General features: G+C 36.9%; 1 pseudogene; it reads right to left on the bottom strand.

The window, feature by feature from the left end:
• Positions 1–32,668: 32,668 nt before the first annotated feature.
• On the bottom strand, positions 32,669–35,963 carry LOC127697764 (elongation factor 1-alpha 1-like; annotated as a pseudogene).
• Between the last annotated feature and the right edge of the window lie 36,126 nt (positions 35,964–72,089).

Raw genomic sequence — 72,089 nt, 5'->3', positions numbered from 1 at the left:
ACAAAATTAGAAATGAAAAGGGAGTTCCTCATATTACAACAGAAATGGAGGAAATTCAAAAAATCATCAGATCCTACCACAAAAGCCTGTACTCAACACAGCTGGAGAATTTGGAGGAAATGGACATTTTCTTAGGCAGATAGCAAATACCAAAATTAAACCAGGATCAAATAGACCATCTAAACAGACCCATAACACCCAAAGAAACAGAAGGGGGGGCATAGATAGCCTTCTGACCAATAAAAGCACAGGACAAGATGGTTTCAGTGCAGAATTCTATCAGACCTTCAAAGAAGACTTAACACCAATACTCTTCAAACTATTCCACCAAATAGAAATAGAAGGAACACTACCCAACTCCTTCAACAAAGCCACTATTACGTTGATACCAAAACCACACAAAGATCCAACTAAGAAAGAGAATTTAAGGCCAATTTCCCTTATGAATATTGATGCAAAAATACTCAATAAAATTCTTGCCCATCAAATCCAAGAAAACATCAAAATGATCATCCACCATGATCATTAGGCTTCATCCCAGGGATGCGGGGAGGGTTCAATATAAGGAAATCCATCAATGCTATCCACTACATGAACAAACTCAAAGAAAAAAAAAACATATGATCATTTCATTAGATGCTGAAAAAGCATTTGACAAAATTCAGCATCCTTTCATGCTAAAAGTCTTAGAAAGGACATGAATTCAAGGCCCATATCTAAACATAGTAAAAGCAATATACAGCAAACCGGTAGCCAACATCAAACTAAATGGAGAGAAACTTGAAGCAATCGCAATAAAATCAGGGACTAGACAAGGCTGCCCCCTCTCTCCATATCTCTTCAATATAGTTCTTGAAGTCCTAGCTAGAGCAATTAGACAACATAAGGAGGTCAAAGGGATATAAATTGGGAAGAAAGAAGTCAAACTATCACTATTTGAAGATGATATGGTAGTATACTTAAGTGACCCCAAAAACTCTACTAGAGAACTCCTACAGCTGATAAACAACGTCAGCAAATTGGCTGGCTACAAAATCAACTCAAGCAAATCAGTAGCTTTTATATACTCAAAGGATAAGCAGACTGAGAAAGAAATTTGTGAAATGACACCCTTCACAATAGCAACAAACAGCATAAAATATCTTGGGGTGACTCTAACCAAACAAGTAAAAGACCTATATGACAAGAACTTCAGATCTCTGAAGAAGGAGATCGAAGAAGATCTCAGAAAATGGAAAAACCTTCCACGCTCGTGGATTGGCAGGATTAATATAGTTAAAATGGCCATCTTGTCAAAGGAAATCTACAGATTCAATGCTATCCCTATAAAAATCCTAACCCAGTTCTTCATAGAGCTAAAAAGAGCAATTTTTAAATTCATCTGGAATTAAAAAAAAAAAAAAACCCAAGATAGCTTAAACTATTCTCAACAGTAAAAGAACTTCAGGGTGATTCAGTATCCCAGACCTTAATCTTTACTACAGAGCAATAGTGATAAAAACTGCCTGGGATTGGTACAATGTCAGGCAAGATGATCAATGGAATAGGATTGAAGATCCAGAAATGAACCAACACACCTATGGTCACTTGATCTTCGACAAAGGAGCAGAAAGCATCCAGTGAAAAAAAGATAGTCTTTTCAACAAATGGTGCTGGTTCAATTAAAGGTCAGCATGCAGAAGATTATGAATTGATCCTTTCTTATTTCCTTGTACTAACCTCAACTCCAAATGGATCAAGGACCTCCACATAAAACCTGACACACTGAAACTAATAGAAAAGAAACTGGGGAAGACCATTGAGGACATGGGCACAGGGGAAAAGTTCCTGAACAGAATACCAATAGCTTATGCTCTAAGATCAAGAATTGACAAATGGGCCCTCATAAAACTTCAAAGTTTCTGTAAGGCAAAGGACACAGTCAAAAGGACAAAATGTCAATCAACAGATTGGGAAACAATCTTCACCAACCCTAAATCCGACAGAGAGATAATACCTAATATATACAAAGAACTCAAGAAGGTAGAACCCAGAGAACCAAATAACCCTATTAAAAAGTAGAGCACTGAGCTAAACAAAGAATCTTTACATGAAGAACTTCAGAGGGCTGAGAAACACATTAAGAAATTTTCAACATCATTAATCATTAGGGAAATGCAAATAAAAAAAAACCCTGAGATTTCACCTCATACCAGTCAGAATGGCTAAGGTCAAAAACTCAGGAGATGGCAGGTGTTGGCGAGGATGTGGAGAAAGAGGAATACTCCTCCACTGCTGGTGGGATTGCAAGATGGTGCAATCACTTTGGAAATCAGTCTGGCAGTCCCTCAGAAAACTGGGCATGACACTTCCTGAGGACCCTGCTATAACACTCCTGGGCATATACCCAGGGGATTCTTCAGCATGCAATAAGGACACATGCTCCACTATGTTCATAGCAGCCCTATTTGCAGTAGCCAGAAGCTGGAAAGAACCCAGGTGTCCCTCAACGAAGGAATAGATAAAAAATATATGGTATATTTACACAATGGAGTACTATTCAGCCATTAGGAACAATGAATTCATGACATTCTTAGACCAATGGATGGAGCTGGAGAACATCATACTAAGTGAGGTAACACAGTCTCAAAAGATCAATCATGGTATGCTCTCACTGATAAGTAGATATTAGCCTAGAAACTTTGAATACCCAAGACATAATCCACATATTAAATGAGGTCCAAAAAGAATGGAGGAGTGGCCCCTGGTTCTGGAAAGACTCAGTGCAAGAGTATAGAGGAATACCAGAACAGGGAAATGGTAAGGGGTAAATGGAGGAACAGGGATAGGGAAGAGGGCTTATGGGACTTGCGGGGAGTGGGGACCCAGAAAAGGGGAAATCATTTGAAATATAAATAAAAACTATATCAAGAAAGAAAAAAATTAAAAAAAAAGAATAGGCATGCTATAATCAAAGGCTTGTACAATACCAAATAGATGTAATCATGAATGAACTTCATGTCATTTCAAAACTAACAGAAAAGAAGAGATAAAGAAAACTGGATGAGAGAAGCCTCTAGTGACTAGTTAAAGGGAACCATGAGAACAACACCAAATTTCTTAGTAGCTCACATAATGTTAAAGGGAGGTAACATAAATTATTTCAAAGACACACATAAAATAAACAACATATAACTAAAATTGCTGTATCTGTCATAGTTAGCACTTGTATAAGACAAGTAATTTGTGACAGGCAAACCAGTGCTGCAGAATATAAATGAAGGAATATTAGATAAGAGAGATGAGAAAGTTATATACAATCATGAGTACCAGAAAAATATGTACTTCACTGGAAGAATAGAAAGGTAAATAAGAATTAGGGGAAATACATTTTTGAATAGAAAATTTATTATATAACCAATTAGGAAATACTTTTAGCTGCTTCGGGATCTGAACAGCCTGGTCCACAGCACTCGGTCTCCAGGAAGTGCAAGAGGCCTGGTGTGCACCCGGAGGCAGACTGGGAGTGGACAGCTTGCTTTGGCAGCACTGAGCTTAGGTTCCAGTCCTGAGGCCTCTGGTGGGAGCCTTCAGATCTCGCTTCGGGATCTAGAACAGCCTGGGCTTCAACACCATATCTCCAGGTCCTGCAAGAGGCCAGAGGGGCACCCTGGAGGCCGGCTGGGAGGAGTCAGTGTGCTCTTGTGAGTCCAGCAGGGCCCTGCAGGAGCCTTCAGGTGTTTGCTTCAGGATCTGAACAGCCTGGGCCACAGCACCCTATCTCCAGGCAGTGCAGGAGGTCAGCTGTGCACCAGAGGCCACCTGGGAAGAGGCAGCTTGCACTGGTGAGTCCAGTATTCACAAGACCAACTAACACCAGTGAGAACTAGATGGCAAAAGGCAAATGCAGGAACGTCACTAACAGAAATCAAGGCTATATGGCAGCATCTGAACCCAATTCTCCTTTAATAGCATGTCCTGGATACCTCATCACACTAGAAAAACAAGGTTTGGATTTAAAATCACTGGTCATGATGCTGGTAGAAGAACGCATGAAGGACATACTTAAAGAAATTCAGGGGGAAATGGATCAAAAGTTAGAAGCCCTTACAAGGGAAACACAAAAATCATTGAAAGAAATTAAGGAGAATACAAAAGCCAATAAGGAGGAAACACAAAAATCACTTCAAGAAATACAGGAGAACTTTGGTCAACAGCCTGAGGTCATGAAAGAGGAAACACAAATATCTCTTAAAGAATTACAGGAAAGCACAAACAAGCAAGTGAAGGAGCTAAGCAAAACGATCCAGGATCTAAAATCAGAAGTAGAAACAACTAAGAAAACTCAAAGGGAGACAACTTTGGATTTAGAAAACCTTGGGAAGAAATCAGGGGACATAGATGCAAATATCAACAACAGAATACAAGAGATAGAAGAAAGAATCTCAGATGCTGAAGATACCATAGAAACCATGGACTCAACAGTTAAAGAAAATGCAAACTGCAAAAAGCTTGTAACCTAAAACATCCAGGAAATCCAGGACATAATGAGAAGACCAAACCTCAGGATTATAGGCATAGATGAGAGTGAAGATTTACAACTTAAAGGGCCAGCAAATATCTTCAATAAAATTATGGAAGAAAACTTCCCTAACCTAAGGAGAGAGATGCCCATGGATATACAAGAAGCCTATAGAACTCCAGACTGTACCAGAACAGAAATACCTCCCGTCACATAATAATCAAAACCCCAAATGTACTAAACAAAGAAAGAATATTAAAGGCAGCAAGAGAAAAAGGCCAAGTAACATATAAAGAAAGACTTATCAGAATCACAGTAGATATTTCACCTAAGACTATGAAAGCAAGAAGATCCAGGGCAGATCTCATGCAGACTCTAAGAGAACACAAATGCCAGACAAAACTACTATACCAGCAAAACTCTCAATCACCATAGATGGAGAAACTAAGATATTCCATGACAAAACCAAGTTTACCCAATATCTTTCCACAAACCCAGCCCTACAAAGGATAATAGGAGGAAAATATCAATACAAGGAGGGAAACTTCACCTTGGAAAAAGCAAGATAGTGACTTTCTTTCATCAAACCCAAAAGAAGATAACCAATCAAACATAAAAAATAACATCAAAAATGACAAGAAGTAATAATCACTATTCCTTAATATCTCTTAACATCAATGGGCTCAATGCCCCAATGAAAAGACACAGACTAACCGACTGGATACGTAAACAGGACCCTACATTTTGCTCTATATAGGAAACACACCTCCGGGTCAAAGACAAACACTACCTTAGAGTAAAAGGCTGGAAGAGAATTTTACAAGCAAATGGTCTCAGGAAACAAGCTGGAGTAGCCATTCTAATATCAGATAAAATTGACTTTCAACCCACAGTCATCAAAAGAGACTCTGAGGGGCACTTCTTTCTGTTCAAAGGAAAAATACACCAAGAATTCTCAATCCTGAACATCTATGCTCCAAATGCAAGGGTACCCTCATTCATAAAAGAAACTTTACTAAAGCTCAAAGCACACATTGCACCTAACACAATAATTGTGGGTGACTTCAACTCTGCACTTTCCTCAATGTACCAATCAGGAAAACAGAAACTGAAAGGTTGGCAACAGCCATCTTTGTTCCTAGTTGGACGGGACAGGCGACCCCAGGTACTGAGATATACCGAGTCTAGGATCTCTGGGGACCCAGACCTCTGAGATGCAGTCTGCTGCCTGCACCTAGGACCTGAAGAGATCAATGGTTTGTCTGTGTGCCAGGCAGGCATGGGTCCTGTGCCCTGCGGGGTGGTCGGCAGCCACCAACTTCACTCCCAGTCTGATAGGACTGGCAACCCCAAGGTACCAAGATATCCTGAGACTAAGATTTCTGGGGATGCAGACTTCTGAGCTGCAGGCTGCCACCTGCACCTAGAACCTGGGCAGATCAGCAGTTCATCTGTGTGCCAGCCAGGTATGGGTTCTGTGCCCTGAGGGGTGCCTGCGAGATCACCACTGCCATCTTTGGTCCACAACATAGCAGACATGCAGCACCAGGTTCACTTCACACAGACAATGAAGTATAACATTGCTTGGAGAAGAACACACCAGAGCTCTAACAGCACCCAAGAGAAGGGCAGCATATCAGCAATCTGTGCCAGGGGAAACCCAGGCATCCAGTGGTTCAGAAATAGCCTTACAGGCTAACAGGATGTGAAAGCACCAGCCAGTGACAACAGGATCAACTAAAACCAGAGATAACCAGATGGCAAAACTTAGGAACTTCGCCAACAGAAATCAAGGCAATATGGCAGCATCTAAACCCAATTTTCCAACAACAGCAAGTCCTGGATACCCCAACACACCAGAAAAACAAGATTTGGATTAAAAATCACTGGATCTATGTCCCTGATTTCTTCCCAAGGTTTTCTATCTCTAAAGTCTCCCTTTGAGTTTTCTTAGTTGTTTCTACTTCTGATTTTAGATCCTGGATGTTTTTGCTTAGCTCCTTCACTTGCTTGTTTTTGTTTTCCTGTAATTCTTTAAGATTTTTGTGTTTCCTCTTTCATAATCTCTGCCTGTTGACCAAAGTTCTCCTGTAGTCAGGATTATAGATATAAGCATTACCAATAGAATATGAGAGATAGAAGAAAGAATCTCAGGTGCATAAAACACCATAGAAGAGACAGATACAATACTTAAAGAAAATTCAAAACATTAAAAAAAACTCCTAGTCCAAAACACCCAGAAAATCCAGTACACAATGAAAAGACAAATCCTAACATTAATATGAATAGAACAGAGCAAAGATTCTGCTTTAGTCAGTGTTTCTATTCTTGCACAAAACATCACGTCCAAGGAGCAAGTTGGGCAGGAAAGGGTTTATTGAGCTTACAGTTTCAAATTGCTGTTTATCACCAAAGGATGTCAGGACTGAACCTCAAGCAAGTCAGTAAGCAGGAGCTGATGGAGAAGCCATGGAGAGATTTTTCTTACTGGCTTCCTTCCTCTGGCTTTCTCAGCCTGCCCACGAATGGAATCCAAGAATACCAGCCCAGAAATGGTATAACCCACAAGGAAGGGGTCCTCCCCCCTTGCTCACTAAGTGAGAAAATGCCCCACAGCTGCATCTCATGGAGGCACTTCCTCTACTGAAGTTGGCACACAGAACCAGCCAGTACATATCCACAGTTCAAAGAGCCAGAAAACATCTTCAACAAGATCATAGAAGAAAACTTCCTCAACCGAACAACAGAGATAACCATAAATTTACAAGTAGTCTTTAGAAAACCAAATAAATGGGACCAGAAAAGAAAATCCTCCTGTCACATAATAATTAAAACTCTAAATGCACAGAAAAAAAGAAAGAATATTAATAGCATCAAGGCAAAAAAAAAAAAAACAAAAAAACAAATAACTTATAAAGACAGACCTGTCTGAATTACACCAGACTTCTCAACAGAGACACTAAAAGGCAGAAGAGTCTGGTCAGCGGTCCTGCAGACTCTAAAAGAGCATAAAAGCCAGGCCACTCTACTATACTTAGCAAAACTCACAATCATCATATATGAAGAAAGCAAAATATTTCAGGATAAAACCAAATTCAAACACTATCTACCAATATAGCCCTACAGAGGATTCTAGATGGAAAACTCTAACCCAAGGAGGGTACCTACACCAAAGAAAAGACAAGATATTAACTATCTTACAAAAAAAGCTAAAAGGAAAGAGCCACATGCATATAATGTCATCTACAAAAACAGGCATAACAGGAACTAAAAATCATCTGTCTTTAATATCTGTCAATATTAATGGACTCAAATTACCTATAGAAAGAAATAAGCTAACAGACTTGATATGCAAACAGCATCCTGCATTTTGGCATTTTGCTGCATACCTCAATAACAAAGACAGACACTACCTCAGAGTAAAACACTGGAAAAATGTTTCCCAAGCAAATGATCCCATAAAACACCTGGAGTTGCCATTCTCATGTCTATTAAAATAGACTTTCAACCAAAAAGTTATCAGGTGAGATGGGAAAGGACACTTCATATTCATCAAAGAAAAATGCACCAAGAGACAATATCGAATGTGAATATTTATGCCACAAATGAAAGAGCACCTTTCATAAAAGAACCTTTCTTTTTTTTTTTTGTTTTGTTTTTTTGTGGGTCCTTCCTTTTCTTATTCTTTAATTTATTTTATTTATTCGATATAATTTTTTATTTACATTTCAAATGATTTCCCCTTTTCTAGCCCCCCACTCCCCGAAAGTCCCATAAGCCCCTTTCTCTTCCCCTGTCCTCCCTCCCACCCCTTCCCACTTCCCCGTTCTGGTTTTGCCAAATACTGCTTCACTGAATCTTTCCAGAACAAGGGGCCACTCCTCCTTTCTTCTTGTACCTCATTTGATGTGTGGGTTATGTTTTGGGTATTCCAGTTTTCTAGGTTAATATCCACTTATTAGTGAGTGCATACCATGATTCACCTTTTGAGTCTGGGTTACCTCACTTAGTATGATGTTCTCTAGCTCCATCCATTTGCCTAAGAATTTCATGAATTCATTGTTTCTAATGGCTGAATAGTACTCCATTGTGTATATATACCACATTTTTTGCATCCACTCTTCTGTTGAAGGATACCTGGGTTCTTTCCAGCATCTGGCAATTATAAATAGGGCTGCTATGAACATAGTAGAGCATGTATCCTTATTACATGGTGGGGAATCCTCTGGGTATATGCCCAGGAGTGGTATAGCAGGATCTTCTGGAAGTGAGATGCCCAGTTTTCGGAGGAACCGCCAGACTGATTTCCAGAGTGGTTGTACCAATTTGCAACCCCACCAGCAGTGGAGGAGTGTTCCTCTTTCTCCACACCCTCTCCAACACCTGCTATCTCCTGAATTTTTAATCTTAGCCATTCTGACTGGTGTAAGGTGAAATCTCAGGGTTGTTTTGATTTGCATTTCCCTAATGACTAATGAAGTTGAGCATTTTTTAAGATGCTTCTGTGCCATCCGAAGTTCTTCAGGTGAGAATTCTTTGTTTAACTCTGTACCCCATTTTTTTTTAATTTGCCTTTCTTTTATTTTTTTCCCAGTGAGTCATTTCAAGAACAATCAGAAGGGGATTCTGTATTAAAAGAGTCCATCGAGGTCATCCAATGACATACAATCTGCAAGGAGCTGAGATGATTAGAGTGAGAAATCCCTGCTTGTTGTGCTTTACCATGATCTCCATGGAAACAGAGAAGCAGGAGTGAGTGAGCCCTGTTCATTTCAGTAGCATGCAAAGCTGTACCCCATTTTTAATAGGGTTGTTTGATTTTCTGGAGTCTAACTTCTTGAGTTCTTTATATATATTCGATATTAGCCCTCTATCTGATGTAGGATTGGTGAAGATCGTTTCCCAATTTGTTGGTTGCCGATTTGTCCTCTTGATGGTGTCCTTTGCCTTACAGAAACTTTGTAATTTTATGAGGTCCCATTTGTCAATTCTTGATCTTAGAGCATATGCTATTGGTGTTCTGTTCATAAACTTTCTCCCTGTACCGATGTCCTCAAGGGTCTTCCCCAGTTTCTTTTCTATTAGCTTCAGAGTGTCTGGCTTTATGTGGAGGTCCTTGATCCATTAAACATACACAATAATAGTGGGAAATATCAATACCCCACTATCACTAATAGACAGGTCACTGAAATAGAAACTAAACAGAGACACAGTAAAATTAACAAAAGTTGTGAAGAAAAAGGAAGCATCTTAAACAAATGGTGCTGGTCTAACTGACTGTTAGTATGTAGAAACATGAAAATAGACTAATATTTGTCACCTTACACAAAGCTCAAGTCCAAGTGTATCAAGAAGCTCAACATAAAACCAGATACAATGAATATAATAGAACAGAAAATGGGAAGGAGCCTTGATCTCATTGGCACAGGCAGTTTCCTAAACAGAATTCCAATACCTCATGCTCTACGATCAAGTATTGATAAATAGAATCTCTTGAAACTGGAAAGCTTCTTTAAGGCATAGGACATAGTAATAGGACAAACTGGCAACCTATAGATTGGGAAGAAAAAGTCTTCATCAACTCCACATCCAGTATTGGTCCAATATCCAAAATATATAAAGAAATCAAGAAGCTAACCACCGAAAAACCAAATGACCAAATCAAAAAAAAAAAAAAAAAAAAAAAAAAAAAAAAAAAAAAAGGGCTTGGGTATATAACTAAACAGAGAATTCACAACAGAGGAATCACAAATGGCTGAGAAACACTGAAGAAATGTCGTTAGTGATCAGGAAAATACAAATCAAAATTACCCTGATAGTCTACTTTATACCAATGAGAATAGCTAAGATCAAAACCTAAGGTGACAGCACATGTTGGCAAGGAAGTGGATAAAGAAGAACACTCCACTATTGCTGGTGGGATTGCAAACAGGTATCAATCTGGAGATTCCTCAGAATGTTGGAAATAAATCTACCTGAAGACCCAGCTATACCACTCTCAGGCACATATGTAAAAGATGCCCACCATGCCACAGGGGTACCTATTCCACTATGTTCATATTGACCTTGTTTGTGCTAGCCAGAAGCTAGAAACAACTCAGATGTCCCAGGGCCTGACACTGTTACTGAGGCTATGGTCTGCTCACAAAAAGAGGCCTATCATGACTTCCCTCTAAAAGACCCAGCAAGAAGCTGAAAGAGTCAGAAGCAGATATTTTCACCCAACCAATGCACAGAAGCTTCTGACTCTGTGGTTGAATTAGGGAAAAGCTGGAACAAGCAGAGGAGGAAGGTGAGCCTGTAAGAGGACCAGCAGTCTTAACTAACCTGGAATCTTGAGATCTCTTAGACACTGGGAAACCAACCAGGCAACCAACACCAACTGATATGAGGCCCCAAATACATATAAGGCAGAGGACGGCCAAGTCTGGAATCAGTCAGAGAAGACTGACTGGAAGCCCTAGGGATTGGGGAGGTCAGATAAGACAAGGGTGTGGGATTTGGGGACATCCTTACAGAAATGGTGGGAGGAGGTATGGGCTGTGGAACAGTTAGAGGGTAGACCATGTTGTGGAGAAAAGATAGAATAAAATTTAAAAAATAAAAATTTCCTGATGTAGTACAATTCTGTGTGCACAATAATTTAACACATAATTACAATGCAACTCTTTTCAAAGTACATGTAACCTCTTCTATGAATTATTCCATAGATAAACTGCATGTGTTATCTTTGGGGAACATTTATTCTGCACTCAGTCTTTCAGATTGAATGTAGTTCACAAAGACTCTGGCCCATTTAGGCAGGGGGTGGGCCAAGACAAGTGTTTCCTGGCCCTATAGATAGATAGCAGAGAAGTTGCTAGGTTATTAACCACCTCCACTTCCAGTCTTCTGATAGAAAAATAAGTTGTACATCTCTTCCATTAAAGAGAAAACCTTGAATGTTTAACATTCTAGGTTTCCTGAGTTATTATTGGTGAACACAAGGACCTCTGTGCTCTATCACCCAAAGACAAATATCTCTGTAACATACGAGTTCTATTTCTTTTGTGTGTTTGATCCATAATGGGATTAAAGTAGTTCTGTATTTATTATTCTGCTGAACCTCTCTGTTGTCTTCTATGATTACTGCATTCATTTCCATTCTGCCAAAATTAACAAATTTAAATTCCTAACAAGTATGAAATAGCAACATTCAGTGCCTAAGTTCAAACTTTATTTTTATGTATAGTAATGAGAACATCTATAAGAATATGGTACAGCTAGTCACCTCTCTCAAGATTATTTTAACAATCACAGTTCTGATAGTGTTACATTTTAACTTATGGTAAGTAAATATTGTGTATATAAAATGAGCAGTTATTGTAAATTATGAAATAGATAGCTCATAAAAGGCATAGTGTGCAAAATGTTTTTCTAAAAATAGATTTCTTTTTGTGCAATATGCTTTGAGTAGTGTTTCCTTCCCCAATGCCTCCCAGATATTGCCCACATTACCTCCCATCAGAAATCCAATCCTTTTTTTCCTTTTCAATGTCATTATAAAACAATAGGAACTGAAATATAAATGATGTAATATAAATAAAATAAGATGAAACAAAACCCAATGAAATGAACGTATATATGACAAAACAAGCAAACTAGAAGAAAAAATTAAAAACCACAGGAAACACATAGATACACAAACACAGACACACACACACAGAGTCAACATAGTGATCCCTCAAAAACACACAAAATCAAAATTGATAATAAGGAAGCAAAAGATATTTTGACTGTAGGATTATATTTTCTAAAACCTCCTTCAATGAGTATAATTAAACCTCCCTTCTCGTCATCAGCCACCAAAGGTAGAGGAGAGAAAAGTTTAAGAGGAGAAATATGGATATGGACCTGTTTGGGAATAGTTCTTTGGGGTGAATGCAGTCTATTTTGATAGGATATCAGCAGTTCGGTTCACATGAATCAGCAGCAGTAGCTCAATCCACTTGCAAACACCATTCACAAATAACCAAAGGCAGTTTATATCAAAATGCATCCTAAGTCTCTGTCAATTAACCTGATTCCATGGAAGCTGTAAGAAGCCGACAGAACACCACTGTTTTTTTTTTTTTTTTTTTTTTTTTTTTTTTTTTGGTGAATTTCTCTTTGAAGTCATGCCAAAGATTGTCAGCAAAGAATGGCAAGGTGAATAAATGCCAGAGAGTATCAGCAAAGTCCAACAAACTCCAGCAAAGAGTGGCAAAGCAAATATATACCACACAGATTGGCCACTGTCTATTGGGTTATATTTGCAAACATCACATGATCTCTCAAGTGTCAACTCAAGCAAAACATCACATGTCCTTTTCCCAAGCAGCTTCCAGGAAAACTGTTCTCAGCAAATCATCCTGTCATTTGTCTGCTTTAGCAAAAACATCCTCTCATAAGAAAGTTTTTAGAAAAATATTACATGACACAATTGAGTTTCTGAACGGAACCAAAAATTTCCACTTCAGCAGACTAATATTTTAAGAACAGAAGAGTAGTCTTTTCTAGGAAATTAAACTATATGGGTTAAACAAGATCAAGTGGTCAGGCTTGAAATTATATGAATATAAGCAGAATTATATGTACTGAGCAAGTTGTTATCATATATTTAGGAATATATGGACATATCTGCTTATAAAAGTATATATGTATATAAAAATAATTAAAGTAATAAGTCCATGAATTTGAAACTAGGAGTGCATGTGAAAAGACAGGAAAGGGAAAAGCAAAATTATGAAATATTATCTTGATTTCTAAATATGAAAAAAATATTTTTAAAGAAGTGATAACAAAGAGTTCTAATGAATGTTTTGTGTTTTCTAGTAAAAACTAAACTTCCCCTGATATTTAATTAAGAAACCCTCACCTCCCAAATTTTACTGAGTGCTGCAGTGTTAGTGATCCTTCTTTTTAATTACATTGCAGTAATTATTGCTTAGTAAAAAAAATATGAAAACTAGTTTTAAAATGATTTTCTTCGTAATACGTAAACTTACACCAAGCATTTGATGCTTAATATGTATGTCCACATGCACTTCTAGGATATAAAAGTGTTAAGAAGAATTAAGTCATGATGATGAAGACTGACTCTGTGACCAGGTAAACAAAATCTGGTTATTGAACTTCTGCAGCTTAGTTTCACTTAAAACATTGATAACAACAGATGATGTACTGTCAGGCCCATGGCTACAAGAAGGATAGGGTTGTATGTCTTTCTATCATGATACAATGTGGAGGATGAGCATTCCTCTGGAACGGGTACCATAACCCTGAGACTGGTTGCAGTTTCCAAATATAATCTAAAACTAATGAATGAGTAGATATATTATCTGCCTGAAAAAAAAAAAACACAGGTCTTAATAAAAATGATTATTTATTTTAATTTATTTTCTTGTTACTTCATTTTATTTTTAATATGTGTGTGAGTGTGTATGTATGTGTGTGTATTTGTTGCATTTCTCATGGTGTGTGTACGCTAAGCCAGCCTGCAAGAACATAAGAGCTGACCAGAACCGTACCAGCTTCAGGATTGAGCTAGCTAGGGTAGTTCTTGAGAGCTTGTGCTGGTGGTGTTGGGGAGGGCAAGCCTTTGGGTGCACCAACTCAGTTTGTCTCTAGGCTTAGATCCAGGGCTTTGAGCTTACTCATTCCAAAATCTCCCTCATATATCAACTCCTGTAACAAGTGAAATGGCCAGTTTTGCAGAATTAAAGCTGTAGGATTTCTATGACATAACACAACAAAAGGTACCCAAAAGGTGACCTGGTGAGGATCCAGTATTGATAGTTTAGTAGAAGCTAGAGGCCTCAAATAAAACAAATGATTCATTGAAATACAGATTTCTAAGGAAAGATATTTGGACAAAATGGTATAATGTGACATATACTGTGATACTGTAATACTTTACGGCTTCCATGAACTGTGTATTCTATGCTTTCTTTTCTTTCCTTTCTTTTCTTTTTGTTTTTTTCTAATTTCCTTTGAGGATGGAAAATTGCAAGAAAAGAGGGCATATATGAATGAGCAGGTAGATGAATGGGATTGGGATGCATGAATCTCACAATTAACCAACAAAAAGTTAAAATTATATTATGAAATCCCCGAATACATGACTGTAACACCTTAAGTGTAATATTTTGGAAGCAAGAAGCTGTGCCATGTCTCCTTAGAACTGTAGATAAAGATGATTGTGAGATACCTTGTGGGTTCGGGAAACTGAACTTCAGTCCTCTGCAAGGCCAACAAATACTATCACTCAGTCAGCAATCTTATTGTATTTGTGTGAATATGTTCCTTTTAACCAAATCTTGGTTAAAATCCATTTACTAATAATTATATGCTGTACTAAACTAGGTCCATAATTGTTTTTAAAAGTTTTTTATTGATTTTAGAGTCACTTTTTTATATTTTTAAGATTTCAAGATAATTACATACTTTATCTCTTCTCTTCCTCCTTCTAAACCATTCCATATAACATTTCTTATTTCAATTTCATGACCTCCTATTCATATTCATTGCTATTATGATTGCTTCCATATATGCATAAACATAACTATATAAATATAATGTATAAGATTACTTGTATATATGTTTTCAGGTTTGAATATTTAGCACTGCATGACAATTCATTTGTTGTCTAAAATTTTTTTTTCTTTAATTTCCTGTATTTTTTGTGTAGGGTTGAGGGCTCATGAACTTTTTTGATCCACATTGGTATGTAAACAGATGTCATCCTTGTTCAGATTATATTGAACATCCACTTCTTTTATTGCGTCATCTGACATTAGGAGACAGAATATCCCAGTAAATTTCCTGTTTATCCAGCTCTTCCATTCTTCTGTTCCCTCTTCTAAAATGTTCCCTGATCCTTAGATACTGTAGTATTTTGAAAATATGTGCATTGGGACTACACAATATTACATTTTGATTGATTTTGAGTTTATTTAACTGTTTCCATCTTTTGTATCTGGACATTCTCTTGATAAGAAGTTAGGATTAATCTGATCTACAAATACAAGAACAAATATTTAGATTATTGTTAAGAATTATGTTGTTTTAGGAAACTGGCAGTTTTAGATTTGCCTCTAAGATCCATGACATTACTAGCCCTGGGTAATTGGCAAGATTTCCAGTAAAAATAATTGTTCCCCTTTTGCTAAGCAGTAATTAAGTATAATTAGAGATCCTTTGGTTACTGATGAGATGCAGAAGCCACTGCTATACTCTTAGGGTTATCAAGCTATGCTGCTTATTGCAAAAGGACCATGTTGGTTACTTCCTGTCTTAGTCAGTGTTTTACAGCTGCCAGTATACACCATGACCAAAGCAATTCTTATAAAAAATAACATTTAATTGGGGTTGTCTCACAGGTTCAGAGATTCAGTTCATTTTCAAGGTGGGAGCATGGCAGCATCTAAACAGGCATGGTGCAGGAAGACTTGAGAGTTCTACATCTTTATCTGAAGGCTTCCAACAGAATACTGGCTACCAGGGAGCTAGAATGAGGGTGTTAAAGCTCACACCCATAGTGACATATCTATTCTAACAAGACCATACTTACTCCAACATGTAAACTCCTTCTAATAGTGCCATTTCCTGGCGTGAGCATGTGCAAATTATCACACTTCCCTCTTTTAAAATTTCCTTGGTATCTTCTGCTTCAATAAAATGTAAGCCTCAGGGAGAGGAGACACTCAAGTCAATTCCATCAGAGAGACCTTTAGTTCTGTTTCCAAAGTTCAAAGTGCATTTGGCAATAAGTACTTATCTTTGATCTCTGAGGAACTCAAGAATAATAGCAATAGATGGTATGCATTGAACATCTTGTAAACAAACAAGACCTACAACTCAAAAGAGGATTTCTATGTGAGACACTGAAGATTTTGTTAGATAGACTTTGACTCATGGATGGAAAATTGTCAGCCCAGATGGCAAAAGTTAATTTACTCTACATGTACTCAACCATATTCATTTTTCTTTGCTTTGCAATCCTACTGTCTGGCAATGGTGCCAATTTAGTTTTCTAGTCTCTGTTATTATTCCAGAAAATGTGTCCACATGTGAAGATTTACAACTTGGAGCTTTGGATGACATAGAAAATGTTACCTCTGTCTTTCTAGTTCTGGGGAACCTCACTCAGTATGTTCTTTCTTATATTTTTCCATTTACCTGCAAAGTTCCTGATTTCAGTTTTCTTTACATATAAATAGTATGTCTTTATGTATCTATACCACAGTTTAATTCTCTATTTCTTTGTTGCAGAGCATTTAGGCTATTTCCATTGCCTAGCTACTATGAACAGAACAGCAATGGAGATGGTTGAGCAATTATTTGTGGAGTAGCATGTGAAGTCCTTTCAGCATAAGCTAAGTACTGGTATATCTCAGTCTTATGCTGGATCTAATTTGTTCTCCATCCTGATTTTAGTTGTGACTGTACCAGTTTTTGGCTTACCAAGAGTGAATAAAGATATGTTGTTTTGTTTTTTGTTTTTTTTTGTTTTTTGTTTTTTTTTTCTGAATCTCCTTCATCATTTGCTGTAGGTTGTTTGTAGGTTGTTGTTATTTTTGCCTTTCTGGCTGCATTAAGGTAACATCTCAAATATATTGTACTTTTCTTTTCCCTAGTTTCTATGAGTGGTAGTGACTGCTTTGAACAACTTCTTAGGTATTATTTTTTGAGAACTCTGTTTAGGTCTGAGGCTCATTTTTTAAATATATCTGATTTTTATATGATTTTTCAGTTCTTTATATATTCTGAATATTAATTTTCCCACAGTTCACTAACTGGAAAAAATTATGTCCTTTTCTGTGTGCTTTCAACTTTCCAGGATGAGTATCTTCAGTTAGACAGAACATCCTTTGTGGAGTCTCATAGGTTAAGAGCCAGCTTACTGTTACAGGGTTTGTAGAAAAAGGAATGCTAACTATTGCTTATCTAAGCCTTCTTTACGTTCACTTTTCTTGTTAGCTTTTGGCTTCTTTTATTAGCTAATTCGTTAATTTTACCTCACGACAGCCGTGTCCACTCTCTTCACTCTCCCCCAACCAAAGTCCTTTCTTCTCCCATAACTGGATTCCTCTAATCCTCCTTGATTTCTATTTAGAAACTGGGATGCTTCCCAAGGGTTTCAAACAGACTTCGCTTACATTTGTAAGAAAAAATGTGCAAACAAAAGGGTATACATACCCCGTAATAGTTTATAGCTTCCAGAGAGAGAGTTTTCTTAGCTTGTTTACTTTTTAAATCTATTTTTGTTTTTTTTTTCTTTCCTTTGAAAAAACGAAGTTGCAAGAATAGAGGACAAATGCTATTGAAAAGGGAAAAGAATAGGATAGGAGTGCTGATATCAAACTCCCAATTAACCAAAGTGCTTTAAATTACTGTGAATTTCTGTGTTGTTTCTTTTTTTTTATTCGATATATTTTTTATTTGCATTTCAAATGATTTCCACTTTTCTAGCCCCTCACTCCCCGAAAGTCCCATAAGGCCCCTTCTATCCCCCTGTCCTCCCACCCACCCCTTCCCACATCCCCGTTCTGGTTTTACCAAATACTGCTTCACTGAGTCTTTCCAGAACAGGGGGCCACTCCTCCTTTCTTCTTGTACCTCATTTGATGTGTGGATTATGTTTTGGGTATTCCAGTTTGCTAGGTTAATATCCACTTATTAGTCAGTGCATACCATGATTCACATTTTGAGTCTGGGTTACCTCACTTAGTATGATGTTCTCTAGCTCCATCCATTTGCCTAAGAATTTCATGAATTCATTGTTTCTAATGGCTGAACAGTACTCCATTGTGTAGATATACCACATTTTTTGCATCCACTCTTCTGTTGAGGGATACCTGGGTTCTTTCCAGCATCTGGCAATTATAAATAGGGCTGCTATGAACATAGTAGAGCATGTATCCTTATTACATGGTGGGGAGTCCTCTGGGTATATGCCCAGGAGTGGTATAGCAGGATCTTCTGGAAGTGAGGTGCCCAGTTTTCGGAGGAACCGCCAGACTGATTTCCAGAGTGGTTGTACCAATTTGCAACCCCACCAGCAGTGGAGGAGTGTTCCTCTTTCTCCACACCCTCTTCAACACCTGCTGTCTCCTAAATTTTTAATCTTAGCCATTCTGACTGGTGTAAGATGAAATCTTAGGGTTGTTTTGATTTGCATTTCCCTAATGACTAATGAAGTTGAGCATTTTTTAAGATGCTTCTCCGCCATCCGAAGTTCTTCAGGTGAGAATTCTTTGTTTAACTCTGTACCCCATTTTTAATAGGGTTGTTTGGTTTTCTGGAGTCTAACTTCTTGAGTTCTTTATATATATTAGATATTAGCCCTCTATCTGATGTAGGATTGGTGAAGATCTTTTCCCAATTTGTTGGTTGCCGATTTGTCCTCTTGATGGTGTCCTTTGCCTTACAGAAACTTTGTAATTTTATGAGGTCCCATTTGTCAATTCTTGCTCTTAGAGCATACGCTATTGGTGTTCTGTTCATAAACTTTCTCCATGTACCGATGTCCTCAAGGGTCTACCCCAGTTTCTTTTCTATTAGATTCAGAGTGTCTGGCTTTATGTTGAGGTCCTTGATCCATTTGGATTTGAGCTTAGTACAAGGAGACAAGGATAGATCAATTCACATTCTTCTGCATGCTGACCTCCAGTTGAACCAGCACCATTTGTTGAAAAGGCAATCTTTTCTCCATTGAATGTTTTCAGCCTCTTTGTCGAGGATCAAGTGGCCATAGGTATATGGGTTCATTTCTGGATCTTCAATCCTGTTCCATTGATCCTCCTGCCTGTCACTGTACCAATACCATGCACTTTTTAACATTATTGCTCTGTAGGATTGCTTGAGGTCAGGGATACTGATTCCCCCAGATTTTCTTTTGTTGCTGAGAATAATTTCAGCTATCCTGGGTTTTTTGTTATTCCAGATGAATTTGATAATTGCTCTTTCTAACTCTGTGAAGAATTGAGTTGGGATTTTGATGGGTATTGCATTGAATCTGTATATTGCTTTTGGCAAAATGGCCATTTTAACTATATTGATTCTACCGATCCATGAGCATGGGAGGTTTTCTCATTTTTGGAGGTCTGCTTCCGTTTCCTTCTTCAGAGTCTTGAAGTTCTTGTCATAAAGATCTTCCACATGTTTGGTAAGAGTCACCCCAAGATACTTTATACTGTTTGTGGCCATTGTGAAGGAGGTCATTTCCCTAATTTCTTTCTCAGCCTGCTTAGCCTTTGAGTATAGGAAGCCCACTGATTTGCTTGAGTTGATTTTATAACCTGCCAATTTGCTGAAGTTGTTTATCAGCTGTAGGAGCTCTCTAGTGGAGTTCTTTGGGTCACTTAGGTAGACTATCATGTCATCTGCAAATAATGATAGTTTGACTTCTTCCTTTCCAATTTGTATCCCTTTGACCTCCTTATGTTGTCGAATTGTCCGAGCTAGTACCTCAAGTACAATATTGAAAAGATAAGGAGAAAGGGGGCAGCCCTGCCTAGTCCCTGATTTTAGTGGGATTGCTTCAAGTTTCTCTCCATTTAGTTTGATGCTGGCTACCAGTTTGCTGTATATTGCTTTTACTATGTTTAGGTATGGGCCTTGAATTCCTGTTCTTTCCAAAACTTTAAGCATGAGAGGATGCTGAATTTTTTCAAATGCTTTTTCAGCATCCAATGAAATGACCATGTGGTTTTTTTCTTTGAGTTTGTTTATGTAGTGGATTGCATTGATGGATTTCCATATATTGAATCAACCCTGCATTCCCGGGATGAAGCCTACTTGATCGTGGTGGATGATCGTTTTGATGTGTTCTTGGATTCGGTTGGCAAGAATTTTATTGAATATTTTTGCATCGATGTTCATAAGGGAAATTGGTTTGAAGTTCTCTTTCTTTGTTGGATCTTTGTGTGGTTTTGGTATCAGCGTAATTGTGGCTTCGTAGAAGGAATTGGGTAGTGTTCCTGCTGTTTCTATTTTGTGGAATAGTTTGGAGAGAATTGGTGTTAACTCTTCTTTGAAGGTCTGATAGAATTCTGCACTGAAGCCATCTGGTCCTGTACTTTTTTTGGTTGGAAGACTTTCTATGACTCCTTCTATTACTTTAGGCATTATGGGACTGTTTGGATGATCTATTTGGTCCTGATTTAATTTTGGTATTTGGTATCTGTCAAGGAAATTGTCCATTTCCTCCAGATTCTCCAGTTGTGTTGAGTACAGGCTCTTGTAGTAGGATCTGATGATTTTTTGGATTTCCTCAGTTTCCGTTGTTATATCTCCCTTTTCATTTCTAAGTTTGTTAATTTGGATACTGTCTCTGTGCCCTTTCATCAATCTGGCTAAGGGTTTATCTATCTTGTTGATTTTCTCAAAGAACCAGCTCTTGGTTTTGTTGATTCTTTGTATGGTTCTCTTTGTTTCTACTTGATTGAGTTCGGCCCTGAGTTTGATGATTTCCTGCCTTCTACTCCCCCTGGGTGAAATAGCTTTTTTTTTTTTGTTCCAGGACTTTCAGGTGTGTCACTAAGCTGGTAATGTATGCTCTCTCCATTTTCTTTTTGGAGGCACTCAGGGCTATGAGTTTTCCTCTTAGCACTGCTTTCATTGTGTCCCATAGATTTGGGTATGTTGTGCCTTAATTTTCATTGTGTTCTAAAAATTCTTTAATTTCTTTCTTTCTTTCTTCCTTGACCAAGGTATCATTGAGTAGAATATTGTTCAGTTTCCACGTGTATGTGGGTTTTCTGTTGTTTTTGTTGCTATTGAAGACCACTTTTACTCCATAGTGATCTGATAGGAGGCATGGAATTAGTTCGATCTTTTTATACTTGTTGAGGTCTGTCTTGTGACCAATTATATGGTCGATTTTGGAGAAGGTACCATGAGGTGCTGAGAAAAAGGTATATTCTTTTGCTTTAGGATAGAATGTTCTATATATATCTGTTAAATCTAATTGGTCCAAAGCTTCAATTAGTTTCATCGTGTCCCTGGTTAGTTTCTGTTTTCCTGATTGGTCGATTGAGGAAAGTGCAGTGTTGAAGTGACCCACAATTATTGTGTTAGGTACAATGTGTGTTTTGAGCTTTAATAAAGATTCTTTTACGAAAGAGGGTGCCCTTGCATTTGGAGCATAGATGTTCAGGATTGAGAGTTCTTCTTGTTGTATTTTTCCTTTGACCAGCAAGAAGTGTCCCTCAGAGTCTCTTTTGATGACTTTGGGTTGAAAGTCAATTTTATCTGATATTAAAATGTCTACTCCAGCTTGTTTCCTGCGGCCATTTGCTTGTAAAATTGTCTTCCAACCTTTTACTCTAAGGTAGTGTTTGTCTTTGACCCTGAGGTGTGTTTCCTGTAAGCAGGAAAATGTAGGGTCCTGTTTACGTATCCAGTCAGTTAGTCTATGTCTTTTTGTTGGGGCATTGAGTCCATTGATGTTAAGAGATATTAAGGAATAGTGATTGTTACTTCCTGTCATTTTTGACGTTATTTTTTAGATTTGATTGGTTAACTTCTTTTGGGTTTGATGAAAGGTTACTATCTTGCTTTTTCCAGGGTGAAGTTTCTCTCCTTGTATTGGTGTTTTCCTCCTATTATCCTTTGTAGGGCTGGGTTTGTGGATAGATATTGGGTAAACTTGGTTTTGTCATGGAATATCTTAGTTTCTCCATCTACAGTGATTGAGAGTTTTTCTGGATATAGTAGTTTTGGCTGGCATTTGTGTTCTCTTAGAGAACACATGCATGAGATCTGCCCAGGACCTTCTAGCCTTCATAGTCTCAGGTGAAATATCTGCTGTGATTCTGATAGGTCTTCCTTTATATGTTACTTGGCCTTTTTCTCTTACTGCCTTTAATGTTCTTTCTTTGTTTAGTACATTTGGGGTTTTGATTATTATGTGACGGGAAGTATTTCTGTTCTGGTCCAGTCTGTTTGGAGTTCTGTAGGCTTCTTGTATATTCATGGGCATCTCTCTCTTTAGGTTAGGGAAGTTTTCTTCCATAATTTTATTGAAGATATTTGCTGGCCCTTTAAGTTGTAAATCTTCACTCTCATCTGTGCCTATAATCCTTAGGTTTGGTCTTCTCATTGTGTCCTGGATTTCCTGGATATTTTGGGTTACAAGCTTTTTGCATTTTGCATTTTCTTTAACTGTTGAGTCCATGGTTTCTATGGAATCTTCTGCATCTGAGATTCTTTCTTCTATCTCTTGTATTCTGTTATTGATATTTGCATCTATGTCCCCTGATTTCTTCCCAAGGCCTTCTATCTCCAAAGTTGTCTCCCTTTGAGTTTTCTTAGTTGTTTCTAATTCTGATTTTAGATCCTGGATGGTTTTGCTTAGCTCCTTCACTTGCTTGTTTGTGCTTTCCTGTAATTCTTTAAGAGATTTTTGTGTTTCCTCTTTCATGACCTCAGCCTGTTGACTAAAGTTCTCCTGTATTTCTTTAAGTGTTTTTTGTGTTTCCTCATTATTGGCTTTTGTATTCTCCTGGATTTCTTTCAATGATTTTTGTTTCCCTTGCAAGGGCTTCTAATTTTTGATCCATTTTCTCCTGAATTTCTTTAAGTATGTCCTTCATGTGTTCCTTTACCAGCATCATGACCAGTGATTTTAAATCCAAATCTTGTTTTACTGGTGTGATGGGGTATCCAGGTCATGCTGGTAAAGGAGAATTGGGTTCAGATGTTGCCATATTGCCTTGATTTCTGTTAGTGACATTCCTGCGTTTGCCTTTTCCCATCTAGTTCTCACTGGTGTTATTTGGTCTTGTCAATGCTGGACTCAACAGTGCAAGCTTCCCCTTCCCAGGTGGCCTCTGGTGCACAGCTTACCTCCTGCACTGCCTGGAGACAGGGTGCTGTTGCCCAGGCTGTTCAGATCCCGAAGCAGACACCTGAAGGCTGGACTCACCGGAGCACACCAACTTTTCTCCATTGGCCGCCTCTAATCCCCTCTTGCCTCTTGCAGGACCTGGAGATGTAGTGTTGCTGCCCAGGCTGATCTGGATCCGGAAGGGGATATATCTGAGTGCTCCTGCCAGAGGCCTCAGGACTGGAACCCAAGCTCTGCGCCACAGGAGCAAGCCAAGCTGCGAGCTCCCAGACAGCCTCTGGGTGCACACCAGGTCTCCTGCACTTCCTGGAGACCGAGCTCAGTGGCCCAGGCTGTTCAGATCCCAAAGCAAGCACCTGAAGGCTCCTGTTGGGGCCCGCTGGACTCACTGGAGCACACAGACTTCTTCCTGCTGGCCGCCCGGAAGCCCCTCTTGCCTCTTGCAGGACCTGGAGATGTGGTGTTGCCGCCTAGGCTGATCTGGATCCGGAAGCAGAGAGATCTGAGTGCTCCTGCCAGAGGCCTCAGGGCTGGAATGCAAGCTCCGCGCCACAGGAGCAAGCCATGCTGTGAGCTCCCAGACTGCCTCTGGGTGCACACCGGGTCTCCCCCACTTCCTGGAGAAGGGCGCTGTGTCCCAGGCTGTTCAGATCCCAAAGCAGGCACGCGAAGACTCCTGCTGGGGCCTGCTGGATTCACTGGAGCACGCAGACTCTCTGTGTTATTTCTTAATGGACAACTTCTTAGATAAGAAAAGAAAAAGGAGAAGCAGACTTGACTTGATCTTTGTGACTCTTGGGAAGTCTTAGAACTAAATAGGAGCCTTCTTTTGTAGTTAATTTATTTTTTATTGTTTCTGCAATTATGTAAGGATCTGAGTTTTATTTTATTTATTTACTGAGAATGGAGTAGGATCTGTTTATGCTGCACTGACTAGTCTGGGACTTTTTCTGTAGACAATACCAGCCTGCAACTCATAGACTTCTGAGGATTTTAAGTTGTGCCTCACAAATCCAGTTTTGATAGTTTAACAATATTTTTTTATTGTTTGGACCAAACCTTGCATCAGGAAGCATGTTTTCTACTTAGTGTATGACTTCAGATACAATTATGGTTAGTGTTATCCTATTTAAGAAGCTACCTGGGGAGCTGAGAAAGGAAGTAATTCTCAAAGAGGCTGTGAAAATCTTTAAACACTATCTTTTCAGCAAGCAATACAAAACTACACAATACAGCATGGAAAACAATAAATCAAAAGTGTGACTTGGAGAGCCATCTTTGTTCCTGAGACTGAGCAACCAGGTAAAGACAGCTACACAGGAAACACAGGAGTAGAAGATCTGCTTGGAACATGGCCCACAAGGGCAGCACCTGCACCCAGGATCTGGGCAGGGCTTCCACAGCCATATGTGCACCTAGTCTGCTAGGGAACATCTACTCTGCGGGGAGTTCCACTGATAGAGATGAGGTCACCATCTTCACTCCTGAAGCTGAACAGACTGTAACAGCCAGGAAAGTAGAGAACATTCGAGTGTAAGATCACTTGGGACTCCAGGGCCAAGTGATCTGACAGGGCCCCACCTGCACCCAGGAGCTGGGCAGCCCCACAGCACTCTATGCCAGGGAAAAGCCAGACACAAAGCAGTGCTGAGTTAGGCTTATAGGCACACAGGAGGGACAAGCACCAGCAACTGACAACAAGACCAACTAAGATCAGAGACAGTCAGATGGCAAAAGGCAAACATAGGAACCTTACTAACAAAACTCAAGGCATCAGGGCACCTTCTGAACCCAACTCTCCCACATCAGAACGTCCTGTATACCCTAACACACCAGAAAAACAAGACTTAGATTTAACATCACAGCTCACGATGCTGATAGAGGGTTTAAAAAAAGGACATAATTAGGACATAATTGATTCCCTTAAAGAAATATAGGAGAGTACAAGTAAACAGGGAGAAGCCCTTAAAGAACTACATGAAAACACAATAAAACAGGTGAAGGAATTGAAAAAAAAAAAGCATCCAGGATCTAAAAATGGAGGTAGAAATATTAAAGAAATCACAAGGAAATAAGTCTGGGCATAGAAAACCTAGGAAAGAAGTCAGGGTTCATGGATCCAAGAATCAATAACAGATTATCAGAGACAGAAGAGAGAATCTCAGATGCAGAAGATGCAGAGAAAGTACTGACAAAACAATCAAAGAAAATGAAAAGTGCAAAAACTCCTGACCCAAAACATCCAGGAAATTCAGGAAAAAAATGAAAAGACCAAACCTGAAGATTTTAGGTATAGAAGAGAGTGAAGATTTCCAACTTAAAGGGATAGTAAATGTCTTCAACAAAATTATACAGAAAAAAAAAAAAAAAAAAAAAAAACTTGCCTAAAGAAAGAGATGCCCATGAACATACAGGAAGTCTTCAGAACTCCAAATCGATATGGCCAGAAAAGAAACTCTTCCTGTCACAAAATAATTAAAACACTAAATACACTAAACAAAAAAAGAATATTAAAAGCAGTAAGGGGAAAAGGTTAAGTAACATATAAAGGTAGACCTAAGAGAATTATCCCTGACTTCTCAGCAGAGTCTATGAAAGCCAGAAGAGTCTGGGAAGATGTTATACAGACCTTAAGGTAACATAAACGCCAACCCAGACTGCAATATCCAGCAAATCTCTCAATTACCATAGATGGAGAAACCAAGAAATCCCAGGACAAAAACAAATGTATCTTTCCACAAATCCAGCCCTTCAAAGGATAATGAATGGAAAACATGAACAAAAGAGGGAAACTACAGACTAGAAAATGCAAAACAGTAATCTTCTTTCAAAAAACCCAAAAGAAGATAACCACACAAACATAAAAATTACATCAAAATGGCGGAGAAGCATCTTAAAAAATGTTCAACTTCATTAGTCATTAGGGAAATGCAAATCAAAACAACCCTGAGATTTCATCTTACACCAGTCAGAATGGCTAAGATTAAAAATTCAGGAGACAGCAGGTGTTGGAGAGGGTGTGGAGAAAGAGGAACACTCCTCCACTGCTGGTGGGGTTGCAAATTGGTCCAACCACTCTGGAAATCAGTCTGGCGGTTCCTCCGAAAACTGGGCACCTCACTTCCAGAAGATCCTGCTATACCACTCCTGGGCATATACCCAGAGGATTCCCCACCATGTAATAAGGATATATGCTCTACTATGTTCATAGCAGCCCTATTTATAATTGCCAGATGCTGGAAAGAACCCAGGAATCCCTCAACAGAAGAGTGGATGCAAAAAATGTGGTATATCTACACAATGGAGTACTATTCAGCCATTAGAAACAATGAATTCATGAAATTCTTAGGCAAATGGATGGAGCTAGAGAACATCATATTAAGTGAGGTAACCCAGACTCAAAATGTGAATCATGGTATGCACTGACTAATAAGTGGATATTAACCTAGAAAACTGGAATACCCAAAACATAACCCACACATCAAATGAGGTACAAGAAGAAAGGAGGAGTGGCCCCTTGTTCTGGAAAGACTCAATGAAGCAGTATTCGGCAAAACCAGAACGGGGAAGTGGGAAGTGGTGGGTGGGAGGACAGGGGAAGAGAAAGGGGCTTATGGGACTTTCGGGAAGTGGGGGGCTAGAAAATGGGAAATCATTTGAAATGTAAATAAAAAATATATCGAATAACAAAAAAAAGAAAAAAAAATTACATCAAAAATAGCAGGAATCAATAATCACTATTTCTTAATATATTTTAACATCAATGGATTCAATTTCCCAATAAAAATGCATAGACTAACAGACTGGATACATAAACAGGACCCAAAAATTTGCTCCATACAGGAAACACATCTGAGTGTCTAAAACAATCACTACCTCAGAATAAAAGCCTGGAAAACAGTTTTCAATGCAAATAGTACCAGGAAACAAGCTGGAGTAGCCATTCTAATATCAAATAAAATAGACTTTCAACCAAAAGTCATCAAAAAAGACATGGAAGGACACTTTATATTCATTAAGCGAAAAATTTACCAAGACAAACTCTTCATTCTGAATATTTATGCTCCAAATACAAGGGCTTCATCATTTGTAAATGAAGCTTGGCTAAAGTTTAAAGCACACATTGCACCTCTCACAATAATTGTGGGTGACTTCAGCACCCCACTCTCCTCAATAGACAGATCAGGGAAACACAAACTAAACACACACAGTGAAACTAACAGAAGTTTTTAACCTAATTGATTTAATAGATATCTATAGAACATTTCATCCTAAATCAAAAGTATATATCTTCTTCTCAGCAACTCATGATACCTTCTCCAAAATTGACCATATAATTCTCCACAAAACAGACCTCAAAAGATATAAGAAGATTGAGCTAATCCCATGCCTCCTATCAGATCACTATAGAGTAAGGGTGGTCTTCAATAGCAACAGGAACAACACAAAGAACAACAGAAAGCCCACATATACATGGAAGCTGAACAATGATATACTCAATGATACCTTATACAAGGAAGAATAAGGAAATAAATCAGACTTTTTAGAATTTAGTGAAAATGACAGCACAACATACCCAAATTTATGGGACAAAATGACAGAAGTGGGAAGAGGAAAACTCAGCTCTGAGTGCCTCCAAAAAGAAGCTGGAGAAATCATACACTAATAGCTTAACAGCATACCTTAAAGCTTTAGAACAGAAAGAAGCTAATATACCCAAGAGGAGTAGAAGGCAGGAAATCATCAAACTCAGGGCTGAAATCAACAAGTAGAAACAAAAAGAACTATACAATGAATCAAAAAAACCAGGAGCTAGTTCTTTGAGAAAATCAATTAGATAGATAAGCCTTTAGCCAGACTAATCAAAGGGCACAGAGAGAGTATCCAAACTGGCAAAATCATAAATGAAATGGGAGATATAACAACAGAAACTGAGAAAATTCAAAAAATCATGAGATCCTATACTGAACCTTTACTCAACAAAACTGAAAAATCTGGATGAAATGGACAATTTCCTAGACAGATACCAAATACCAAAGTTAAATCAGGAACAGATAGACCATCTAAACGGGCCCATAACTTGTAAAGAAATAGAAGTAGTCATTGACAGTCTCCCAATCAATAAAAGCACAGGACCAGATGGTTTTAGTGCAGAATTCTATAAGACCTTCAAAGAAGACCTAACACTAATACTCTTCAAATTATTCCCCAGAATAGAAACAGAAGGAACACTACCCAACTCATTTTATGAAGGCACAATTATGCTGACACCAAAACCACACAAAGATCCAACAAAGAAAGAGAGCTTCAGAGCAATTTCCCTTATGAATATTGATACAAAATACTCAATAAAATTCTTGCCAACCTAATCCAAGAACACATCAAAATGATCATTCACCATGGTCAAGTAGGCTTTATCCTTGGGATGCAGGGATCATTCAATATACTGAAATCCATCAATGTAATCCACTATATAAATAAACTCAAAGAAAAAAAAGCACATGGTCATTTCATTAGATGCTGAAAAATCATCTGAAAAAATTCAGTATCCTTTCATGTTAAAAGTCTTGGAAATAATAGGAATTCAAGGCCCATACCTTAACATAGTAAAAGCAATATACAGCAAACCAGTAGCCAACATCAAACTACATGGAGAGAAACATGAAATCCCACTAAAATCAGGGACTAGACAAGGCTGCCCTCTCTCACCATATTTATTCAATACAGTACTTAAATTTCTAGCTAGAGCAATTAGACAACAAAGGGAGGGCAAAAGGATACCTATTGGAAAGGAAGAAGTCAAATTATCACTATTTTCAGATGATATGATAGTATACTTAAGTGACACAAATAACTTCACCAGAGAACTCATATAGCTGATAAACTACTTCAGCAAAGTGGCAGGATATAAAATTAACTCAAGCGAATCAGTAGCCTTCCTATACTCAAAAGGATAAACAGGCTGAGAAAGAAATTAGTGAAATGACACCCTTCACAATAGCCCCAAACAACATAAAGTATCTTGGTGTGACTCTAACCAAACAAATGAAAGATCTGTATGACAAGAGCTTCAAGTCTCTGAAGAAAGAAATCAGAGATGACCTAAGAAGATAGAAAGATCTTCCATGCTCTTGGATTGGCAGTATTAATATAGTAAAAATGGCCATCTTGCCAAAAGCAATATACAGATTCAATGCAATCCCCATCAACATTCCAACTCAATTCTTCACCGAGTTAGAGTAATTCTCAAATTCATCTGAAATGACAAGAAACTCGGGATAGCTAAAACTATTCTCAACAGTTAAAGAACTTCTGGGGGAATCAATATCCTGGACCTCAAGCAGTACAGTCCTGGTACAATGACAGGCAGGTAGATCAATGGAATAGGATTGAAGACCCAGAAATGAACCCACACACCTATGGTCACTTCTTCTTTGACAAAGGAGCTAAAATCATCCAGAGGAGAAAAGATAGTCTTTTAAACAAATGTTGCTGATTCAAATGGGAGGGAAGCATGAAGAAGAATCCAAATTGATCCATTCTTATCTCCTTGTACTAAGCTCAAGTCCAAGCAAGTGGCTCATGGACTTCCACATAAAACCAGACACATTGAAATTACTATAAAATAAACTAGGGTAGAACCTTGAGCACATGGACACAAGGAGAAATTTCATAAACAGAACACCAATAGCTTATGTTCTAAGATCAAGAATTGACAAATGGGACCTCATAAAATTACAATGTCCCTGTAATGCAAAGGACACTGTCAATAGAACAAAATGGCAACCAACAAATTGGGAAAAAATCTTTACCAACCCTACATCCAACAGAGGGTTAATATCCAATATATATATAAACAACTCAAGAAGTTAGACTCCAGAGAAGCAAATAAACCTACTAAAAATGGGGTACAGATCTAAACATAGAATTTTCACCTGGGGAATATTGAATGTCTGAGAAGCACCTAAAGAAATGTTCAACATCTTCAGTCATCAGGAAAATGCAAATCAAACCAACCCTGAGATTTCACCTCACACCAGTCAGACTGGCTAAGATTAAAAATTCAGGAGACTGCAGGTGCTGGTGAGAATGTTGAGAAAGAGGAACACCCCTCCACTGCTGGTGGGATTGCAAGGTGGTAAAACCTTCTGGCAGTTCCTCAGAAAGCTGGGCATGATGCTATTGGAGAATGTTGTTATACAACTACTGGGCATATACTCAGTCAATTCCCCAGCATATAATAAGGACACATGTTCTATTACACTCATAGTAGTCCTATTTACAATAGCCAGAAGCTGGACAGAACCCAGATGTCCCTCAAAGGAGGAATGGATACAGAAAATGTGGTATAATTACACTGTTGAATATTACTCAGCTATCAAAAACAATGAATTCATGAACTTCTTAGGCAAATGGATGGAACTGGAAAATATCATCCAAAGTGAGATAACCCAATCACAAAAGAATACACACATGGTTTGCACTCACTGATAAGTGGATATTATCTCAGAATCTCAGAATACCCAAGACACAATTGACCTATCAAGTGATGTCCAAGAAGTTGGTAGGCAAGGTTCCTGGTCCTGTAAAGGTTCAATGCAGCAGTGTAGACAAATACAAGGACAGGAAAGTAGGAACAGGTTGATTAGGGAACAGGGGGAGGGAAGTGGTCTTATGGGACTTTTGGGTAGGGGTGATCCAGGAAAGGGGAAATCATTTGAAATATATATAAAGAATATATCTTTAAAAAAAAGTGTGGCTTGGAACTGTGATGTTGGGATAAAAGTGACTGCTCATGGCACTTTATAAGTGACAAGAAGCAGAAGGGAAAATTGAAGAGAATATATGTAGTAAGACATTCCACTCTATCTCAAACACACATTGTAGATTCAGAACCATATTAAACTAATCACAGTGTTTATACTAATAAGAATGCAATATGATTGTCCTTCTTGTGTTGTCCCAAAGAATCTCCATCTCAGTAAAATTTCAACGGACACTTCAGACGCATGATTTTTATTTCCTTGTGGTGCACCTTTCCTGACTAAGCAAGTTAGCTCTGTACTGATCCTTTCTTAAGAGAACACCTATACTTCCATTTAATCTATACTTCATTTTTTGGAAGTTGCTCTAAGCTAAATATCTAGAACTTGTGTTCACGGATGCAGAGACTGAGGAGGTTTCTTTTTCTTATGGCCAACAGTTTACTTCCATTATCTTTTATTGATAACTCATTTCTTACATAATCTTAAATTATCATCAAAATTTATTCTCATTCCCTGAAAATGTTGTGTTAAAGCTACCTCTTGAATAAAATGAAAATATTTAACTCAAGATTGAAAAAAGCATTCTCTTTTTTCAACTGCTCTTGAACTGATGATATTGTCTAAAAATTCATTTTATCCAAAGAAGTACAAAAATATCTAGCCTGGTTAATACTCTTTTTTAAAAAGTTATTGGTTATTTTATTTATTTACATTTCAACTGTTATTCCCCTTCTTGCTTTTCACTTCACCCACACCCTATCCCATCCTCCCTCCTCTCTGCTTCTATGAGGGTTGTGCCTCCCCAAGCCCCACTCCTGCCTATTCATCCTAGAATTCCACTACACTGGGACATCTAGCCTTTACAAGACCAAGAGCCTCACCTCCCATTGATGCCAGATAAGCTCATCCTCTGCTACATATATAGCTGAAGATATAGGTTCCTCCATGTTTATTCTTTGGATGGTGGTTTAGTCCCTGGGAGCAATTGGGGGTTGGATATCTAAGACAATTAACTTGTGACACTTGGGAGACTGGCAGAGTTCTCATTGCAGTCTTGATTATCAGAAAAATAGCCTAGTAGCAGCCCCATTATAAAAGAACTTAATAATCACATATATAATTTTAGGAATTCTTATAGGATTATCACTAAAACTTAAGTCACCTATTTGTCTATATAGCATCACTATAAGACAATTCCATCTTCATAGATCTGCAGAGATCTACTGCAAAGGGATATGCTATTAGTTTTTGATTATTATAAGTGCATAATAGTAACAGGAAAAGCATATAAATAGCAGGAATCATTCCTAAAATTAGTCCCCCACAGTCTTGCTGAATGGGGGCTCACCTGTCGCAGATTATATAATAATCTGAGGCAGACATTTCAGGATGATCATCTGCTAGTATATTAGCTTGTCCCATATGGCTTCCGACAACTATTAAACTTAAATAACCAAGTGAGACAAACAGTTCTGAGACTATTCTTCCACTACTAATCAAGATTGGGGTGGCACGTGTTAGGGATAATATTCATTTAGCCTTATGAACTTTCTGAGCAGACTTGGTGACTTTGCCAGCTCCAGCATCCTTCTTGTCCACAACTTTGATGACACCCACAGCAACTGTCTGCTTCATGTTCTGAACAGCAAAACATCCAACTGGAGGATAGTCAGAGAAGCCCTTAACACGCATGGCCTTGCCAGGGCCCATGTCAACATTGGCGGCATCACTAGACTTCAAGAATTTGGGGCCATCTTCCAGCATCTTACCAGAATGACTATCAATCTTTTCTTTAAGCTCAGCAAACTTGCTTGCTCTGTGGGCTGTGTGACAATCCAGAACAGGAGCATAGCCAGCACTAATTGGGCCTGGATGGTTCAGGATAATCACCTGAGCAGTGATGCCAGCTCCTTTCTTTGGTAGGTCATTTTTGCTGTCACCAGCAACATTGCATACTCTAACATCTTTGACTGACAAGTTCTTTACATTGAAGCCCACATGGTCCCGAGGAAGAGGAAGACCTTCACTCAAAGTTTCATGGTGCATTTCAACAGAGTTGACTTCAGTTGTTAGATTGACTGGAGCAAAGGAAACCACCATATGGGGTTTGAGAACATCAGTCTCCATTCTGCCCACGGACACAGTGCCAGTGCCCCCATTTTTATAGACATGCTCAGCAGTTTCAGAGGCTTGTCAGTTAGATGAGTTGGTGACAGGATACAGTCCAAAGCTTCCAGCAGCATGGTGCCACTGGCACTGCCATTTTTTATGGGTTACATCCCATCCCTTGAACCAAGGCATATTACCACTTGGCTCTAGAATGTTGTCACCATTCCAACCAGAAATTGGCACAAATTCTACTGTCAGGGTTGTAACCAATTTTTTTAATATAGGTGCTGAATTCCTTAATGATTTCCTCGTATCTCTTCTGACTGTAGTGTGGCTCAGTGGAATCCATTTTGTTGACACCAACAGTTAGCTATTTCACACCTAGGGTATAAGCCAGAAGGGCATGTTTGTGGGTCTGCCTGTTCTTGGAGATACCAGCTTTAAATTCACCAACACCATCAGCAACAATCAGGACAGCACCGTTAGCCTGAGATGTGCCTATAATCATGTTTTTGGTAACATCTCTGTGTCCTGGGGCAGCAATGATAGTCACATAGTATTTGCTGGTTTCAAATTTTCACAGGGAGGCATCAATAGTGATACCATGCTTACGCTCAGCTTTCAGTTTATCCAAGACCCAGGCATACTTGAAGGAGCCTTTTTCCATCTCAGCCAGATCCTTGCCATAATTTTCAATGGTTAGTTTGTCGATTCAACCATAATTGTAGATCAGGTGGTTGGTTGTGGTACACTTGCCTGAATCTACATGTCCAATTATGACTACATTGAAGTGAGTCTTTTCCTTTCCCAATTTTGCTTTGAATTAGCGGTGGCTTTCATAATACCTATGTTCTGACAGCAAACCCATTGCAAAAAAGCCATACTTATTTTTAATAGGTGAATATCATCTTCCTTAATAGCTTTGGAAGTGACCCAGTGTACCCAATTCAAAATAACAACAACAGCAACAACAACAAAAAAACCACGAACAACAACAATGACGACAACAACAACAAAAAAAAACTTTTATATTAAGACTGAAAGTTTTGCTTGACCCTATGTTATATGTCTGTGCTTGTTTGACAGAAGTGTATGGAGTGTATGGCAGTGTATGCTAACTAAAAATAGAAAACACAACATAAAACTGGTACTGCATGATTGCTTGTTCTCGAGGGCACATAAACTACAAGCAGCAGCAGATTTATGCCATTAAATAGGTATAATCTGCATCTTGTGGTTAGGATATCTGCATTTTTTATGTGGCTGGAAGCATAGTTATGCAAATATTTCAAGTTTCAATTCTTACATTGAGAACATACGAATAGAGTTAGAATATGCATTGAAGTTCTCTCCATCATAGGCCCTTCTGTGTTTATTTTTCTCTGAAATCACAGGAGGGTGTCTAAAGAACAAGTGCAGCAGTATTTTATAAATCATCCTTATCATTAGCTGTGCCATAAATGTTATCAATTTTGCAGTTTAAAGGTTACTATGATCTAATAATATAGAGGGTAAAATTAAACTGTTTAAAAGCAGTTAGGTATGCAAATTTGAAGTACTGCCACAAGGTCGAACAGATGTCTGAAATTTTAGTTGATTGTGTTTATTCATTCTAAATATGTTTACATAATGCACTCTATGCTATTTTCTCAAACAAATTTGCATGGAAATGTATGGATGGTCTGAGTTCTTCCATTTTTAATCATGCAAAACTGCCATTGGCTTCTGTTGAAATTATGCCTGTATCATTTGTTGAAGGATCCATCCAGAAGAAGGTCAGGCAGTCATGGGAACAAAGGTTTCTGCTGCTATGCAGTTACATAGAAATGTGTGTAGAGGACAGCTGGCAAAACACCAAGGTTTGTGACAGAGAATTTGTAAAACAACCTCATTTATTCCCCAGAATGTAGGTACAAATTAGTACACAGGTGTGTGCCTCCAGTTATTTAGTAAAATGCTAAGATGTTCAATGTCTATTTCTAATGCTAAGTTTATTGTTTTATTTAATGTATATGTCATACTTCATAGACATTAGTCAGTGGACAACTTTCTGGAATCAATCTTTATTAAAATGTCTCTTATTTGTCCATTAGTTTTACAGTGCTTTTTCTTCTATCCAAGCTTGATTTCATTTTCAGTTGCTTCTTTAATAAATGCTTAATATCCTTTTAGAACAACTTAAATTCATAATTTGTATCAAAGCCACAGCCCCAAAAGTATTTTCATTGGTTATAATTTAGGCGGTATACAAAGGAGTATGTATATATAATAATTTTTGAAATACTTTTTAAGAAATTCATCTCTCTCTCTCTCTCTTTCTCTCTCTCCCTTTCTGTGTGTGTGTCTGTCTGCCTGACTGTGTGTGTGTGTGTATGAGTGTGTATGTGTGCACATATTTGTGACTGAGAATATGTGTGTCTGTGTGTATGGTGTATGAGTGTGAGAATGTATATGTGGATTTGTGTGTGGGACAGAGAGAAAGAGAGAGAGAGAGAGAGAGAGAGAAACACTGTGGAGTCAATTCTCTTCTTTAGCATGTAAGCCCCCATGATTAAAATGAGATTGTTAGGCATGAAGGCAGGTGACTTTACATGAGTTATCTTATTGGCTTTCTCCTCCCAAAATTATATTACTGCCCTAGTATTACATGCTCCAAACAGATGTACATACCGTATATGCCTCCACAAATTATAACTTCACTAATTGTGAAAGCCATACTTGGAGGATATCAAACGATTAAGAAGAATATCTCTCTTGTTTGTATACAGAATTTGGAGAAAATAAAGCATTTGTTTTCTCCTCACACTTAATATCTTAAAATTATTATAGTATTATTTCATGGTTCTCAATAAACAGTTTTGATAATTAGATAATCTGTCTATGATGCTCCATAATATATTTAAAACATAGTTTTCCAAATTTTAATAGCTTACCAAAACTAGTTATTTCAATTTGTTATAGAATTCTTCAATTTCAAGAAGTATATTTGCCAATATTTTTAGCAAACTTCTCATATATCTGTATCTTGATGTCACAGATTTATCTTTATAAAATATTTTATCATTTTTTAAATGTTATTTTTTTATTTTTGGCATTGGATGGGATACATCACTGAGATTTGTTTATGCTTGGCCAGCATGACAAAATAGTTGTACATCTAGTAGTGAACACTTGAATATAACAATACTAATATTAAGGGACAAAGAGAAAAATTGTGAGTAAAAACTCGGAATATCAGATCTACATACCTGAGTTAGATTCTCTGGTTCCATATGGTGGAATGAGAGAACCATCATCTGCAAATTGTCCTCTGACCTTGACCAATCACTGGGGCATTCCTCCCAACACACACACACACACACACACACACACACACACACACACACACACACAGTAAAGTCTAGTTTTCATTGTCAAATTGACAGAGTTTAAAATTATGTGGAAGAAGCAGCTCTAAGAATGTCTTTGAAGTATTGTGTTATGATAATCTATATGGGACGACCTGACCACAGGTTAACAAGACCATTCACTCTTGCTCTTCAGCTTATGGACCCATGATTGTGTAAGTTTAGAAAGAGGGACTGAGCACTTACATGCATGCATTTCTTCATTTCTCTTGCTTTATGATATGAACATGATATGATCAGTTCCTACAAACTCTTTCATTTCACCACCATGATGAAGTTCAAACTAACACAAACTCTCCTTTACAAATTTTGTTAGGGGTAAGTTCAGAATGTTCTATCAAGCCAGGCAGTGGTGGCACACGCCTTTAATCCCAGCACTTAGGAGGCAGAAGCAGGCAGATTTCTGAGTTTGAGGCCAGCCTGGTCTACAGAGTAAGTTCTAGGACAGCCAGGGCTATACAGAGAAACCCTGCCTCAAAAACAATACAAAATAAAACAAAACAAAACAAAAAAACCAAAAAACCAAAAACCAAAAAAACCAAAAATATGTGCACACATACACACTCACACACATGTTCTATCAAAACAAGAGAAAAACTAAACCAAACGAAACAAACAAAAGCCCTAAGAAACATACATATGTACACACATAAATATATAAATATAAAAAGTAACTACTAAGACAAGCATTTCTACTATTGTTTATTTAATGACAATAGCCGTATTAAATAGCTAATCCTTTATTTAATGTTTATCCAAAATTTTTCCTATATGACACATGAAATGCAAAATTAATTAGGTTCAGATATTCTATACCGAATGTAAAGTAGGCTGGTTAGTGAACAAGGCCCATTGCATCTTTACTTGTTACAAATGAAAATATTCCGTTTGAATAGTACTCTTTTAATATAAAAATGTATAAGTTAAATAGTCTAACTAATATTAATTAACTACTCCTATAAACTAAGTTTCATATAAAATTTTAATCAAGAATGGTGGAGGATATAGGGCTAGATAGGTGCCCCAGCAGTTAATAAAACTATTTTTTCCTCCAATATACATAACCTAAATTCACACAATCCACATGGTGTCTCCCTACCACCTATAACTTAAATTTCCAGGTATTTGAGATCCTGTTTTGTCTACCTCAGGCACCATGAACACAAATGGGGCAGGTAAGAATACGCTGGTAAAACACACATACTTTAACAAAATAATTAATAACAGGATAATATTCAATATAATTTAATTATGAACAAATGAATAGTACATCAATCTTATTTTAATAGTGTATTAAATTGAATTTTAACAAGACATACAGTTTACTATTAGAGTATTTTTTAATAAGATTATAATTCTGTTGATAAGTGTTATATTGGGAAACAATACAATAATTCTACTCTACTAGTTATTTCCTCCTAGAGATATATTGATGAAATATGTATGTTATGACCTAGGAAAAATGTGAAGGTCTAGGTAAAATGTTAATAGGTAAAATATTAAGGCCTAGGTGAAATGTTAAGGCCTAGGTAACAGTTACCTGATTAGCCTGCCATTAATAAGGCTAATGTTTCTGTACTAGGAAACTCTAATATCAAGACTGATTATATATTCTGCTATATTCTATTCCCTTAGAAACTAATTATGATAGAAGTCTGTTGAACTGTTGTATATAGTTATAGTTATATACAATAAGCTTGGGCTCAAACCAACTACCCAACAGCACTTTCTGCACCTATGTAAAAGCTCGTATGGTGTTTATCTTTATACACTGTTCCTGGGATGGACCACAGCATAAGAGAGACAACTGCACCAATATAAGATAGTATTTGGAATAAGACTTCTGAATGCAGTAATGTTCTAGTAAAGTTTAAGTTTCCAAGAACTTCCTGAGAACTGGCATCCTGCTTGTCACAAAGAGGCCTGTATATACATGGCTAACTGTCATCCTGGTTGGTGCATTAAGGTCCCCCACAATAGTTGAATATCCCAATCAATGGAAACAAGATAAAGGTACAACAACATGTTCAAAAGAAAAATTCTCCTATTCCTAATTCCTGAATGGTGAAATAACTTGGCACTGATGTTTGTGGACTTTCAGCATAGAGACCCCATAGAATTTTATTCAGAATCAGAATTCAAATTTGGGAACTGAACCATACATCTGGTCAACTTGTCCAGGAGCATATCCTCAATAAATTATTTGACTGAAATTGGTTGTTTGTGTAGTTTGTGAGGCAATTTCTGCCCCCCCCCAAATTAGCACTTTTATGGAATAATGCTAGACAATGATACAGGTAAGATAATAATTGATTTGGTAAGTATATATCAACTACATAAAAGTAATTATGAAATTCAAATAATTCCACTGCATAGAAAATTCTTGGTTACAGGCAAATCAAATATGTATCAGCCCTCCCTGTGCTACTCATATATCTATAGTAGAGTAACAGCCCCAAGTTTCTTACATTTCAAAGATAATTGCATCTTATCACAGGTAAGTAAAAAAAAAATGAGAAACTGATTTCACTACACCACAACCTAGGAAGCTTATAGAAGCCATATTTTATAGATGGCTTAGAATTTTAAAGAGTGAGTCCATGACTAAAATAAAGAGGGCCATGTGAGTAGAAATGTACTGAAGTAATAGATAAGAAATTATATCCTCATCCACAGACACCAGGCAGAGAGAAAATTCTGAATGGTGTGGACTTTTGGAAACCTGAAAGGCCACTACCAGTAACATCTCTTCTAACATTACGGCACTTTATAAATCTTTCTAAACTCTTCCTTGAATTATGAACCAGACACTTATGACAATATATGAAGCCTTGGTGACCACTCTTATTCAAACATACAGAATTTGACATAAACCAAAACTTAGTGCTGTATAAAATGAAATTAATATGATGTTTTTTGCTGTTCTTTCTACAGAAACTGCCTGTTAGAATATGACAGGAATTAATACATGTCCTAGATAGTTTTCTCTTAATTTGATAAAATCCAAAACTAAAAGTAATATGGCAAAGAAAGTGTTTATTTTACCTTACTTTTTAGAGTTCATCATCTCCAGAAGCCAGGCATGAATTCAAAGCAGAAACCTGGAGGCAGGTATAAAAGTAGAGACCATGAAGACCTCCAGTGCTATCTTTCCATGCCTAGTTCATCTGGCCTTCTTATCCTTACCAGAATCACTTGCCCAGGAGTGACATTATTCCCAATTGCCTAGGTCATCCTATATCAATCATTTATAATAAGTAAAAAAAAAAAATGTTCTACCTATAGGAATGTCAGTCTTACAGGAACATTTTCTCAGTTGATTTTCTTTTTTCCCAGGTGAATCTCTAAATTGTGTGCCAAGCTGACACACAAATTAACCAGCACCACCACTTATATTTATAGAACACCTAAATCCTTATTGCTCTGTAACAGTATTCTTGATAATTTCATTTTTTCTTCACTATTTTATAGAACAAATTTATCCCTTTTGCTGTTATCAGTTTTGGGAAAGCCATTACAGATAAAGGATGAGCATAACATTAGAGACTGTGTAATATAACTTTTATCCTCCAGTTGTCAATGTCATCCTGGAAGCTTAGTGCTAAGTAAGATGACCCTTTGTAAATCTTTCTGAACTATGGCTGTCTGGTTTCACTCTGCTGTTCTGGCTCAAATGCTTTTCCAAACTGACTGATTTAATCTGGCTTTTCTCGTTTCACACTTAAATACTCTGTCTTAAACTAACTTTGTCAATATGTTCTAGGCTTCTGGCTACTTCACAATCTCTGACTCATTCTGTCTTGTTCTGTGACTATCTTATTGTCTCTGCAGCTTGTCTCTAAAGCTGTCACTACTCTCTCACTCTACCCCTTTGTGTGTATGTGTGGGTGTGGGTGTGTGTTGCATGTGTTGCTCTCTTAAGTCTACTAGATTTCTTTCGTCTTGAGAATTGTGCATATGTTGTCTCTGATTTAATCTGTCAAATCTTTCTTTGTTTCATCATTCTATCTGCTAATCAATTTGATGTCACTTTCAAAGATGGCTGCTTCCTTCTATTTTTGAACCTTACTTTCATGGTTTTGGGTTAAAGATGTGTACTTAGGGTGTGTCTATATTCCATCCAGAACTTACTGTAATCCAGGATGTGTCTGCATTAGAGTCTGATTACAAAAACCTAGACGTTTTATGGATGTGATCGCTTGCTAGAGTAGCTATGTTGTGGGAATAAAATTCCTGTATAATACTGGAGTTATTTGATGAAGATATCAGAAGAAAATATATTTAGGAGAATAAAATTTAAGGTGGCTTTTAGAGGCTAGAAATAAGTATATAAAAAGAGTTTTGGAGAAGCAGCGAGGTGTGGTAGGTCATAACTGTAAGCTGAGGTACAAATGCTGCTGTGAGCTTGAGGTCAGTATGATCTATGGTAAGCTTGAAACACCATTCTAGGCTGCAGAGTGAGTCCCTGCACCAAATAACTGACACATGAAGGAGATAATGGGATTAAGTAAGAGAAAGAAGAAGAGAAAGATAGAGAGAGAAAGGGAGGGAGGGAGAGGAAGGGGGAAGGGGATGGGGAGGGGAGGGGGGAAAGAGGAGAGGGAGGGGGAGGGGGAGTAGTGAATGTAGAAGAGTATTGAGAGATCAGATGTGTGAGAGTGCCATCTTCTGGTTATTTCTCATTCCTTCCTGACAGAACAGAGAAATCTTTCTTGGGTTTTTGATTATTCATGTCTGTTTTTCGTTACTGGGTGACTTTCTGATAGTCTAACATGGAATAGCACCTTCAATTACATTAAAATTGTTTCTGAACCATTTTAAGAATGTTAAAACTAGGGGACAGAATCTGTCTGTCACCATTAAGAAAGGTTAACTAACCACACTTTGCAGGATTCAATGGCCAACTTTCAACACTGGCTGATCCCTGGAGGAATCCTTCGACCTGGGATTGATCCAATGGATCAAGAATGTCATTTTCAAACCCAAATTTGGCCACCCAGACCAAATACATTATGTGGTGGTTTGCTGAATCATTCTAGAGGACCTGCGCTCTTGGTTAAACATTTTTCTTTCCAGATAATAGGCAGAAGTTTTTGGCTTTGCTAGCAGAAAGCCCATGGGTACAAAAGAGGAGACACCAGACTACCTGTCTCCCCCTACACTGTACCCCTCTACTTTGTCTTTGAAGGAAGAGCAGAGGAAGTGTTATTTTTCCAATCCCAACCAATTCAACCTCTAAGGTTAAATGGCAGCCACCACAGGGAGCTTTGCCATAGGCAGGGGATGGGGGAACTCTTGTTGCAGGCACACAAGAGATGTGGGGGACTGCTGGGAGGTAACTTCCAAGCCTGTCTGTCATCCTTCAGGTCATCAATGAATTTGAGAATTCCCAATTGCTAGACAACAGTCCAAGGGGTTTATAGACATATATTGTCCTGAACAGTGCACTCTCTATGAAACAGGTACTTCTCCTACCCCTAATGACCCAGAAGCTCACAAGATTACAGTGTGAAATCACACATGTGTTTGCAGTTAAAGAAGATCCTGACTGACAGGAGGAAAACTCAGCTTCAGAAATTCCTTTGTCTCCCACTGATGCAGCCCCTACCCAAGCCCCAGGGACACCACGCTGACTGGGCAATAACAACCCTGACACCCTCTAAAATATGATCTTCCAGTCCTTTCAGGTCAGCAATATATCCAGGCCTAAGTTAACTGAGTCATACTGATTATGTTATGACATAATATTTTCCACTTTTAAGAGTTTCTAGGCTCCATGCCAGAGATAGTACAAAACAGAAGGGACATAAAAACAACTAAAAATGACTATGCACAGCCTTCAAAAAAAAAAATACTGTTTCTATGTTGAACACCTCAGAGATAGTCAAAGTTAGAGAGGGCCTTATTAAATATGAGAGACTTGAGACTATTCAAATCATGGTTATAAAGAGTCATTATAAGTCCCTCCAAAACCTAGAAAGCAAAGTCTATGAGCTCCAGGAAGTCCCATGATTGGGCCTTTTAGTTACCAGAAAAGGGGAGAATGAGAGACCCGATCTTTTAGGTGTAGACTCCATCTTAGAAAACCTGACCTAAGGTTAAACTTCAATTAATGAATGAGACAATACTTAGCTTCAGTTTCCAGGTTTCTCCCAATAAGACCTGAATCTATCACCAGTTTTCAGGTTACCCCCAACAAAACCTGTGTCTTCTAGCAACAGTTTTCATGTTATTCTCCAACAAATCTGCACTTCCAGGTTACAAGCCTGACCCTAACATTTCACTTACTAACAACCACAAATTAGGAGGAAATCAGAAGTTCAGTTTATGGTTTGGCTCCCAGCACCTGCCAATTATGTTAAAGGTCATAATGGACTACCAATTAGATATGTACCTTGGGGCTGCTCACTCCTATTCTGCTGGGTCAGAAATAGCTATTTGGCTGTCAGGAGTCATAATGGGACAAGTTAAATACTAGCAAGTGATCATCCTGAAATGGCCTGCTTCAGAATATTATATAATTTGCAACATGTGGGCCCTTATTAAACAAGGCTGTAAGGGGCTTATTTTAGGAAAGATTCTCACTATAAATAGGCATTTCCTGTTTGTACTGGCTAGTTTTTTATGTCAACTTGACACAGGCTGGAGTTATCACAGAGAAAGGAGCTTCAGTTGGGGAAGTGCCTCCATGAGATCCAGCTGTGGAGCATTTTCTCAATTAGTGATCAAGTGGTGAGGGCCCCTTGTGGGTGGTATCACCTTTGGGCTGGTGCTCTTGGGTTCTATAAGAGAGCAGGCTGAGCAAGCCAGGGGAAGCAAGCCAGTAAGAAACATCCCTCCATGGCCTCTGCATCAGCTTCATGACCTGCTTGAGTTCCAGTCCTGGCTTCTTTTAGTGATGAACTGCAATGTGGAAGTGTAAGCTCAATAAACTCTTTCCTCCCCAACTTGCTTCTTGGTCATGATGTTTGTGCATGAAACCCTGACTAAGACACTGTTAATACTAAACAATATAAAATAATCAATATAATCAATCACTAAGTAATAGCACACTCCTTTAGAGTGAATCTCTGCAGATTCATGAAGATGTATTGTCTTATAATGATGCTATGTAGAAAAATAAATTACTTAAGTTTTAATGATGATCCTATAAGAATTCCTCTTACAGTTTCAAAGAACCAGAAAAAAGAAGATTAAAAAGTCTTCTCTTAGGATGTCTATTGCTATGATGAAACAGGGCAGGAACTCAGACCCAATAAGGACCAGAAACTAATGCAGAGGCCATGGAGGCGTGCTGCTTACTGGCTTGCTATTCACAGCTTGATCAGACTGTTTTTCTTACAGTACCCAAGACCACCAGCCTAGGAGTGGAACCACGCACAATGGGCTGGGAAGTTTCCTATCAACTATTAATTGAGAAAATGTTCTACAGCCTTACCTGCAGCCCATTCTTATGGAAGCATTATTTTTTTTCAATTGAAGTCCTCCTCTTAGATGATATTAGCTTATGTCAATCTGATATAAAACTATCCAGCATGAGTCTATAAGGTCTTTTATAGATTCTTTTGGTCCCTACATAGAATCACAGAACTACACATTTAAACCAACTGTGTAGTCAGCCTCTTTATAAATTAGCGCAATGTGGTGTGTGTATGTGTGTGTGTGTGTGTGTGTGCATTTGTGTGTTGTTCTGGTTTGCTTTTTGTCAGCCTGACAGAAACTACAGTTATCTACGAAGAGATGCCTCAGTTGAGACAATGCCTAAATCAGATTGAACTATAGGTAAGACTGTGAGTCAGTTTGATTAATGATTAATGATTGATTAGTTAGTGTGGAAGAGTCATGCCCACTGAGGGTGATGACAACCCATTGGGTAGGTGATCCTGGGTGCTATAGAAAAGCAAGTTGAGCAAGCCATGAGGAGAAAGCCAGTAAGTAGCATCCCTTCCTGGTCTCTGCTTCAGTTCCTGTCCCTAGGTTATTGACTCAATTTTCCCTGATGATGGACTATCCTTGTAAGACAAATAAAATCCCTTTCTCCCCGGGGAAAAAAAGGATTCCTAAAATTATGCCTGTGATTATTAATCTTATTTATAGTGGGACTGCTATTAGGTCCTTTTATGATAATCAAAACTGCAATGAGAACTCTGCCAGTCTCCCAAATGTCACTAGTTAATTGCTCTTAGATGGTAACCAGACTTTCTCCTTCACATTCCAAGAGTTTGTAGAACAATTAACCAGAGGTCACAAAAAGGAAACTAATGATTTATTATAACTGCTAGGACAGAAGGTAAAATATTGGCTACGTTTATATATACAAAACTTCACTTATAACTTAGTTATGGTTTTTAAACCTTCAGTGAATGAGTGGAGCTGAGACAGGTGATGGATGTTTAGGTAGATAATTACTCCTGATGTAGATGCATGTAAACATTCTCTGTTCTAAACTTCTATTTCAATTTATGATTTGATTTTCTGTGTGAACTTGTGATGAACTTCATAAAATATGGTTATGTATTCTGAAAGATGTTTAAGTGCTAAGGACAAAGAGAAGAGTCAGTACTGTGGTGAGAAGAACTGAACTGAGAAGAACTGAGCTGAGAGAGGAACAGAGCAAAGGAGAAGTTTTTAGACAGAACTCTTTTTAGACACAACAGAACTCAAGAAAAACTCAGGAGTATAGGTTTTGCTTTAACAGAAAAGGCATTGAGAGTAAGAACATCTGTGACTTCAGAGCAAAATGAGAGAACAAGATTAGAAGTAGAATGCAGAGAGAAAGAGGAAAAGTCAAGAAAGCAGAAGGAGCAGGCAGGCTTCTCCTTGGGGCAGAACAGATCTTTCTTAATAATAAGGCAGCCTTGGTCCTATTAAAAGGGGAAAAAAAAAAACTTTTTTTTTTTTTTTTTTTTTTTTTTTTTACAAACACGGGTTTAATTCATTTAGCATTAAATGGGTAGAAGCTTTTTCTTTACGCAAAAAAGATTGGAGTTCATTTTTCATCCAGAATGAGTGAGTAGTTTTTTCACCATTGCTTGGTCCTTTGCTCCATATGCATATGTAAGTATGGCTGTGGTTTAAGTATGTAATCATGAGAATGTATGCATGTGTGTGTAAGTATGTAATTGTGAGAATTCATGAAAGCTGGGCCCAAATGAATTTGCATGGAAATATATAAATGAGAACTCTGCATGTATGAACCTGTGTATGAAATTATATGAGATTATGCAAATTCACTTATGTAATAGTTTCTCTCTCTGGGAGTGTTATTCTCTTCTCCTGGTTCAATAGGAGTTTATTGTTCCTAACTTCCCCCTAGTCCTACTAGCAAGAGGTATCTGCACAGTAGGGAAAGGCTCTAGCAATTAATCCTTTACTTGATCTCCTGCTGTTTTAGGATGAGGTGCTAAGTGCCTGAGACTGCAGTCTCTGGCTTTAATGGAACACAGAAGACAGGTCAGTTACAAGAGCTTAGTAACTGAGACTTAGATAAGTAAACCTTTTATTATAAAGCAACCCTAAATATCTCTTAAGACAAAGTCTTACCCCCCTCCACCACCACCAATGCTCTTCCTCCTCTGCTGCTTCAAGAACCAACAGAAGAAAAAAAAAAAAACCCTCACACACCCCCCCCCACACACACACACATGTTGGGGCTGGCTCCCAGGATTTGGCCAAAGCTTAAGCTTAAAGATCCCAATGTGTATTCCAGTTATCTAAGTTAATATCCACTTATCAATGAGTGTATACCATGATTGATCTTTTGAGAGTGGGTTACCCCACATAGTATGATGTTCTCCAGCTCCATCCATTTGCCTAAGAATTTCATGAATTCATTGTTTCTAATGGTTGAATAGTGCTCCATTGTGTATATATACCACATTTTTTGCATCCATTCTTCTGTTGAGGGATACCTGGGTTCTTTCCAGCTTCTGGCTATTATAAATAGGGCTGCTATGAACATAGTGGAGCATGTATCCTTATTACATTCTGGGGAATCCTCTGGGTATATGCCCAGGAGTGGTATAGCAGGATCTTCAGGAAGTGACATGCCCAGTTTTCTTAGGAACCTCCAGACTGATTTCCAGAGTGGTTGTACCAATTTGCAACCCCACTAGCAGTGGAGGAGTGTTCCTCTTTCTCCACATCCTCACCAACACCTGCTGTCTCCTGAATTTTTAATCTTAGCCATTCTGACTGGTGTAAGGTGAAATCTCAGGGTTGTTTTGGTGAATCCACACATCAAATGAGGTACAAAAGAATGGAAGAAAGGCCCCTTGTTCTGGAAAGACTCAGTGTAGCAGTATAGGGCAAAACCAGAAAAGGGAAGTGGGAGAACAAGGGGAGGGAAGGGGGCTTATGGGACTTTCCGGGAGTGGGGGGCCAGAAAATGGGAAATAATTTGAAATGTAAATAAAAAATATCGAATAAAAAATGAAAAAAAAAGAAATGCAAAAAAAAAAAAAAGATCCCAATGTGATTACATTGTAATTGACTTCTGGTTGGTCTTTTGGGGCTCCTGAATGCTTCCTAGTATCATATGTTCTGAAAATAAGTAAGACAGATAACAGAATATTTTTATTTTAAATGTTTTGTACAACATAGTATATACAAATAAAACAGACATTTCAAATATTTAACTTCTTTTAATTTCTCTAAACATAATTTCCTCAAAAGTCATTTTTCATACACTTTCTTCTTAGTTTAGAATAAAAGGTTGTATTTTGAAAACTAGAATGAAGCATTACATTTCACTATCTTTTCAGTTTGAACCAGTTGATACTATAGGTCAAGTGTGACTGAATCCGGATAAAATGTTTGATGAAGTACATTAAGGCTAACACAGTATAGAAAACTTCCTCTAGGCCCTCCTAGAATATACTCCTGGTATCTGCTAGATAGTCTTCTGTGAACATGTTGCTGCTTTGCAACATCAACATCTTTCTCAGATTTACTGATTTGTAATTTTGACTAATTTTCAATAAAAAATCATGAGGCACATAAAATTTCCTTTTTTATTGTGATAATCAAAAATATTAGCATTTACTTGCTAGAGGCCACAGGGAATCTCTTTATACAAGTTAATTCATTTCCTTTCAGTTTTTCTCTATCATGCCTATAGTTACTGCTGCATCATCAGTTTTATGGTATCATAAGCTCATCTTTTTATTATTTTCTCCAAATGCTGAATAATGGACTTGGAAGAATTTTCCTGTGCCTGCGTGCAATATTTTCTGATACATGTTTTTCAGCTGTCAATCTTTTTGGTTTGTGTATTGTGGGAGTGTGCTGTCATTATTTCCCCCAAGTGAGATATTCATTGTGGCTTACTCTGTGTAGTATTATCACAAATATAAAGGAAGCTACTAAGTCCTGTTCAGTGTCTGTTTTCTTAACTTTAGTGTATATTACATTTGTGACTTTAGGTCAATAGTTTTGGGGCTAGTTTGTTTTCAGAATTTTTCTTTCCTAGCCTGTAGGGAACCTTCCTGCACCCAAGAGACTAAAACTTAAGGGTAAAGATTTCATGCAGGCACCACCTGGACATCTGTACTTTCAATGAGTAGTGTGGATGTTGTCCTCAGCAATGAGGCCTTCCTGTCAGTTTTCAAAAAGCACTCCTCTGTCACCTGTTTTATATGGGCATCTCCATAGTACCTCCTTGGCCAACAACTCAGTCAAATGAATCCAAGTTAAATGAATTCGTCTGCCGAGAGCCTTGCTTTACTATAAGAGATGGCCAGATCAGACTGTACCCCCATTACTAGACATCCTCCCTATGTTTATCATCATAATTCCAGGAAGTTTCCACTGCACTAGGTTTCTACACAATATTGTAAATGCAAGGCAGTACAGGCTGTCTCTTTCTGAACTGTCACCTTCCAACTCCTCTCACCTATCACTACCTCTCACCTGATCCTTCAACGTCTTTGCCTTTGCCCACAGCAGCCCTTAGTCTAGCTGCAAAATCTATTCTACTTTCCTTCTCCATTAGATCCATACTTCCTCTCTATAGCCTTCCTCTTTATCTAACCATTCTGGGTATGCATACTTTACCTTGGTTTTCATTTACTTAATAGCTAATATCCACTTATAAGGGAATACATACTGTTGAGGTCTGTTCCTTTTAAAATAACTGTAGTCATTTTGTAAATAGACTCCATGTTACTCACAAAGTGAAACTAAGTTCATTGTTATTATGTTACCATTATCTGATATTAAATAATGCTACTTATAAGCCAAAAAGTTATGGTGAATAACTTGTACCCTGTTATTTAAATGTTATGAAATTGTCCTGTTTACCATCTAATTACTCACCTCCTTACCTCACTCAGGTCCAATAAGTTTAAAGATTAGCTGATAGTATTTTGTCTAGTTACACAAAAATATTGTACCCCTTACTGCTTGCCTTCAAATTTTGGAACTTGGTTTTTCATACACAAAGTCAGCTATGAGGATAGACTCCTGCTAAAATTAGGTTTTTACTTCCTGTGGACCTGGATGTTAAGTGTTTTAGTGTGCATTCAATAATATATTCTTGCTTAACTGAGTTGGGTATATATTTGGATTGTATGGCAACTCTCAAACCCCTAACACATATTACATTTTTTCCCCTCTGGAATTGGGTTACCTACTTAGTTTGATCTTTTCTTGTTGTATCCATTTTCATACAAAATTCATAAAAATAAATTACAGGAATTTATATATATAATTGTGGGGGACTTTAGCACCTCACTTTCATCAATGGACAGATCATGGAAACAGAAAATAAACAGAAATACAGTGAAAATAACAGAAGTTATGAATCAAATGGATTTAACAGACATTTTATCCTAAAATAAAAGTGAATATTTTTTCACATTATAGCATGTTTTGGACAAGGAACACTTGTCCAAATATGACACAAAAGACTGCAAAGATAAGTCAGTTGTTAAAGTATTTATTGAACAAACTGTGGACCTGAGTTCATATCCCAGGAATCATATAAGGGCAGGTACTGAAAATATAAACTTAATTCTCAAGCTCAGGGGGCAGAATCAGGAGGATCCTGTAAGCTTTCTGTTCAGAGAGTCTAACTAAAATAGTGGTCTCCAGGTCCCTTGAAAGACCCTGTCTCACAGAAGGGAAAGGGCTCCAACCCAAGAAATAATTTGTTGTGGACCTCTGGCTTTTACCTAAATATATGTAAACAATGGCATGTGCATATATACGCAGACAAACATGAATATACAAGCATATATACATGTATATATAGCAAAAATCATTGAACAAATACATGCATTTCACAAATATCTAAAATATTGTCATCTCTAAATGTTATGTTTCAATCCTTGTTTTTTGTCACAGAGACACTAGTTATCAAAGATTCCTACACTAACAAGATAATGTTAGGACTCCAGGGAAGAGAAATGGCTTTGTTCCACAGGAAACCATATTCACTCTTACATTATTTTATTGCAAAGCAATTTCATCAAGGTGTGTACCAACTCACACTGTAGTGAGTGACTTGCCATTCAGAAATAGAATTATTACTTTTGAAGGCTATTGAAATAATTCTATAAAAGATAAGACAGTGCAAAGATGTTGCATTAAAAAGAAAAGAAGTTTGTTTCCCAACATTTTCAAGACATTAAAAGGAAGTGACTCACTGAGTCAGGTTTATGATCACATTGTAAAATCAAAATGAAATCTGCTATTTTATTGACTGTTGAATGGATGGCCTGAAATAATATATGTTAAAATATTCTGTGATCTAAGGGGCTGCAAAGATGTCTCAACAGATATAAGGAAAGGTTCTTCTTTCAAGGGCCCATGTTTAACTCCTAACCTCTCACAACACTCTGTAATTCCAATCCCATGTGATTGATACTCTATTCTGGCCTCCTTGGTAGCACACATGCATGTGGGTCATAGAATATAAGCAGTCAAAACATCCACCCACACAAAATAAATAAATAAATAAATGCTTAAAATATAATTGTGATATGCAAAAGAATACATCAAATATAAGATTTAATGTATTGGTGAGACAAATGTATCCTTCCTCATATTGAAGGCGAAGTGAAATCCAGACTCTCTTTAAATGTCAGCCTATACAATGCCAGAGGTGAAAAGATCTTATAATACATTTATCATACTTCCACCTTCCAACATTGAAATTGTGCATGCATGAACATATAGAAACAATAAATATCAAATTTCACATTTCTGGGCTAATGTAGAAGACCTTAGAAGTAATCTGTCCTCTTTTGGCTTCTCTACATAAGTAATTATTTCTTAAAATTTGTTAACTAGAAGGTATTTTGCAATGATGATATTTAGAATTCTCTTTGAGCTAAATAAATATGAAATGGTGAAAAATTAGTTATGAAGATATTTTGTTTAAAAGAGGGAATTTCATGAATTTTTTAATTAAATGTTTTCTTTATTTAGATTTCAAATGCTATCCTCTTTCATGGTTTCACCTCTGAAAATCCCCTATCCCATTCCCCCTCCCCCTGCTCATTAACCCACTAACTTCTGCTTCCCTGACCTGGTATTCCCCTATGCAGGGGAAATGAACCTTCACAGGTCCAAGAGCTTCTCCTCTTATCGATATCCCATCAGTCCATCCTCTGCTACTCATGGGCTCTTTGTACTCTTTGGTACAAGAGCCATGTGTACTCTTTGGTTGATGTTTAAGTCCCTGGGAACTCTAGGGGTACTGGTTCATTCCTATTGCTCTTTCTCTTATGGGGCTATAAACCCCTTCAGCTCCTTGGGTCCTTTCTCTAGCTCTTCCTTGGGGACCCTGTATTCAGTTCAATAGTTGTCTGAGAGCACCCCCTCTGTATTTGTCAAACACTGGCATTTCACTATAATTGAATGTCCTGTAGAACAATGCAACATATTGCTATTATATGTGTCATCTGTCCCATATAAAAGTAATATTTTCCACATGTATGAGGTAACATTTTATGACTGCTCAATACAAATGGCTATCTCACATCTCTTACATACATCAGTTCTCAAAGCATTTTTAGTACATTGTAAATAATGATATAGTGAGGCAGAGAGTATGACTAAGGAACACTTAACTGTTTATCCTGAGAGACCAAATTCAATTCCCAACACAACTTTGGGCTGGGCTGCACACTACTGCCTATAGTTCTACTTCAGAATTTCAACATGTTCTTCTGGCCTCTGAAAGCACTGCACTGATGTGCACTACTCTCAGTATTGTACTAATATGCACTACGTCTAATGTTCCACTGATTTGTGCTACCCCCAATAAAGTACTCGTGTGCCCTGGCCCTAATACTGCACTCATGTGTACTGAACCTAATACTGAACTGATGGGCAATGCCCACAGTACTGCCCTCACGTGCACTGACCCCAATATTCGTAATAGCAACCTAAGAATAAATTAGTTCTGTGAAAAGTAGGGATGTGTCACACGTGATCTTTTACAATAATGAATGAATGCATACTTCAAAATTGAGAAGTCAAAGGAGAAGGAAGTACAAATAAGACCTAGTAGCTGAAGGTAAATCAAAATAAAAATAGGCTAGAAATTGGATATATCCAATATTAGGAAATAAAGACATTCTCTGAAATGTCATCTGTATATTAAATGTATTCAATGCATCTTGACAGTCACTCTGTAATCATATGAGAAATCTTTATAGCACATTTCATGTAAGATTTATTCAACACACTGTTCAAGCAACATACACTGATACACTGATCAAGCCAAAATAATTAGCATTCAGATATAATTTCTATGTATAATAAAAATATGTTAGTTAACATGAAGCAAAAACCATTATAATATTAATGATATATAATACGATTATTATGTTAATCCAGACGTTAGTGAATAATTATAAAATATAGAAAATATATTTACTTTGATTCCCATTTTGTACTCAAATGTACGAAACAATCTGAAGTAGAGTGCAGTGAAATAAAAGAAGATACTCTGATTATTACTAATTTTTATGTTCTTATTGAAAATTATTTTTAATATTAAGGATGTGTCAAGTTTAAAATTTAAAAAGAAGTGCTATAAACTAAATGAACTAAATATGCCATGTATTTTACTTAAGAAAAAAGAAAGAAATGAAGAAAGAAAGGAAGGAAGGAAGGAAGGAAGGAAGGAAGAAAGAAAGAAAGAAAGAAAGAAAGAAAGAAAGAAAGAAAGAAAGAAAGAAAGAAAGAAAGAAAGAAAAAGAAAACTAATCAGAATACTGCCATACATTAAGGATTATCCAGCAGTTGCTTTATGTTGAATATAAAAGATTGCCTTTGGATGATACTTACACTTGTTTCTTATTTTGGTGGACTGTGAGACCCTTAGATTTGTTGCTGTACCAGTCTCCAACTGGGAGGGATTTCTGAGGAAGAGATGTTTGGGAGTGACAAATGAACAGTGAGTCTGAAATGGATGCAATCTGACAACTCTTTGTTCTGTTCTAGGTAACTCTCTGCTGGAGATCATTTTCTCTTGCTAACCAAAGACCAGTCTTTTACTTTGCATAATAAAGGCATATCAATTCAATCATTAACCCTGGGTTCCCTTTTGATTATTCCAGAAATTAGCATTTTATGACCTTAGCCCTTTGACTCTTTTAGAGTGCTATAAACTAAATGAACTAAATATGCCATGACCAAAGTCTCATGACCAAGGCCAACAAGGTCTGCTGTTTGGTAGAAAAATGGTTCTATTAGTCTATTATATTATCACCACCTTCTTGTTTTGTTACTTCTTCCCTGCCTAAGCTTGGCTATCCTGGAACTTACACAGTAGACAGACCTTAAATTCAAAGCTCTGTATGGTTCTCTCATCTTAATGATGGGTTTAAGGTGTGTACCACCATGACTGGATTTAGACTTTTATTCACCTAGAAATTGGTTTGTCCCAAGCTGGCATTGAATTCAGAAATCTGCTGACCTTTGTCTCATGTAATTAATGGTGGTACCACCATGCATGGGCCTAAAATTCTCATGGCCACTATTCCTCAAGATCCAGAGCAAAGCCCTGGGTCTTCCAGCCTCAAGGTCTGGGTCACAAGTGTGCCCTACATTTCTAGATTGTAAATCATTCTAGATTTGAAGCCTAAACTATTCATTGTTCAACTGCTGTTGAGGCCTGCTCCTTTTTGAGGCCTACTCTTTTTTAATATAACTGTTAAAAGAACATTTTATACTCATTCCCCAAGTTACTCACAAGAAGAAATTAAATTTGTTTTTCCATGATCCCAATTTCAAGCAAGAATTTGTAGAGAAAAAAAAAACACACACACAAGGGAGTTTCTAGCTTGGCACACATCTGATTGGCGGGCTATTATGGAAATTTGTTGCTCTTTAAAACAATTGGCTAGTGCTGGGAGCCAAATCATGAACTTACCTTGCAAATTCTTCCCGATTGGGGCTTGCAAATTCTTCCCGATTGGGGCTTGCAAATTCTTCCCGATTGGGGCTTGCAAATTCTTCCTGATTGGGGCTTGATGGAGAGTAACCTGGAAACTAATGCTAGACACAGGATTGCTGGGGAGTAACATAGAAAGCAGTGCTTGTTGTTGACTTGTTGGTTAACTTGAGTTCAAGCTTAGGTCAGGATCTCTAAGATGGAGTCTGACCCTAAGATCTGGTTTCTCAAGTTCATCCACATTTGAGGAGTTATCACTTTAGCTGACACTCAAGAATATTTTAATCTGCCACAAAATTATGGTTGAATTACCTATATTCTGTTATACTTTTTTATCTCAATGTACTAGAACTCTCCTCACAACCTGTGCCTCCTCTATTTCTTCACCTAGGACTACCACCAAGTTAGACAAAAATGTTGTACCAGATCACTGCACTTCATTGCGATCCTTTAAACTTTTGACCGTGGCTTTTCATATATGAAGTCTGTCTTGAATGATGCCACAGTTAGGTGTTTCTGTCCTGTGATCCTGATCAATCTGGAAGTGTTCAATAAATTGTCATAATATCCAAAACTGGTAGCTAAGTGCTCAGTGCAGAGCAAATCCCAGAGCTCAACATTACAGGCACAAACAATAAGCTTAGCTCAGTGGGATCTTGCCCTGAGATCAGCACTCCCTGAATCTCTTATTAAGGAAGGAAATAAAGAATACCAGGTGTATGTACACTACACTCCAAGAATTATGCTCTTTTTGATTATAATAGAGTCATTATCTTTGACAGGGCTAATATTCCCTGCAGGAGAAACATAATATATAAGATATATATTGTTATAAAAACAAGTCTAATACCTACAGCAACTGTCAGTACTTGAGGAGATCCATGTCTTGGCTTGATGGCTCTGCTCCAGGGGCCAGAATCCATGTGATATGGTACTTCCATAGCTGTGCCAGTCTTGGCATCAGAGAGAGACATAAAATATTTATATTATTGATTCCTTAAGTTTACAATCATTAAAGTAACATATCTTAGTCAGACTTGAATTTGGAAAAAATAAAATTTTCAACAATATTTTCCATAATATAACTTATAACTAATTGATATAAATGCTAATATTATCAAGTAATTCAGTATCAATGAAAAAATTGGAAATATCTTTTATTTGTTTTACTGATAAAACATAATTCATGACAAATATTCCCATTTAAACATAAGAGCTTCTATAGATCTTTGCTCAGTACTTAAAAAAATGTAATATCTGTAGACATAGAGTTCCCTAAAATAATCTTCTTTTTTAAATTATCAGCATAATTTAGCAATTCTCTTGAAAGGCAAATAAGAACTAAAAGATATTGTATGATGTATTTTTTTATTTTAAAATGCAGACATATGAAAAGCAAGTTTCTATTTTTTTTACCGTCATTAAATTTTTCCATGCATGACAAAGACAGTTGCACTAAACTCTGTGATGTCTGACAAGTAGGAATTTCAGGATAACTGCAGCAATCTGAAGGGACATGAGTTGCTTTGGACTATTTGGCCAAATATTTTAATTTTCTTATTTTTTCACTTCCATATTTTCTAGCCCTTTCTTTGCTTTAATGGCTGTACCTAGAGAGTTTAGGGGAGTATTTTGGTGTGCATTTGGGAAGGAAATTTCCAAAATAGGTATTGACAGTTCTCTATTTTCCCTTCAGAATTTTAGTTTTTTGTTTGTGTTAATTTGGGAATAATCACCATTCCTTTTTTCTGCCTCTACAAGAAGTATTTGCAAATACAAAAATACCACAAAGGAGCAGATTCTGATGCAATAGCAACATGGTCTTTATTCAGGCTTAAGTTTGGACTCACTGCCTACCTTGACACAGCAGGACAAGATGGTAAGGCCCTTAGCCTTCAGCAGTTCAAATATTTTTTTAGGAAGTGGTGAACAAGGGAGGGGATTTCCAGCCTAGTAAGCATCTAATTGAATGACTAGTATAAGCCAATAGATGGGTGCTTTGAAGCAAAATCACGAACAATCACAAATTGTCTGAAAGTACAATTGGAATTACCAGACTAATCCTGATTAGCTGTTGCTAGGGAGTAGCACTGGGTACTCTGGGGTATAAGTCAGAGACAAACTATGTAGCTCTTCCTGGAACTTGAGTACAGCTTGGGTTCAGTTGCAGTTAAAGTTTTCAGGCTTTTTTTCCCCTCCTAATGGAGGTTGGTCCCAAAATTGAGTAGGTTTGGCCTCTCACCATAACTTCTTCAGCATCTTTCTGTGAAGGTACTTATTCTGTAAAATCAGGCTATTGTTATCTGATTAGGGAAGACTTCAGACATTCTAACCAGTTTGTACTTTAACTAGACCTGATACTGTGATGGGCAAAGGAGACGCAACCCTAAATGAAGATTCTCTTGCTAGTTGGGTCTTTATTATGTTATACAAATTAACACAAAAGACATAAAAATATTTTTGGATGTTGACAGTGCAGATCACCATTATTGTCAAAATTGACTGGAACTGGAGACAAAGGCCTATTTTAATAATTTATGTCAATTGGCACATTCAGCATAATTTCTATTACATTATGATAAACATACCTAGCCTATTCTAGTATCAAATTCCTCACAACATACAGAAAATATTCACAGGGAGCTAACACATGTCTGTATGTGAAATAAAATCCCTTTTCAGTACTAAATCCCAAAGAGAAAACAGTAGTTAAAACAACATATTCTCTGTTGTCTTTCATAGGTTAATTTAAGAAATTATGTCTCCTTATTATAGTTTTTCCTTGTCAAAATATAGATGTGATATTTCATTGTTTAAGCAGGTTTGTCTTATTTGTTTTTTGGTTTTCAATTTTATATTGTTATTGGTTTTACATATGCATGTTTGTGTGTGCTTCTTATTCCTTTAAGAAATTTGTTTGCTCATTTTGTTTCTAAAGAGATGAGGAATGTGTATGGACTTATGGGATAAGGAAGTAGGATGTGTAAAGGAGAAGTAGGGAGAGGGAAAACCATTATCAGATTTTGATAAGAAATTATTTTTACAAAAATGAACTAATAATGTATTGCTTGACATTAAAAAGGAGATGCATTCATGTAAGTCGTGTGATTGTTTTATAACTCAACAATTAGCATATACTGCATATTCACATGTAATTAGATAAGACTAAATTACTTATATTTCAAATATTTTTAACATCAGGTCACCATTTCATCAAATATATTTCATTTAAACATTCAATAGTAAGCCAGCACAAATTTATCTAGTAGTTACCAATATATCAAGTATATCAAGTTAATTTTATTTTTTTAATTTCCAAGGAGTTGCAGTACATGATCTGAGAATTCCAAAACAGAAATGAAATAATTCAAATGTGATCTTCCCTAACTTCAAGTTGCTGAAATATAGTGTTAGGAAACATTCATCTTGACATTTTTTAAAATGGTGAAGTGAAGAGGAAGAGAAGAAAGAAAAAGACATTGGAAAAAAGTGAAAGCTGAAAAAATGACTGTTATTCAGAAGTTATACCCAATGAATAGTAAAACTGGAATGAATATTGAATGTTTTCCATGATTAATGAATGTTCTTATCCATGGGATCATCTCTTCAATTTCTTTTTTATTTAAAATTTTTAATTTATTTTTTATTATACGTTTTAGGTTTGTGTCTGTGTGGCTACTTCCTAATGAGCTCAGGTGAACATGGAGGCAAACTAGTGTCTCAGATCACCTGGTAGTTGTTGAGGTAATTTTTATTGAAATTCTCACTCTCACATGTCACTTTCTGTCCTTTATTCCATTCCACTGTCCTTTCCATCTCTTGTGTTTAATGATCTAGACCAGGATAATACTTGTTTTATCAACACTTATTTGATCACTATCATACCATTTAGTTAATGTAGAAGATCAATTATGGTCCTATACAAAGACCATTAGTTATTTAGTTGTACTCCACTTACCTTTCCTGGGGTTCCACATATACAAAGCAATTCTCAGGAGTTCTACTTTATTCCTCCAAAATTCTGTAATAACAAAAATACCCCAACTATTATATGGTTATTATTATTTTCCTGATATCAAAAATGAGTATTACTTTGTACAAACAAATATTAACAATTGGGAAATTCATTGCTCTAGAGATTTTTTTTTCTTTTTTGGTGATGTTATCTATTTTGCCCTTTACATAAGGGTTTTTTAATGATAAACACTAATCCCTCAGAGGGCTCAAGCTAATTCCATTACACAATAATAATGTTTGACATTTATCAATATTGTCATATAATAGAGGTTTTGTTGGTGCTGTTTTTCTCTCCAAAAAAAAAAAAAAAAAAAAAAAAGAAATGAAGACTCTGATTCCCAGTGACAGGTGGCCATGATGACAGTGAGGACACTTAACATCTCTCGAGTACCTTAGCTATTCCCAGCCTTTTTGGCATGAACCATGATAATTTTGTGTCACCATGAATTTGAGTGTCTCCAAATCTGACATTCATACAAAAATAGTAAATTTGTGCCAATAGTCTCATTTGACTTAGATAACTCTAGTTAATTTAATTGATGATATTAGTGTTTTAAAGACCATGAAAACTCTTCTTATTTATCTCTCAAGCCCAGCCAATATCAAGAAGTCAAACCACACTCTGCAAGTAGTTTCTAGAAAAGTGAAAGGAGTAGTAAACTTAGTGAGATTTTTGCCCTCATGTAGCTGAGCATATATGTGATTGATAATGGCATTTTCAATACATGAAGTGAGTATGTTAAGAGGAAAGAAGAAAAGTTGGAGCAATATTAACAATGATCAAATGGAAGTGTGTGGAGAGAAAGATTACTATTAGAAACCATTGAAAAATATGTCTCCAATTCATTTAACATGAGCTCACGGAAGGTCATAAAATTCTACTAAGAGTAAAGGGTAACACATTTCTCAGATTGATATTCTGTTTTTACAATACACACTTAAATTCATACATATATATGTATATATATATACATATATATAACATATTCAGAAACTATATAGAAATACAAATGCACTTATACATTAGTATATATTATACATAGACATATACATATGTATTTGTATGTGTGTGAGTATGTATATGTGTATGTGTGTGTCCATGTATGTGCCCACATGCATGTGTATACACCTTAAAATGGTTGATAATTGTGCCATATATGTGTTTCTTTGTTTTTCAATGGTTCGTTTTGTTGTTGCAGTGGATAACATCACTTAGAAAGCCTCCATGTCTCTGACTGTTTAAGAGCATGTGAATAATTTGTGACTATAAGTTGGAAGATGATGAGGTTTCCTATATTGGTTTCAGGTTTCAATAACTCATAAAATACTAGATACCCTACATCCCTTATATTACACCAAATTGGAATCAAAGACAGAAATTCTGAGTAATTTCATAAATTTTAATATTATAAAAATCTACCCAAATAAAAAGTATTATATAAAATGAAATATTTTCATTGAGGCATTTATTAATTTGATGAGAATCTATTTACTAGTAAAATACTAACTTTGTTTAAGTCATAGATTGACTCTTAGGACCAATGTAAATAAATATTAGAATGTAATGATTTATCAAATTGAATCCATATAAAATGTTTGAATTGCATGCTAGACAGATCCAAATCCCATAGACTTGGAAGACAAGAAACACCAACTTGTGTCATTATTTTGTACTTGAAAACCTGACATCAGGGTGAGAACAGATGTAAGACAAGGAGAAGGCTTCTTTTCTAGTTTGTATCTTGTCTCCTTCCTCTATGTGCTTACGTAGAGGAAAGAATGTTCTGATGATTGTCTCTCTTCTCATAATGGCATCAGTTCCATCTTCACATGTGCACCTTTATGATCACCTCCAAACCTGGTTGTCTAAAAAGTCTGATGTCCAAGTAACTACGGTGTTAGCCTTCAGCATATGAAATTTGATGTAGACTGAATTTAGTCTAGCACATTATCTTCCAAGTATAATTTTTAAATTTCTGGGTTAAAGACAATTGTACCTGTTATAATATTTTTGCTTCAGAAAAATATCATTAAACAATATATGTCATAAAAAATCTATGATATCCTAACCATCATGAAATTTTCTAATGTACATTTTCGGTAGAAACTCTAGGAATATAAGAATGTGACAGTTCAAATCTACTGCATCCTTTTTTTTAAGATGAGTTATTTTACTTTTCAAAATATATTTTCTAGGCAAATGATTAAATAGCTTTATCTTTGCTGTGTTTTTGAGTATCCATATGGGGGGAAAATTGTTTAGACCCCATCAAATGCAATTCATGATTCATTTCTTTGAATTAAATGATATTTGACATGGTAAATCCCATAACATTCAAAGGATATTTATCTTGACTTTTACAAGTGATGGCATTTATAGAAAATAAAGGAAATACAAGTATTGTTTTCTCAAATATCACGAACACTAATAGAGGCTTCTCTTCCAATAAAAAATGAAAATATACAAAAGTTTTATGTTTCAGAGGTCAAAATAATTTAGATTTCTTAAACCTCTCTAACATTTATTTCATTCTTGATTATTTAAACACAAAAAATTGTCTATAAAAATACCATTGCACATGTACAGAAAGAGGACTTCAGAACAAGCAACCTAGTAGTTTTTCAGTAAGAAAAATAAATCAGAATCTGTAATAGAAAGAACTGTGTAAAAGAAAAACTATATAAAAATCAAATGCTATCCATCTTCTCCTTTTATAAATATGCTTATTAACAACAAATGTTAACTCTTTTCTGTACCCAACATTAAAAAAGGATTTTATTAATCAAAACTATTTCCGTGCCTTTCTTCCCTTTCGAAGAAATTGTTAGCTTTTGTTTTACCATGCTATTGTTGTTAAAAATTATAACTCTTGATTTGAATCACAATTTTTATAAACTTATGATTTCCTGGAAACTTTTCTCAGTTACAGTGACCTATGATTTGTTTTATGTGTGAGCCCTCAATTCTTATACATGCCGCTTATTTCATAGTACTATAATACTACTTTTTCAATTAGTCTTCATATGTGATAATTTGAGAAACTTCACATTTTAGAAACATAATTCCAAAATATCCTATTTTATTTTATATTTCATAATATTGTATATTTGGCTTCTGTTCTAGTTAAATGGAAAATGAATAATTACTTTTCAAAAATTAGAATAATTTTAAAATGTTATAATTTTTGTTCTCAATCTGAATTGTGCTTAACTTTGCTTTATTTAATTCTATAAATAATTCTAACTCTTGTTTTACCTAAATTATATGAATAGTGTCTGAATAGGAAGGACATTTCCATTTCTTTTTCAATAAGAGAAAGAATTACAATGGAATTGAAGTTTGGCAGTATGAAGTCAGCTAGTGAGTTTGGAGAGGGATGACTCAGCATGCAATTCACAAAAAAGCAGAACACAAGGCAGCCTTTAAGTAGCTAAGTTTTCAGAGCCAGACCTGAATAGCCCTAATGTTCTCATGTTGCTAATTTGGAATGTTAAAGGTTTAGATCATAGAAATGCCATTTTGAAACAAAATTGCCTTTATACTCTATGGCCTTAGCCTTGGGATATGAATCTTTCTCCATGCAACATTTCAATATAAGGGTAGTGTTTGTCACAAGATGGAAAACAAAATTCTCAAATAACAAAGAAATATGATCAGAAGATGTTCATGAAAACATCATTATTTTGCTCATAAGCATTTCCTAACATTCTCTTTGACCATTAATGTGAAAGGTAAATATACATATAAGATACAATTTACATAGAAAATATGGTAGGAGGAATGATAGAGGGAAATTGATGATGTAGTAATAGGTGGAATATGAGAACAAGAAACAAAAGAAAGCTTGATGGTGCAGGGTTCTCCCTTGAGTTTTTCTTCCAACACTTGTATATTTGGTTTCACCATGTAGGTCTCTACTGCTATATTCATATTTGTCCTGGACGTTCTCACATCAGAAGCCACATATCTGGCAGTAAAATAGATGAAAAGGGGTAAATAAAGCTTGAAGGTCAAAGGTAAAAAACAGATTTGTAACAATAACAGAAATCACAAACAAGAATAAAGTTTATAATTAAGGATAACTGTCATTACTTCTCCATGTGTAACTGTTACATGTTAGGTTAATTAACTCAGAAAGTACAGGATGTTTTTTCCAATTAGTTGATTGTACAATTTCAACCAAACTCAACTTTTGTGAAATTACTAGTTGAATGAATAGTTCTAGATAGGGTTTAAGTGAAAAATATGATTTTTAAATAAAATTATTAAGTAATTTATTGATTTCAAATTCCTTGGAAAATTTCTGAATCCCTAAAAACTATTTGTCTTAAATAATAAATGATGAGAAGAGATAGTAGGTTTTTTTCTTCTTATATATTTATGTTGCATAAAGAAACAGCTAGAATTTATATATTTGCTTTAAATGTTTATTGAGTTTAGACAGAATAGACAGCAGAGTAGAAATAAATAAATAGCAATGCCACATCTTTTCCAATATAAGATAGTTATTTTTAAATCCCAGATTTTCCATTATATGTTCATTTAATTTTCCTGGAAATATCATAAATTTTGTTAGAAATTAATAAATAACTACAATGTTTTATAATAGAATAAAAAATATTTTTGAAAATTAAAGTGCATTGTTGCTTAATGAAGTCTTCGAAATTAATACGTACATTCACATCCATTTTATCAATATTATTCTAAAAGAAATATTTTGTTTTTAAATAACTAAAACAAGTGCTTTATTATAAAATAATACTAAATTCTTATATAGTTCTTTTGTCTTTTATTCCTATTAATTTTATAAAATACTAGCACTTTTTAATCTTATTTTATTTGCATCTGTTTTCTGTTTGTATGTGTATTTGTGTTAGGGTTTCAGATCCCCTGGAACTGGAGTTATAGCTAGTTATGAGCTGTCATGTGAGTGCAGAAAATTGAACCTAGGTCTTCTGAAAGAGCAGTCAGTGCTCTTAACTCCTGAGCAATCTCTCCAGCTAGAAATACAAGTACTTTAAAACATTTACTTTTCACTAAGCATTGAAATGAAATACTTTAAGAGTTATTTTCCAATTTCTCCATTTTTGAATGTATACATTTACATTTTATTCCTTTTCATTCAATTTATACCTCTATTGAAGACCCCCCAGTCCCTCTCATGAAGCCCATCCCCCATTCCTCACTCCCATTTTTCTCTGAGAGAGTAGACCCCCCTCCCCCAGGATGAATATCACCCTACTCTAATACATCAATTCACTGCAGGACTAGGTGTATTCTCTACCACTGAGGTTAGATTATGAGATTTGGTTAGGGAAACAGAATCCGTGGGAGACAACAGATTTAGTAACAGCTCCCTCTCTAGTCATTGTGGGGATGCACATGATACCCAAGTTGTACATCTGCATATATCTTCAGCAGGCCTTGTTTAGTTGGCAGCACAGTTTCTGGGAGCCCTGAAAGATTCAAGTTAGTTGCCTATGTTGGTCTTCTTGTGGAGTACCTATCAACTCTGGTCCTTCAAACATTTCCCTAATTTTTCCATAAGATAAATGGAGCTCTGTCCAGTATTTGACCATGGTTCTCTGCATCTATTTCAGTCAGCTACAAGGTGGAGCATCTCAGAGGTCAGCTATGCAATCTTCTGTCTTCAAGCATAACGTGGTAGCATTAATAGTGTCAGGGATTGGTTTTGTGAAGTGGAAATTAAGGATTCTTTGGAAAGTCAGGTGTATGGTGTTTCGCTGGGCAAACACATGAAAGAGACATTTCCTGAAAGTGGACAGAGGTATAAAAGGCCAAGGCAAAGTCATGAAGGAACATTTTGCTGAAGCAGATAAAGAAGAGATGTGCTGCTAAAGCAAGCATGTGAAAGGACATGTGATGGAAGATCTTTTGCTAATGACGCACATGAATTGGCCTGCCTTAAACAGTGTAGTTGTGCCACACTTGTCAGGATATCATAGAGAGAAATGCACCAAAAAACTTCTGGTGTTATGCTGCTGTTTGTTACCACTTCCAAGGACTTAGGCTGATTGGCTGCACACCAACAAGTGTGAGGCAAGGTCTGTTCTGAAGTAAGAGACTTGCTGAAGCAAGGCACATGGAGGACATGTGATCTTTGGAGGATATAAATAGGACTACATGGAGTGACACAGACAAAGCATGGCTTGCTGGAACAGCTAGCTGTGTAATGCTTGTAGATCTTACATTTTCACTGATCATTGTTTCCTTGAGAAGTGTTCAGTTTAGAACTTTTCCTGGTGTTGCTGTTGGTCCATCATGCTGACTTGAGGCAAGGGTGAGGCCTGGCTATCTCTGCTAGCCTGTGTCACTGCTGTTGCTACCCCAACTCTACCTAACTGGATCCCTGTTATATTTGTAAAGTATTTGCAAGTGCCACTGCTGCCACTGCTAACTCTAATAGGTGGTGGGTTACAATGAAGGTTAAAGCATTTAAGAACCATCATCAAGAAGACCAGACAAGGCTGCCCCCTTTCTCCTTATCTTTTCAATATTGTACTTGAGGTACTAGCTCGGGCAATTCGACAACATAAGGAGGTCAAAGGGATACAAATTGGAAAGGAAGAAGTCAAACTATCATTATTTGCAGATGACATGATCGTCTACCTAAGTGACCCAAAGAACTCCACTAGAGAGCTCCTACAGCTGATAAACAACTTCAGCAAAGTGGCAGGTTATAAAATCAACTCAAGCAAATCAGTGGCCTTCCTATACTCAAAGGATAAGCAGGCTGAGAAAGAAATTAGGGAAATGACCCCCTTCACAATAGCCACAAACAGTATAAAGTATCTTGGGGTGACTCTTACCAAACATGTGAAAGATCTGTATGACAAGAACTTCAAGACTCTGAAGAAGGAAATGGAAGAAGACCTCAAAAAATGGGAAAACCTCCCATGCTCATGGATTGGTAGAATCAATATAGTTAAAATGGCCATTTTGCCTAAAGCACTATACAGATTCAATGCAATACCCATCAAAATCCCAACTCAATTCTTCACAGAGTTAGAAAGAGCAATTATCAAATTCATCTGGAACAACAAAAAACCCAGGATAGCTAAAACTATTCTCAGCAACAAAAGAAAATCTGGGGGAATCAGTATCCCTGACCTCAAGCAATACTACAGAGCAATAGTGTTAAAAACTGCATGGTATTGGTACAGTAACAGGCAGGAGGATCAATGGAACAGGATTGAAGATCCAGAAATGAACCCACACACCTATGGCCACTTGATCCTCGACAAAGAGGCTGAAAACATCCAATGGAAAAAAGACAGCCTTTTCAACAAATGGTGCTGGTTCAACTGGAGGTCAGCATGCAGAAGAATGCGAATTGATCCATCCTTGTCTCCTTGTACTAAGCTCAAATTCAAATGGATCAAGGACCTCCACATAAAGCCAGACACTCTGAAGCTAATAGAAAAGAAACTGGGGAGGACCCTTGAGGACATCGGTACAGGGAGAAAGTTTCTGAACAGAACACCAATAGCGTATGCTCTAAGAGCAAGAATTGACAAATGGGACCTCATAAAATTACAAAGTTTCTGTAAGGCAAAGGACACCATCAAGAGGACAAATCGGCAACCAACAAATTGGGAAAAGATATTCACCAATCCTACATCATATAGAGGGCTAATATCCAATATATATAAAGAACTCAAGAAGTTAGACTCCAGAAAACCAAACAACCCTATTAAAAAATGGGGTACAGTGTTAAACAAAGAATTCTCACCTGAAGAACTTCGGATGGCGGAGAAGCATCTTAAAAAATGCTCAACTTCATTAGTCATTAGGGAAATGCAAATCAAAACAACCCTAAGATTTCATCTTACACCAGTCAGAATGGCTAAGATTAAAAATTCAGGAGACAGCAGGTGTTGGAGAGGGTGTGGAGAAAGAGGAACACTCCTCCACTGCTGGTGGGGTTGCAAATTGGTACAACCACTCTGGAAATCAGTCTGGCAGTTCCTCCGAACACTGGGCACCTCACTTCCAGAAGATCCTGCTATACCACTCCTGGGCATATACCCAGAAGACTCCCCACCATGTAATAAGGATACATGTTCTACTATGTTCATAGCAGCCCTATTTATAATTGCCAGATGCTGGAAAGAACCCAGGTATCCCTCAACAGAAGAGTGGAAGCAAAAAATGTGGTATATCTACACAATGGAGTACTATTCAGCCATTAGAAACAATGAATTCATGAAATTCTTAGGCAAATGGATGGAGCTAGAGAATATCATACTAAGTGAGGTAACCCAGACTCAAAAGGTGAATCATGGTATGCACTCACTAATAAGTGAATATTAACCTAGAAAACTGGAATACCCAAAACATAATCCACACATCAAATAAGGTACAAGAAGAAAGGAGGAGTGGCCCCTGGTTCTGGAAAGACTCAGTGAAACAGTATTTAGCAAAACCAGAATGGGGAAGTGGGAAGGGGTGGGTGGGAGGACAGGGGAAGAGAAGGGGGCTTTCGGGACTTTCGGGGAGTGGGGGGGCTAGAAAAGGGAAATCATTTGAAATGTAAATAAATTATATTGAATAAAAAAAAAAGAATACCAAGACAGGGAAGCAGGAGTGAGTGGGTTGGTGAGTAGGGGTAGGAATGAGGAGGGGATAGAGTGTTTTAGGAGGGGAAACCAGGAAAGGGGATAACATTAGAAATGTACAGAAAGAAAATATCTAATAAAAAACAAGTTTAAAATCAGTATTTGATTTTGGCAAGCGTATTTCTTTTGAGTCTGGATTAACTCACTCAGGATATTTTCTAGTCCTATCCATTTACCTGCAAATCTCATGATGTCTTTGATTTTAATAGCTATGTAGTATTCCATTGGGGACCATATATATACTCTTTACCTATTCTTTCATTGAGTCGCATATGGGCTGTTTCCAGCTACTTGCAATTACAAATAAAGCTGCTACAAACATAGAGGAGCACATGTCTTCTTGTTAGAAAGAAATATCTGTTGTGTATTCTTATTGAGATGAGTTGTAAGTTAGACCTTTTCCCAATTTTCTGAGAAACAGCAAGATTTATTTCCAGAGTAATTGTACAAGTTTTCATTCCCTCCAGAAATGGAGGAGTGCTTCCTTTGCTCCACATCCTTGCCGGCATATGCTATATATTGAGTGTTTTTTTTTTTTATATATTCTTTGTTTACATTCCAAATGCTTTCCCCTTTCCCTGTTCCTCCCTCTCCATCAGTCTCATAAGCCCTCTTCCTTCCATCCATTTCCTAATCACCCTCTCCCATTTCCCTGTCCTGGTACTCCCCTACAATGCTGGATCAAATCTTATCAATACAAGGGCCCTCTCTTTCCCTCTTCTTGGGTATCATTTGATATGCTAATTGTGTCTTGAGAATTCAGAGCTTCTGGGCTAATTATTATTCACTTATCAGTGATTGCATTCCATGTATATTCTTTTGTGATTGGGTTCCCTCACTTAGGATGATATTTTCCAGTTCCAACAATTTGCGTAAGATTTTCATGAATTCATTGTTTTTAACTGCTGAGTAGTATTCCATTATATAAATATACCACATTTTCTGTATCCATTCCTTCACTGAGGGATATCTGGGTTCTTTTCAGCTTCTGAATATTATAAATAAGGCTGCTATGAACATAGTGGAGGCTGTGTCCTTATTGCATGCCGGAGAATCCTCTCAGTATATGATCAGGAGAGGTCTAGCAGGGTCCTCTGGAAGTATCATGTCCAGTTTTCTGAGGAACTGCCAGACTGATTTCCAAAGTGGTTGTACCATCTTGCAATCCCACCAGCAGTGGAGGAATGTTCCTCTTTCTGCACATCCTCACCAACACCAGCTGTTCCTGAGTTTTTATCCTTAGCTATTCTGACTGGTATGAGATGAAATCTTAGAGTTGTTTTGATTTGACTTTCTCTAATTATTAATGATGTTGAACATTTCTTAAAGTGTTTCTCAGCCAATTGAAGTTCTTTGGGTGAAAATTATTTGTTTAGCTCTGTATCCCATTTTTTAATGGGGTTATTTGATTCTCTGGGGTCTAACTTCTTGAGTTCTTTGCATATATTGGATATTAGTCCTCTGTCAGATTTAGGGTTGGTGAAGATCTTTCCTAATCTGTTGGTTGCCGTTTTGTCCTTTTGACAATGTCATTTGCTTTACAGAATCTTTGTAATTTTATGAGGTCCCATTTGTCAATTCTTGATCTTAGAGAGTAAGCTATTGGTGTTCTGTTCAGGAACTTATCCCCTGTGACCATGTCCTCAAGGGTCTTCCCCAGTTTCTTTTCTATTAGTTTCAGTGTATCAGGTTTTATGTGGAGGTCCTTGATCCGCTTGGAGTTGAGTTTAGTACAAGGAGATAAGAATGGATAAATTCACATTCTTCTGCCTGCTGACCTCCAATTGGACCAGCACCATTTGTTTAAAAGGCTGACTTTTTTTTCCCACTGGATGTTTTCAGCTCCTTTGTTGAAGATCAAGTAACCATAGGTGTGTGGGTTCATTTCTGGGTCTTCAATCCTATTCCATTGATCCACTTGCCTGTCATTGTACCAATACCATGTAGTTTTTGTCACTATTGCTCTGTAGTAATGTTTGAGTTCTGGGATACAGATTCCCCCAGAATTACTTTTACTGTTGACAATTGTTTTAGCTATCCTGGGTTTTTGTTACAGATGAATTTGAGAATTCCTCTTTCTAACTCTATGAAGAACTGAATTGGGATTTTGATAGGGATTACATTGAATCTGTAGATACCTTTTGGCAAGATGGCCATTTTAACTATATTAATCCTGCCAATCCATGAGTATGGAAGATTTTTCTGAGGTCTTCTTTGATTTCCTTCTTCAGAGGCCTGAAGTTCTTGCAGTATAGATCTTTCACTTGTTTGGTTAGGGTCACACCAAGATACTTTATGTTATTTGTGGCTACTGTGAAGGGTGTCATTTCCCTAATTTCCTTCTCAGTCTGCTTATCATTTTAGTATAGAAAGGTTACTGATTTGCTTGAGTTGATTTTGCAACCAGCCATTTTGCTGAAGTTGTTTACCACCTGAAGCATTTCTCTGGTGGATTTTTTTTTTGGGCCACTTAAGTATACTATCATATCATCTGAAAATAGTGATAGTTTGACTTTTTCCTTTCCAATTTGTATCCCTTTGACCTCCTTATGTTGTCTAATTGCTCTAGCTAGGACTTCAAGAACTATATTGAAAAGATATCGAGATAGGGGCAGCCTTGTCTAGTCCCTGATTTTAGTGCAGAATTCAAGTTTCTCTCCATTTAGTTTGATGTTGGCTACCGGTTTGCTGTATATTCCTTTTACTATGTTTAGATATGGGCCTTGAATTCTTGTTGTTTCCACAACTTTTAGCATGAAAGGATGCTGAATTTTTTCAAATGTTTTTTTCAGCATCTAATGATACGACCATGTATTTTTTTTCTTTGAGTTTATTTATGTAGTGGATTGCATCGGTGGATTTCCATATATTGAACCATTTCTGCATCCCTGGAATAAAGCATACTTGTTCATGGTGTATGATCGTTTTGATGTTTCTTGGATTTGATAGGCAAGAATTTTATTGAGTATTTTTGCATCAATGTTCATAAGGAAAATTGGCCTGAAATTCCATTTCTTTGTTATATCTCTGTGTGGATTTGGTATCAGCGTAATTGTGGCTTTGTAGAACAAGTTGAGTAGTGTTCTTTCGGTTTCTATTTTGTGGAATAGTTTTAAGAGTATTGGTGTTAGTTCTTCTTTGAAGGCTTGATAGAATTCTGCACTAAAACCATCTGGTCCTGTGATTTTTTTCTTTTCTTTTTTTTGGTTGGAAGCCTTTTTATGACACCTTCTATTTCTTTAGGGGTTATGGAACTGTTTAGATTATCTATTTGATCCTGATTTAATTTTGGTATTTGGTATCTGTCTAGGAAATTTTCCATTTCCTCCAGATTCTCCGTTGTGTTGAGTATAGACTTTTGTACTAGGATCTGATGATTTTTTGAATTTCCTCAGTTTCTGTTGTTATATCTCCCTGTTCATTTCTAAATTTGTTAATTTGGATACTGTTTCTGTGCCGTTTGGTTAGTCTGGCTAATGGTTTATCTATCTTGTTGGTTTTTTCAAAGAACCAGCTCCTGATTTTGTTGATTCTTTATATGGTCCTCTTTGTTTCTACTTGATTGATTTCAGCCCTGAGTTTGATGATTTCCTGTCTTCTACTCCTGGGTGAATTAGCTTCTTTTTGTTCCAGGGAATTCAGTTGTGCCATTAAGATTCTAATGTATGCTCTTTCCATTTTCTTTTTGGAGGCACTCAGGGCTATGAGTTTTCCTTTTAGCACTGCTTTCATTTTGTCCCACTGATTTGGGTATGTTGTGCCTTCATTTTTGTTAAATTCTAAAAAGTTTTTGATTTCTTTCTTTATTTCTTCCTTGACCTAGGTATCATTGAGTAGAGTATTGTTTAGTTTCCATGTGTATATGGGCTTTCTTTTGTTTTTTGTTGCTATTGAAGACCACTTTTACTCCATAGTGATCTGATAAAAGGCATGGGACTATTTTGATCTTCTTATATTTGTTGAAGTCTGTCTTGTGACCAATTGTATGATCGATTTTGGAGAAGGTACCATGAGGTGCTGAGAATAAGTTTTATTGTTTTGCTTTGGGATAAAATGGTCTCTATATATCTGTTAAATCCAATTGGTCCAAAGCTTCAATTAGTTTCACTGTGTCCCTGTTTAGTTTCTGTTTTCCTGATTGGTCCATTGTGGAGAATGGGGTGTTGAAATCACCCACAATTATTGTGTTAGGTGCAATGTGTGCTTTGAGCTTTAGTAAAGTTTCTTTTATGAATGAGGGTGCCCTTGCATTTGGAGCATAGATGTTCAGAATTGAGAGTTTTTCTTGGTGGATTTATTTATTTATTTATTTATTTATTTATTTATTTATTTATTTATTGACCAGCAAGAAGTATACTTCTGTGTATCTTTTGACGACTTTAGGTTGAAAGTCAGTTTTATCTGATATTAGAATGACTACTTTGGCTTGTTTCCTGAGACTGTTTTCTTGTAAAATTGTCTTCCAGCCTTTTACTGTAAGGTAGTTTTTGTCTTTGACACTGAGTTGTGTTTCCTGTATGCAGCAAAATGTAGGGTTCTGTTTATGGATCCAGTCTGTTAGTTTATATCTTTTTATTGGAGAATTGAGTCCATTGATCCTAAGAGATATTAAGTAATAGTGATTATTACTTCCTGACATTTTTGATGTTAATTTTATATTTGAGTGGTTATCTTCTTTGGGGTTTGATGAAAGAAGGTTACGATCTTGCTTTTTCCAGGGTATAGTTTCGCTGCTTGTATTGATGTTTTCCCCCCTATTATCCTTTGTAGGGCCGAGTTTGTGAAAAGATATTGTGTAAATTTGGTTTTGTCATGCAATATCTTGGTTTCTCCATCTATAGTGATAGAGAGTTTTGCTTGGTATAGCAGTCTTGGCTGGCATTTGTGTTCTCTTAGAGTCTGCATGAGATCTGCTCAGGATCTTCTAGCTTTCATGGTCTCTGGTAAGAAGTCTGGTATAATTCTGATAGGTCTTCCTTTATATGTTAATTGGCCTTTTTCTCTTACTGCCTTTAATATTCTTTCTATGTTTAGTACATTTGGGGATTTGATCATTATGTGACAGGAGGTATTTCTGTTCTGGTCCAGTCTGTTTGGAGTTCTGTAGGTTTCTTGTATATTCATGGGCATCTCTCTCTTTAGGTTAGGGAAGTTTTCTTCCATAATTTTGTTGAAGATATTTGCTGGCCCTTTAAACTGTAAATCTTTACTCTCATCTATATCTATAATCCTTAGGTTTGGTATTCTCATTTTGTCCTGGATTTCCTGGATGTGTTGGGTTGCAAGCTTTTTGCATTTTGCATTTTCTTTAACTGTTTTTTCCATGGTTTCTATGATGTCTTCAGCATCTGAGATTCTTTCTTCTATCTTA

This window comes from Apodemus sylvaticus, chromosome 12, assembly GCF_947179515.1.
Source record: "Apodemus sylvaticus chromosome 12, mApoSyl1.1, whole genome shotgun sequence".
Classification (NCBI taxonomy): domain Eukaryota; kingdom Metazoa; phylum Chordata; class Mammalia; order Rodentia; family Muridae; genus Apodemus; species Apodemus sylvaticus.
This window is presented reverse-complemented; position numbering and strand designations above follow the sequence as displayed.